The following is a 72089-nucleotide window of genomic DNA, read 5'->3' on the forward strand; positions in this document are numbered from 1 at the left end:
CTTTGTAATCAACCAATAGTCAATCCCCATATAGATCAAATTATTTATCATTTTATATTTTCAACTACCATTATTGACTCCATCAAACTTTGGACTCTGCCTTTTGAATTCCATAGATATCCTCAAGCTTCTAAGCTTCCTTATTGAAGAGGACCCGATGCTCTAATACTAATTATTACAAAGTAAAGTCCACCCGCAACTGGGGGGGTGGGGCGTGAATCACTTGTTACCAAACCAAACTTATTATATCTAACTTCAATAAAAATAAATCATGAATCATAACAAGAGATAAAGCATGCACAGTGACACATTGTTTTGCTAACTAGGGAAAACCTTTATCAGAGGGAGAACCTTGATGAGGATGGAACCCACAAGATAGTATACTAATATAAGTGTTCCTTGTGAAAGGATGTGACCCTGTTAGGATTCAAATACAATGCAATTAATACAACAATCCTTATTAGATGAAAAATCAATATTAGGAGACCTTGAACTCTTGTTAGAAGGTTCAAACCCTGCTGAAGGTTGAAATAAAGATAATTAAACTCATTGTCCAAAATACTTCAGTCAACAATCAAGAGTGGATCTTCATGATAACAAATCCAATACATTGAACTGGATGATACCACAACTCAATTTCCAATATAGTTTCTTTAAATCCCAATAACATTATCCAACTCTATTTCTATTCTACTCTAATAAAACTCACATCCACATAATTACATCTCATATGATATGTTTAGTACATCTAAGGAAAATGTCTTTCCTATATATCCTATCAAATAACTAATTAAGTTGGCATGTTAAGTCTTCCCTAATGTACAATTTATTAAATAAGACCCCATTAATGCATACATTCCTTCTAAATCATCACTTCAAATATTACAATACGGTTCCCACATGTTACAATATAATTTACACTTTATCTAATAAAGATCAATGTGTTTCACCAACATAATTGACTATTAGTAAAACATATCACACATTTTACTTCCACAACCTTTCCAAAATGATCTCTAAGATATGATATTATGAACATGTTTTAAACAATGATTTAATCTTTCTTAGCTTAATTCCAACTCACTGATAAGATACAACTAATATATTTGCAACTCTCTATATCATAACTTCTTGTGCACTGGTCTACTACTAGTCTTTTCCAAATAAATTATAGCTCATTAAATACAAAATAGAAACATAAGAGAACATATATGTATCATCTACACTCATCCATAAACAAAATCCTAAGATCTCATAACTTAACCTATTATGTGCAAACTTTGTTATTAAATAATCCTCTATGATGTGCATAATCCTTGTCCATCATGAACTTAAACATATATATTATCATCAATGATAAACCTATCATCAATACAACACATCATCAACATATCCCTGTGCTAACCAATATTTTAATCCTAACATGAACACTCCTAGGAAAATCACCAACACGTACTCCTTTTTCTTTTATATCAAATTCTCTATGAAATTCTCCATCTCTATGAGTCAAAAAAGGCACACTTCCACTTGAGTCAAATGAAAATGGATCCACCTAGAAACTTCCTTTGTTTCACTTTTTTGGAGTAAGCTTTGTATACTAGAAAGGATGATTATCAAATTGAGATCTCCTCACGTTCATAAAATCTAGGATTGTTGAGAATTTTACTTTATATGCCTGGAGTATTTTCTTTTTTTCTCACAAATAATTTTGTGATCATTCATGTGTTAATCTATAATTTAGAGTCGTAACCTCTTTTCAATAGGAAACCTAATGAATGAAAATGATCCCAAAGAGAGTTAGAAATCTATTGGTTCCCAAATCAATGGATTGTAAAGAACTAAAAGGATGCCAAACTTTATCTTTGAACTTTCCAACTAATATGGCCAACTAAGAGAAATCAACCAAAGTGTGATTGAAATTGTATGCTCTTTAGGATCTATAGAACCTAGGCAAGCAAACCCTTTCTCTAATGTCTTTCAAAATTAGATCTTTTTATAACCCTCAATCATAGGGTGGAAAAACTTAAAATATAAGAATAATAACTCCCTACTATTCTAAATGAATAACACTTATTTATTATCCTTCTACTACACTCTTACTCAAAAAAAAATGAAAGGAAATGTTTGTTAACCTTAGATATCCCTTGCTTTTTTTGATGTATGTAGACCAATCCCTTATCCAATTGGACACATAGCCAATCTTAATGAATTCTCCACGTACTTCTCTAATAGATAATATTTATAAAGTCTGAACAATACCATCAATCACCTAATTCTACCAATGTAAATGAATTGAATCTATAGTACTAACCTATCCAATTCAATTTAACCCTTATAGATTAACTTATATAGAAAAAAAATAGGACAAAACTTCACAGTTGCTTTCTATTTTTTCATAATAATATCACAGGGTTTTAATCAATCACACAAGTTTTAAAGGTGAAAGTTAATCCTTTAATTGATTATAATAGAGAGACTAAATTAAGGGGAAAAGATTTTATCATAATTGGATAAGAAAATAGGATATATTTTATTGATATAAAAAAGAGTAAGTACAATCAATATTCTTTTTCTTTTAGTTGAGACTAATTTGTAAAGAATAGTTGTGGTTTCCCTTCAAAATGGAAAGTGACAAGATTTTGACTATATACATTCCATGCCTTTTTAGATTTAACTAATCCTAATCAAACAAAAAAATATAAAAAATAATATAAACATAAATAAATAAAAATACTACAACATTTCATTTAGGTTAAACATTCTAATGCTCTATGATCTTATTTGGTCCCTTGGAAGTGTCTTTTATTGGTCCAAGATATTCCTTAACCCATTTTGAAACCTACATGAAATATGGGCATTGATGGTGTAGTATGTGCACCATAGCGAGAAGATGTTATTTCAATCTATTCCCTACGACTTCTCAAATTTTAACTATGACTTTGTAGAACTTCCCTTCAAGTGCAATTACCTTGTCCATGAAAATGTTGAACTTGTAAACTAAAAGACTATTGTCTTCTTTCAAATGTTTTATAATCTATGGAGCCATATTTTGATATTCTATCTTCCACTCTTCAAAGTTCTTCATACGAACTTCAAGATCCATAAACTTTGGAATTATCTAATGTTTGATTGTGTCAAATAATGGTAATTTCTATTCAATACTTCCTTCCTCTTATGCGATGTATTCCAACTCTTTTGAACATTGAATCCACTATCTTTTTAGTTTCCTTAACTTGCTCAGGGGAATTTGGGTCTCTTTGAATTATGTCACAGATTCTTATGATTTAAAATGAGGAGGGCTTCCATATTTATTTAAGCTTTGAAAGATAGGCTTTTTCTTCTAAAATTCATTTGACATCTCATTAAACAAAAAATATTTATGATAGACATCTTCACATTTTCGTGTCATAATCTTAACCGTGGATGACATAATGTTTTCTAAGGTTGATAACATTTGTGTTGAGAGCTCTTTTTCAAACTTACGTTAAGTCAATTCTCCATATCCTTTAGAGTTCTTTATTGTTCACTAGTAGGTGGCTTCTAGATAGTTTGTTTGATAGACCATTATAACTACTTGTGTTTTTTCCCTCTTTTATTTTTGCATTTATTTATCCTTCTCTGCAAGCTTAACATATTAATTCATTTATCACCTTATTCAATTTTATATGCCTATCAAATGATATTTTCAACTCATTTTGCATGTGTTTCATCTTATCCTTGTTAAACTTGCATTTGAATACCAAATCATTAGTAGAGACAAGTGGATTTGTGTCCCCTACTATTTGTACAATAGATGTTCCTTCGATAGTTTTACTAAAATCAATCATTTTGGTCTTATGAGAATCTTTGCAACTCACCCATGTGGGTTTGTATTTTAGGATTGTAATCTGACCCTATCATATTTTCCTCTATGTCAAATTATTCAACAAATGTGGGGTCACCCTACTTCCTTACTTGATTAAGGAGAAATGTTTCCTTTAGAGTTAGACCAGGAACTAAAAGTATGTCACTATTCTTCAACATTTAATCCATGGTATAATCAATATTATCTAGATTCAACTCCTTAAACATTTGATTCACAATTCCCTCATGCTTAGATTGCTTGACCTCCATTAATCTGATATGGTTCTTCTCTTTAAACTATTTCATTTTCATTTGAATCCACAAGTCCTTGAATTCTTAGGAGTGGATGAAATCATTAGTCTTAGTGAATCTTTCATATATGGATTCTCTTTTATTCCTCCAAGACCATAGGATTCTCCTCAATATTTTCCTACACTTTTGGGTGATAATGATGAATTTATTCCTAAAACACAAAGAATAGGGAAGAAGGATCCATCTCTTCATCTTGTCTTATATATCTTAAAGTTGCAACTATCTCCTTTGTGTCACCCATCATCTGTAACATGTCATATGAAACAAGGGGAGGTTTTTGTTAACCTTGGAAACTTTGGTAGGGGGATATTCTAAATATGTGTCATTAATAATCATTTTTCTTACCCTTTTGGGAGGAGGTTTTGTTTTCACTTCTTCTAATGCAATATTCTTACCTTTAAATTTGTCAAAATACCAAATACACAATTGCCATCTGTAGATTTAATATTTATCCTCATCATGTAACTAGATTAATCCTTTTTTAATCTTCTCCTTTCGTGGATTTATAAGGATTTTATTCTTGCTAAATTGTCAAGCTATTTTTGAATAATCATCACAATTTCTTGTCAAATCTTCAAATCAAAGGTATGTCTATATTCCTTCACCCAATACCAATGTGGACTTCTAGATAATATTTCTTAGACTTTACACTATCCATCTTATATGAATTCAAGTGTTCCTAAACATGTTTAAGAGTTCCAAAGCCTATATAGAAGTCTCCAAATCTGGTTACATTAATAAAGGAGTGTCTTTCCTCCTGGAAGTAATAAGTTCCCTTTCCAACCACAGTAGCTTCCAAATGAACTCCAAGAATTCAATCCTCTCTAACATAAAAATAGGTAATTTATGTGGATCCTACCTGCATCTATACACCCTTAACATGGTATGATCAATCTTACACATCCAACTTGCAAAATTATGAATGAAATCTTCATCAAGTTGTCTCCTATGACCCTAGAATCTCCTTGATTTAATAAGTAATTCTCATCACCCAAGGCCCTAAGAGTCCACACCACAAATATATCATATAATGTTTCATAGTTAGCATATGTATATTTCTTGTCCCATTGTCTACACCATAACTGTACTAGAAGTTTATTTCTCTTACCATCCTTAATGGTTAATATCAAACAATTACAAAAGATTATACTATTTTGAAATAGAATCATATGAAAAAATAGAGAGTATTGTTTGAATTTCTTTTTCTTTTTCCACCCAATCAATTCTTTATTTAGAAAGCTCTCCAATTTAGAGGCAATGTTTTATTCTTGTAATAAGTTGGCATTTTGAGTCCTCATAGATAGATACATGAGATAAATAGGCATTTTTTATTTGTAGTCATCTTCCAATACTTTCCCCAAACCCCAATAAATCCTTTGAAAGAACTACATAAAATTGGTAGTGGAAAAAGGTGATTTATTATACAAACAAATCGTTGTGTTCTTATCTTCTATGTTCGTGAAGAAAGCTACTTCCTTTAAATCAACAATCTTTATCATGCAATCATATTCCATGGAAAATTGCTCTTTTTTAAGATTAGTAATTACTTGAAGGCTCAATCCAAATCATTCTTGTATCATATTTTTGGTTATAACCAAGAGTCAGTTTCCATCAACCTTCCTTAGTTTCCTAGTCTCTTCCCTATAATTTCTAGTTAATGCATCTACTAATTTAGTTACAACAAAAAAATTGGGCACTATGAGCTTGGCCATGTCTTACTTCCAAGGGTTTTGAATAAAAAATTCATTATGTGTTTCTAAATAGAATGACCAAAATAATGACATACCATGAATTAGTACATCACATTCCCAAAATGTCTTTGATTATAGACAAATAGACCCTTCATTCCAATATCTTGATCCTTTGGTAATATTTTGAACAATTTATATTGTGGGGTGTTAATTGTTCTATCTCCTATGACTACTTCCTTCTTCTTCCTATGCATTGCATTATTCTACAATATGATTTTTGTTTTCAACAATTCATTCCACAATCAATGTTCCAATAAGAGCTTTGTAAGAATTTTCCAAATATTTCAAACTTGAATCACTAATTGTTTCTAGATGCAACTTCATAAGTCCTTTCGATGCCTTAAAGTTATCTCTATTCAACTTGGGAATCTCTCTTCTATAAGATATATTGATCTTTACCTTAGGTCCTTGAAACCTTCTTTGCAAACACCAACATGCTTTGATACCAATTGTTAGAAATATAAGAGGAGTAACTGAGAGGGGAGGGATGAATTAATTACCACAAAAATAAATCCCAGATCCTTTAGATATCAACACAAAACATAAACTTCACTGAAAATATTGATGCTAGGTAAGCACATAGGCAGTCAGTTTACACTAGTAAATGTTATAACTCGACAAACACTGAAATAACAATTGTAACTTGGAAAATGAAAATCTTAAGATATTATTTATGATTAACATTACTTAACTTAGTTGCATACACATAAAATAAATAGCATGAACCCAAGTGACACCAAGATTTAACGTAGAAACCCAATTTGGAAAAAACCATCAATTGCAACTAGTTACTGATATTCACTCTTATAAAGTGAGCTTTGTTAGGAGCCAACCTTGTTAAAGGTTACAAAACACACTGTTAGGTGTGACTCTATTAGAGGATTTAATCACCCTATCAAGAGTGGCTTTGTTGGAGGTATTTAGACACTTCAATCTAGAAATGCCACCTTGTTAGAGGATTTACAAATAGTTGTTAATCCAACTCTATTAAGAGATTTAGATTACTGCTAGAATGGTTAGAGAGTGACAATGAGATGAATTGATTTCTGATGCAACTGAATTACTGATTATAGATCTCAATTCTGGCTTGTATACTTGATCCTTTCTGATTGAATGTATCTTTGCATCTCTACAAGGATATTTTGCTTATCCTTCTAATTTGCTTCCTCTAAGCATATTCTATTCTTCCATTCACTTACACACATTCAATCCTCAACTTGACCTTGTACTTATACCTTATACATTATCAATTTGGCTTGAATACATCTTAGAATAATTAATATTCATTACCTCAATTAGCTAGAACCAACAAACAAATCTATTGAACTTAATATGCCGAAACAAGAAAATCCTTCATTAGTTGACCTTGCTCGGTAGACACTAACTCATAAATGATTTTTCTATGTTAACCAAGTGAACTTGGTTAAAACTGCATCTTTACAAGCTTTCTTTTGGTAACTGAGTGAGCTTGGTTAAGATTGGTTCCATCCAAATTTTCTTCATTAACTGAGTGAGCTCAATTAACACTCAATTTCTACAAACTTCTCTTTGATGCTTGAGTGAACTCGGTAGTCATTGAATTTTGAACTTGGAAAATTTTGGAATTCTTGACTGACATAGGAAACTATCTTCATCACTCGAGTGAGCTCGGCATACATTAACTGACAAAGATATGACATTTTGTGTAACATCAAAGATAATACAGAATTAACCAATTGTATTCAATAGTTTGGTGGCATGTTTTGGCTGTCAAAGTCAAAAGTTCTATTTTGCACTCTGAGAGACATATTTTGATACATTCTATTTCCTAGATTCTGCTTCAAGCACATCCCATTCATTTTTTTGCTTTTCTGCATTTTGATGGATATCTTGAATGTTTTAAGTTTGGGATCAATTTTGTAATTTTAGATGGTTTTTCATGGGTTTTACTATTTATTGTATCAGTCTTATGTCTCTTTTGATCTTTATTGACATCCTTTTGTAGTATTTTTGTAAATGCACTGAGATAAAGTGCTACTCTATGGCATTTTGGGATCTTGCACATCTTTGTGTTTTGTTATACTCGCACTACATTATAAAGTGCCTTTGGGGGTTTCATTTTGGCTATATTCACCATTTTTTTTTGTCAAGTGAGTGTTCCTTCCACAAGATTAACCTCATCATGTGTCAATGACATGTGCCATTATAGGTGTTTGTACTTCTTTTGTGCTCTCAATGTTCCTAGTTCTTCTTTCTGCAGGAGATATTGCATTTAGTTTCAGTGTTCATGTCTTACCTCTCAAAATTACAGTGAGGTTATGTTGGTTCTATTGCCTTTTGGGTTTGATGGAGTGAGTTATGTATTCAATATTTGATTCTATGTTCCAGGCGATTGTAGTGGTTGGATACCTATGCATTTCGGTGAAATGGACCATTTACCATATAGACATTCTTGAAGATACCTTCCATATTTGATTGATCAACTCTTCAAACTTAGTCTTCTCTACCTGGTCATGTTCTATATAGTGAAGGTTCTTCATATCATTAGTTTGACAATGTTTGCATTGTCATGCTCTGGTGGTGTTCTTCATCATTATCTTTTGTTCCTATCTTCTAGAACATTCCTTCCATCTCTTTTTGGAGTAGAGTTTTTCCCATGTGGTTGCTCTATTTCTCTTTACAGAGATTTGTTTGTGTTTGGGTACCTCATCAGGCCTTGTTGACAGGAATCAATTTGCTTTCAACATTAGTTTCTAGGTTTTAAGCTACTCCCTAAGTTTATCTTAAGTGGGGTGTTAGAGTAATAAGATATTTTCTTATTAATTAAATCATTTTGATTTAATTATTAAGTCACTTATTGTCTTTAGTTTACTTAAGCTAAACTTCAGGCATATAATAATTAATTCTTTTATTAATAATTATCATGCAACCTAGGTTTTACCTATTAGGGCTTTGATCTCCTTTTATAAGGATTGATCTCTTTGTAATTTTATTCATTCACTTTTGATAATAACAATCTCCTTTTGTTCATCAAGAATGTCTCATCTCTGGATCTGGCAATTTCATCCTTTGTAACTTTTGCTTCTCTCGTTCTATGACAGGTGTTTGCATGTAGATGATTACTGGGAGCTATGGGGTTGATCTTTCATCAACTTCAATATATATCTAGTTCTAAGTGAGTAGAGAAAGTATTTGGTTTAAGAAGTAAAATTTTGTGTTGACATCTAAGGGACTTAGATTTATTTTTGTCGTAACTTTGATTCACTCCTCCCCTCTTAGTTACTCCTCTTACATTTTCAATAGATTCACCTTCCATCATTTTAGGTCCTTGAAATAAACATATCAAACTTTGCAATCTAACCTTCTTAGCATGCTTATCACGTTCATAAGTAGATTCCAAAGCTTTCCAAATTTCATTTGCTAGAACTAAAGATTTTACTTGACTATACTCATTTCCAAGAAGAGCTATCAAAAATGCTTCCCTCGCAAGTGTATTACACATGAACAGATCTCTTTGTGCTTCAAACATCATTCAAGTTTATCTTCTTCAATTATTGGTTTCAAGTTCTTAATGATTAGCCAATATCCTAGACTCATGCATAGAAAATGTATCTTCAACTTCTCTTTCCAACTGCATATTTGGTTCCATCAAATTTCAACTATTCTTTCTAAAATGACTGGCCACATATCTCCTTAAGTTGTTAAGTTTTTCCTTCAAGGACCTGATGCTCTAATACCAATCGTTAGAAAGTAAATTTCACCAAGATAGCTAGAGGGGGGTAAATCAAATATCCAATTAAAGAAACTCTTATTAACCTTATTAAATCTGAAATATGTAATCAACAAATGCAACAACCACAAGAAGATAACCATAAACAATAACACCAAATTTGTTAACTAGAGAAACCCTTGATTAGAGGTAAAACCTTGGTGGGGATGGTACCCACAAAATGATGTACTAATATATAAGTTTCTTGCAAGAGGAAGGACCCTATTAGGGGTCAATGAAATACATTCAATACATATCAATCCCTATTAAGAGACTTTGAATCCTTGTGAGGAGATTCCAACCCTATTATATGTTGTGCCAACCCTATTAGGAGTTTTTGAAGGAAGAAGCACCAACTTTCCAAATAGCTTTAGGGGTAAGACCACCAAACTCACTATCCAACTAGCATTAGTAGTATTCCTTGTAGAATAATACCAAATGATCATCTATCCACTAGCAATCTTTGCCAAATATAATCACTTCACTTGCTCATTGTGCTTCTGTTGCACCCAAACAATTCTCTAATCTCAATATCAAGTTCATTGGATCTTACATCCAAATTTACATACTCGCATCACATGCAATCCCTTAGATCGCTTACTCACTTATAATTCACAATCATGCTTATAATTTGCAATCACTTGCCACATATTTTTAATCACAAGGAAAACAACTTTCCTTTATGCCAAGTCCTTAGATTAACTATTGATTCATCCTTGAGGCTTTCTCAATTTAAAATTATAATAGGATCACATTAAGATAATACAATACATGTTGCAGTACATCTTTTCATAATTATATAACATTGTCAACTTACACTTTTCACAGATGTTCAGATATGTAACCTTGGACTTAGTGTGATCAACCACACCATCATCATCATGTCTTCTACCTATGTCTTATTGTTATTAACTATATTTTATCTCTATTAGGAGATATAATCGAATTACCAGAAATCACTTGTCAAGAACTCTGCTAGAACTCTATCTTCAATAAATCTCGAATAGCTATCAATTATCTTCATACTGCTTCATGTGCTCTTAGGCACACCATCATAACACTCTATAGAACATGGCCTTAACTGTACTTATCCTCATCTTCAATCCTGGAACCTCATGATCTCAATCTATATGTGATTCTCTGCCAGTCTTCACAAAATCATAAGTATGATGACATCATTGATAAACACAGTTGTGAATGCAACACACAGCCATGCTAACAATCTCCCAAATGGTCCAACAATGCAAGGATACTCCCCCATAGGAATATCATTAGCATTGATGCTAACAAAATATTCTCAATTTTGGCCATTTTTGCTCCCCATTCAACCCATCATCAATAATCGATTAGAGATATCTACAATGGGTTGTTTTCTTTGATGTGATTTAACATGTGATTTGGCTAGGGTTAACATTTTATGTTCACTCGGTCTCTTCATGAGCCGATTTGACTTAGTTCCTTCATTGTCTGAGCTAGTTCAGTCATCAAAGGTGTTTTCATTGTTGGCAATACAAGTGAAGGGAACATGATTGATAGATTGGGGTGACTGATAAAGCACATCAATACATGACCCTAACACTCAAAAGAAATCAAGAAAGATGACAATCCCAGTGGAAGTGATGACAAAGGTAATCCACTTAGATAAAGCATGCTAAGTGAAGACCATACAAGAAGGAGAAATCCAAGTGGCAAAAACAATAGACATAATAGCAAGGTGACTCAGTATGATGAGCACAGAGTAAGACACTCGTGACTATCTAGTCATAAAGTGGGCAAGAGTGCAATTGACATCGCATTTAATGGTGATAGAAGATGGAACCAAGGGACATTTGAAATAATTCAAATTTGATTTCTTTATAGATAAATCTATTCACAAGAAACATATTGCACCTATAACTTGTATACAAACATGCCACAACCTAGCAAGGGTAACATACCACTACAATAGGCGACTGATTCAATAACAGAGAGGAAATTCAAATTTTGAATTCTTAGATCGACGCTTTTAGGCAAAGCAAGAAGAAGAGTATAAAAGAGAAAAAAGTTGAAAGGGAGAAAGTTAGACTTCCAAGAAAATAACCTAAGAGCTAAAACTACTAAGCTACATTGGAATCTCATAGAGTGGAGAAGAGTGATCAAGGAGAGATAATCTTCAAGGAAGCGATTGTGATGAGAAGAGGAGAGCAAACCTAAAACAATGCAAAGAGTATTGTGTGCTCAAGCTAAGAGAGTAAAAGAACACACACGGACAAAGACTAAAGTTGCAAGTGCAAAAGAAGGTAGAGCATAGTTCCAAGGTTAGTCAAGCAAGCGGAAGAGGGATCTAAATAAAGCTAAGGTCAATTACTAAACTGATAGGTCATTTCTCTATATTTTACTTACCTATACAACAAAAAATCCTATCAAGGTTGGACTCTAAAAGGTTCTTTATAGAAACCCCTTAACAGAGTGACACATTAACTTGTGTTTCAAATTCCTCTAACCAGGTTGCTCCTAATAGAGAAAGATCTTAATAGGCCTTATTCAAATCCCCTAATACGGTGGCACTGCATATTGTCATTGTAATATTTTAATAGGGATACACTCTTGACTAGGTGCACTACAAAAGAGTAAAAACTTGTGAGGATCAACAAACACACCATGATTTTATCCTAGCTTGGTTTCCACAAGATAAATATTTTGTTGTGTGTTGCTATTTTCATGTGACATATTTTTTTCTTAGCCCCAACCGGTTAAGTTATAGCCTGCACTAACCTATAGAGAAGTTGCAAGTGTGACTTGAAGTAAAAAGTTGTGCTGAGTGTGTATACTTATTCACCTCCCCTCTCAATATACATACTCATAGGTAGGACCAACGATATGTTCACCTAAATTTGTCTTGTGTGCATGCACTTTTGTGGCTGCATGATTTGATGATTTGTGAAAATCATACAACCTTACAAAGTTTCATCAATGATTGCATCAATGAGATTGTAGGGTAAAAGCACAAATCCGTGTCACCTTTTATAAAGAAAAAAGGATCCCATAACGTAAATGTTCAACTTTAATGACATACACATAGTATTTGTGTTTAGAATTTGAAGATGATGTAAACTATGAAATGTGTAAAATTGGATGAATTTTATGTATTTTTTTGAGTAAGAATTTATTCATTTAAAAAAAATTTGAAGTCCTTTTATAAATTGAAAAAACTATAGGGTGTAGTTCCCGTCAAACAAGTATATGTGAATCATATATTGTTTTCTCTAATTTAAAAATATATTATACGTGACATGCAATAATAATGCAAAAGTGGGATGGGATATCAAACACATCAGTATGAAAGTGAAGAGAAACCCGACCATGATGTAATCCTTTTCTTTCCATAATATCTCAAGGGAGGGTACTCATGCTACTAATAGGTTGGCAACATAAGGCCATTCATGAAAAATTTGAATGTACGAGTTGTGTGACAATTGAACAAGTTTTAGCTACTCTGAGCAATAATAATGAGAATATCTAGGTCATCAACGTGTGATAATGACAAGTACTTGCCCCAAAACCCATGCCTCGAGCTTTCACCTTCTCTTCTTTTGATGATTTTGTCTTTTTTCTACTTAATTAATGAATTTTTTTTAATCTATAGAATTTGAGGGTTTCTTTGTGGTTCATTTGGCTCTAGAGTTGGGAGAATTGTAAGAAAATTTCAATTATTTACATTGATCCAAGTGAGAAAATGGAGGGTGCATTACACCAAATTGAGCTCAGCAAATATGATGATCACAAAAATAATGCAAAGGTTTGGGAGATCCTTTGTGACACATAAATGGGAAATTATGTGGGTATGGTGGATTTCCACCCTAGCTTATCTAAGAGATTTGCAAAATCTTAGATTGATAAGAATATGAAAGTTGTTAGTTTTTTCTTCATTATGATAGGAAAAGTTTCTTATGAAAGTCACTAAATTGAGAATGGAAGGCACACAACTAGCTATAAACCCTAAGGCATCATATAAGGATGATTTGTAGAGTTTTCTTGACCAAGATGAAAATATTCCAATAGTGCAAAGCATGTTTAACAAGGAGTGTCTTCCTAAAGAGTGGAAAGTGATTGTGACCGTGCTTATAAGTTTGTGACACTTGAGGGAAGGTACAAATATTTTCACTCTCTTCCTTTCCCTATGTTTAACCATTCGAGGTGGGATATCATGTTCTATTTCCCATGTTGGATTTTATCCTCTCTGTATTAGTCAATACTCAAGGCTAAAGTCAAAGGGAGTGTCCCTCTTTAAGAGAGATTGATCTACAAATTGTACAATTTTCATCTTAATCATACCCCATAGCCTGGTCCTACTCCTAGCTTGTCTATTGAGCTCAACAACCCTACTTTACTCCTATTTTGTCTAGTTCTAAGGCACAAGTTGTGCACCCCTCAAAGACCCAAGTCACTTCAACTAGGGTCAATCCATGTAGAAAGACTAAAAACAAAAATGCTACAATTAAGGGCATGATTAACTTGTCATTTGATGTCCTCTTGGCCCATGTAATTTGCTTAGACACTTTGGAATTCTATTTCCAATTTTGTGTAGCATTCTCGTACTACCTCATTCTTCTCTCCTTTCCCCAAGGCTCAATTCAACTATCCTAAGGACACCATTTTTTAAAAGTCTCCCTCTCCCATTACCTAGCACAATTCAGTGCAGGGGCTTAAAAGAGGAACTAGTGGGTAAAGTTGAGGCATTGTGTATATGCCATAACAAGCTCAAGGAAGTTACCAAGTGGCTTCTTTGTCAACTCCAAATAACACAAAGGAATATTATTAAGGTAGATATGGCAGTTGAAGCTAAAAGAAGAGCCAAATATTGGATTAAAGGGATGAACAATGACATTATGTGTTAGGTGGTGAAGATTTTAGGGAGAAACTCCATAATTGGGAGTTTATGGAGGAATAAATTGTTGAGTTGAAAAAATAGATGCCCTTAAAAGAGGAGAAGATGGAAATCTTCAACTCCCTTGCCTGCAATAGTCATAGCAAATGTGTCAACATTAATATATAATAAGGTAATTTTACGAAAAGGAGGGAGACTGAAATTCTGAGGGTGTCATATATTTCTTTAGAAAGCCACCTGAAAAGAGAGGGAGCATATAGAGAATATGGTTCAATCAACTTTCTATGATCTCAATTGTATTGATTTAGAGGGAGTGGACCATGTTGAGATGGATTCTCCATTGATTGATAAATTGTAACAATCAAGATGATTGCAATTCATAAATATTCTTCATAACTATGCGGGCCTACCCCCTATGTATATCATGCAACTTAACATTCAAGAGACCATTGCTCAAAGAGTATGTGGCGAATGTCAAATGAGTTGACATTCAAGAGGCCATTACTCCCAATATCTTTATATTACGTTGAGGTAATATATCGTCATGTGTTTATCCTCCCTAGTTAAGAGGGAGTGTTAATTTTTGGTAGCTTTAGTTGGATAAACTTATGAGATGAAATTGAAGTTACATATATATTATATATATTAAATATGTGATATTTATATATGTTCAAATATATATATATATATATATGTGTGTGTGTGTGTGTGTGTGTGTGTGTGTGTGTGTGTGTGTGTGTGTGTGTGTGTGTGTGTGTGTAGTTAATAACAAACTATTATATTAATTAGATGTTAATGAATAGACATACCCCATCATGCCCCACGAAGGGACATGTCTATCCATATTTTATCCAATATAAGAGAGATGGTTGTCATTTGGAAAGCATATACCTTACGGGCAATGCAATTATATTTGCAACAATCCTTAAGAAATGCAACAAGCTTCCTTCTTGGAGAAGCTCAAGGAGTTTAACAAGTAGCATCTATTGTTTGTTGGTGTGGTGGCTAGGTCTGGATGGGCTAGTTCCTAGTTTGCTACTATGTTGGAGTTTTTGCCACAATTCATGGCCTTTGTGCCAGTGGTGCTAATATCAAGGTTGTTAGTTTGATGTGCTAGTGGTTTTTTAATTTTAGTTAGTTACTAGTTTTCCTTGCTTTAGTTAGTTATCGATATTTGCTAGTTTAGAAGTTTTCAATTATAGGTTGTTGTAGTTTCTTGTTTTCTGTACTTTTTAGTTGTTCATTTCACTCTTGGTGAATCCACTTTTGGTTGTCCTGTGGACTAGATGTTATTTGTTGTTAAATGTTCGAGCCCTATCTCGATTTGCCTAATTAGAACAATTGAATGTGGACACATGATTTATTATGTACAACTAGATATACAAAACATATCCTAACATTATAGATTTTATCATACACATACTTCTTTGCTATTCTTTATATAAGCAAATATTCTAGAGCATCCTCTTGTTTTTTTTTTTTTTTAATAAATAAATACACAGAACATGTCCTAATATAATAGTTTTATCATACACATACTTCTGGAGTTTTCTCTTCATTTTTTAGTAAAATGCTTTTGGCTATACTTTTCTATAAGAAAAGAAATACTTTTGTATAATCCACACATACACTATCCCCAATGAGATTGAACTTGTGACCTTTCTTGTAAAAGTATGAATTCTTCACCTTAATACCATTAGTCCCTTTATGGATCCTTACTTTAAAAGTTAAGTTCTTAAATAATAATTTTATAATTAATGCCAATAGGCTTTTGACAATGGCAGAATGAGCCGAGTGGGATGGTGTGAACGTGTTAATGTTAACTTTTATTCTTTTAGGTTAAATTTAACAACCATCTACATGTCAAAAGTTTAAACCTTATTATAAATAGAAAATACTTTTAATAAAAATTTAATATATACCACATAAAATATTCGTTTAAATTATAATATTTTAAGATATAAATCAACCATTTTTTTAGAAATAAAAATAAAAAGCTTAAGCTAGTAAAAAACTAAATAAATAGAAATAAAGGAAATATAAATAATTTTAAATTTTTAGATAGATTTATTTAAGAAATCTATACCAGTTTTATAAAAAATGAGAGAATAGGATAATACCAGTTAAATATAATTTTCTTATTTTTAAGTGAATATATTTTCCCGCTCCTCCATTGTTTGAATCAATGAAGCTGGCCATGGTCTTATTCTCGATGTATTTTTTATCCTTAAAATGGCGAAATCCACCCCAAATTAGCGCCGTCCATGGAGAATTCCAGGTACTTCAACGAATTGGGAAATTCTTGGTGTCATTTTAATCCCTCATTCAAAATTTTGGGTTAAATTTGGCGAATATATTTTAATAATGGCGTCAGATGATGAGAGCACTTCTCAGGTACAAGTCGTGCTTTTTCTCTATCATTTATGTTTGCCCCATCTTCTGCCCGCCTATTGTACTATTGAACGGCTGATTGATCCTGGTTTCTGTTAGAGAAGGGTTTATTTACTTAGTTCGCTTCATTTCTTCGTGAAAACTATATGCTGAGCTTATAGAGAAACAAAACATATTTAGTTTTCCAGTCGACCATCTAGAAGGGTATAATGAAAATTGATGCCTTCAATTTTTGTGTATTTTTTGATATTATCCATTTTAATCTAGGGTTTGACAATATAATCTTTTCATTTACAGTTTAACGTAGTTTCGCTCCCGCATAAGCTGTAAGGTTATTCATATTTTATCTGATTTTAAATACTTGACATACCCTTAGTTTAATCTTTGATGTCATCCATGTTTTCCTTTGTTCTGAAACATCACCCATGCAAACAGAGGCACACATATAAATGAGCTTTATCCCTAGCTTCGACTTATCCACGCTTTCCTTTGTTTAGTAAATCTATGAAAATGCTCGGGAATAGGGACTGAGGGGGTACACAAACAAAACCAAGAACATTTTGCTTTGCTTTATCACAATTGCCATAAATTTGAGTCCCCGCTGGTCTTTGGTTATTCATGATTAAAGGATTAAAATCCAGAAAGTATGGATTTCTACCTATGTATAAAATAATTCATTTTATCGAGTTTCAATGAAGTGGGCCAATTTTATCAATTTGGTGTCTAGTGTGGGTGCAACCTAAAACACATTTTGTCCATTTTTCATTTATTTTTGTTGAAGTTGTTTGTTTAACTTCTTTGAGGTTACGTTTGTTTTAGCATGCATGTAGAAAATACATATAAAAAAACATGATTATATCCATATTAATAGTTCTTAAAATAGAAATTAAGTTAAAAATGCTACATACTATGCTTATAATAAAGAAAACAACCATGCAAATCAGAATGCTATTTTGGTGTGGATTTGTCAAAATAAAATGCCATGACAGCTATTCACTATTAACTATTATTATGATAAAATCCTCAATCAATATCATTGGGGTCTTCATAAAGACCATGACCATCAGCATCATATGTTGGTGGTTTGAAGGACCACATGGAATGTCATTAGCACAAACCTGAATGTATGCTGTCTGAATTTTAAAAAAATGATGATTTTTAGGTAATGGAAACATCAAATTTTGCTAGCTTTGTCTTTATGTCTCACAACTTTGTTGTCCTTTCTGGTAGTCATTTTATTTGTGTGAAAGAATGTAAAAGTTGGGATACACGTAAACTATCCAATTTTCTTTCATGATGCTAATTGTTTGTGCGTTATTGAGGTGCAGTATGTACTTCAATAATATTTAGATAAAGAGAAATTGGTAACTTAGTTGAGAAAAAATTAAAGATTTGGGAGTTACAAAATAATACGAAACTTCTAATTTGAAAAACATTGCTTAAAAAGTAGACATTTCAAATTTAGAGTATTACAAAAAATAATAATAATGATTTGTGATAAAATTTTGATCAGAAGAGGCTGTAGGTATTGGAATGTTTGGCCATGGAGGTACTACTAATTGTGAGCATCCTTGCTGTACTTGTTACGTAGAGTGGAAATGTTGTGTGTCAGAGAGTACAAAATCGACAAACTCAATCATAAATGCATACTCCAATTCAGGATTAGAGAAAAATCTAGCAAACTCTAGTCCTTTTCCTTTGCTAACTTCCATATCTCTTTATTGTGCAACTCTTTTTGACAATGATCACAGTGCTGTTGTATTTTGGAGTCAATGCAATGACTAAAGAAGATGTAGAATGGTGGTTATTTTGTTTCATAACCCAACAAGTATTGTGTTCCCTTGTTACATAAAGTGTGTTTATTAGGATCTTGTTTTTTCTCGTTGACGATGGTCTTCATCTTCAATTGAGTTGATGTCATCATATACTTCTTCTAGGTATGCTTTGTGTATGTTAATATAAGGATCATACTCATGATGGGCTTAGTGAAATTAAGAAGATGCTTCGCATGATTGTATCGTGTTATCTAGGATCATCTATACAATTGTTGTTTCCCTCTTAGTTTTGAAGTACCTTTGCAGTGACCAAAGTTGGTTGGTAACATGCTAGCAAGTGCCTCTCCACCTTCAAAAGTTGTTTCAAGTTGAGTGTGTTGGAGGTGATTGGGTCTTAACAGTTTATTTCCTAAAAAAATAAAAATCAAGAAGAGAACATAATTTAAAAAAATTCTAAAATGAAACATAATATTGTATTATTTCACTCACCTCCAACAACTTATTCTTTTGAGAATGATCTAAATATGGTTTGTGAGATGTGGTGGTTGGAAATAAACTTCTAAATCTCTTTGGCCTTAAGATGCACATATTTGACCCAACCAATTTTGTTGCCGACCTTTTGAAACATAAGCTTGAGGGAATGGATAGTACAAGTTATCCAAAATATGTTCGAATAATTGCCTCAACCAACAAATCAGCTGCTTTGCAATCTCATTGTTTGTTATTGTTGAAGATTGTAGTTGCGACAGAGATCTTTATCTCTGATTTTTAGAATTATGATCATTATAATCATTATGGTCATCTTCAACTGAAGAAGACATTCAGATATTATTATAGACATGTGTTATACGTCATGGTAGAGTCATGCATTTGGAGTATGGAGAGTCATGTTTTGAGAAATTGAAGAGACCTTTAGTTGTAATGTGAAGAGTCTCTATTTTGTTATATATATCACATCAAGCAAAAAGCATTTTACACTTGAACATTTTATTATCAATAAAGAGATTTTGTTGTGTGGTTGGGTTTTTCCCTTCAAGTGGAAGGGTTTTCCCAGGGTATCTTTTGGTGTTTATTTTATCTGCTTTGTTTCCCTTATTGTAGTTTATCACTTATTTCTGGGTTGAACTTCAACAATTATAACTTTGAGAATGCTTGGCTCGATTTTCTCAATGTCTTGAGGACATCAACAAAAAATTTGCATCCTTCCCCTACCCTTCACAATCCATGGTTTTGAAAACATATTTCTTTTAGAGGACATTGCAACCACATTAGCCGATGGTCAATATTTGTCATTCTTCTATTCATTGGAAATGATGGACACCCCTATTTCTTTCTAGGAATCCTTAATTTGCAACAATGATATGTTTATCAATAAGGTGTTACGTACTTTGTCAAAACTTAGGCCTTTGTACTCTTTTGGAGCCTCATACATTTTTCTCAATATTTTTTTAATATATGGTATCAAAGAACTTTGAAAGGTAAACAACTTGCACAGTTGCATCTTGCAATAAGTTGAGTAGCAATTTTTTGGGATTCATTTTGTAATGCCTTTTCCTATGGTCCTTTGTTCTTCTCTAAGTTGCTGATTTGGGTTCGGGGATGGATTCGGGTTAGGGGTTCGGGTTCGTGGGTTTGGGCAAATTTTTTTTCCCCATTTGGGTTCGTGGGTGGGTTCGTGAGAGTGTGTGTGTGTGTGTGTGTGTGTGTGTGTGTATGCAAAAAAAAAGAAACTTGCATAGTTGTAAAACTAACTTAATAAGTCATTTCATAGTATGAATATATCAATGTTACTTGATTATTGATCAATGCCAAATGTCAAAGATAAACATTAAATACTCACTCATTAATCTATGTTAATGTTGTAAATAAAAATTAAAATCATACATTGAATTACTAAAATACAAAATGAAATTTCAAAACATAGACTACTTCATCAGATTGATAGATTATAAATTATAATTTTATAAAAATTGAAACATGGTGATAAATCATAAATGAGTCAATAACAAAAGTTTAAACATAGTTTATCAAAGATGCAAATGCCCTTCAAGGGTCAAATGGGTCATCAAAATATGAGGGATCAATGGCTTCATCCTCATCTATATCATTTTCTTCATCATTGGAACCCAAACCGGTTCCACTAGCCCCAGATGCAACCATATCCTCCTCCTTGTCCTCCTCAACCTTTAGCAAGGCAATTCTAGATATATCTTGGACAATCATATCCAAGTCAGAAGTCTCGGGTAGTACATCCCACAACTTCTCTGGTCCCTTCTTATATCTTGGATCCTTGCGTGATAGGAGGCGCCAGCTGTTGTGAATAAATATCAAGTCCTCTGCTTTCTTCGAACACAACCGGTTACGCTTCACTAAGTGGATAAAGGAGTATGTACTCCAATTTCACTCAGCAGCAAAAGAGCTTGCAACCTAGAGAGACAATCAACACAATTTAAAAAAATTAGAAATTGTAATTTTACAATACAATAGGAATTTAAGAGTGCTAATTCGACAAGTTAAGTGGCCATAAGAAAAGGAAAAAAACTTAAGTACATACTTGTGACAAGATCTTAATGGCAAGAGGTTGGAGATACATATAACTTTGCCCATGTAAGTACCACCATCCAATGACATCCATTCTACTTTGGTCATTGATTGCATCAGGGTTTGCATTTTTGCCTGAGACAAAATCTACAAACTCTCTCCTAACATTTGATGCCACATAAGGATCACTAAAGAGCCTGCTAAATGCCCTCTTATACCCAGTAGAAACTTCAGGATCTTTGTATGGTGCCACTCTACCAGGAATAGAAAGTATCTCACCGCGCTATAATATCTGGGAGAAAGTGCATATGCCAGGAGGTGTAAAGGTGTAGTCATCTTGTTCCAGTGATGCAGAACAATTTTTTTCACCTTACTATACAAGGTATCCTCAAGATCCTATTCTCTCCTCTAAATAACCTGGGATGTCAAATGATGTACATGTAAGTTATTTTGATGTAGTGTTAATAACTTAATTAAAATAAAAAAATCAAAATCTCTCAATAAACGAGGATAAAGTATTGTATAAATTTAAACTTATTGATTTCATTCTTTCTAGCATGGAGTACATGGCATCATATATGTCCCCCAAACAAGGCTCATCAGTGTTGGCATACTGAAGCATAGACATGATGGGCTCGATGAGTTCTAATGCATATTCCACCCTCTTCCAAAAATCATCACTCAAGATCAAATCCTTTACAATTTTAGCCCCTTCTGTATTGGCTTGCTGGCATCCACCCCATTTGTTGCTAATAACCATTTGACACAATGCTTCTTTCACCCTCACAAATCGTCTAAGGACGATTGTGTGTGAAGCAAACCTTGTGTTAGCAACCTATTACCATGTTTATTCAAATTGTAAGTTAATATAATAACACATTTCAAATATCAAATATGTAAACAACACAAATTTAAAAATATGTATTAAATTATGTAAAGTATGACACAAAAATAAAAATGATAAATGAAACTAAATAAAGTTTAAAATTTACCTTCAATAATTCCAAGCGGGAGAAAGCTCTGAAAATTGCTTGTGACATATGGTGGTTTGTCACAAACATCTGGATCTGCTCGCCCTCCTCATACACTTTTTTCACCCATTCAATTTGGGTGCCAATTGCTTTCATCACCCAGTTCAAGGAGTGGACAGTGCATGGTGTCAAAATGATATGCTCATATCGTGCTTCTACCAAAGCACCTGCAGCCTTACAAGCTTTAGCATTGTCTGTTATTACTTGGACAACATTGTCAACTCTCACTGACTCTATGGATTCAATGAGAAGTTCGGCAATAAAATTTGCATCCTCTACTTGCCCTTCACAATCAATCGCCCTCAAAAACATTGCCCCTTGGGGCAGATAGCAATCACATTTATTAATGGATGGTTTTTGCAATATTTCCATCCATCAGAGACAATGCTCAACCCCATTTGGATCCAAGAATCTCTTATTGGTTTGAGGAGGTTTTCTACATTTTTTTCTCTCATTATGCAATATGGTGGTTCTCAACTTTTCATATCCAAGGGCTCGGTAACCACAAGGTGCTTCATTTATTGCTTACACCATCTCTCTCCAATAAGGTGATCTCACTAGATTGAATGAAACATCATTTGTAATGAGGCAACGCCCAATCTTTATGTCAACATTTTCTCTCTTTTCATTTTCAAATGCCTTATCTAATGGGCCTCTCTTGTGGGATGGGGGTGTTTCTATTTCATCGTCATCCACAGAGGGGTAGGTAGGAAGGGATGTGGTCTAGTGGTTGTTCGAGAGGGTGGTGTTGGTGGTTTTTGCTTTGATTTATCTTTTTTGGCCTTTGACACTAACCTATCAGCCTCTTGTTGTTCTCTTAACATGCCTGCTATTTTAGAAGCCGACAACCCTTTTTTACCTCCCTTTTGGGGCCCCTTAGACATGTTAATCCCTTGACCTAGTGGGCCTATCAAATTATGTTTAACTTGGTAATATGAGCTTCTATATTGGTTTTGGCAAAAATTGCATTTCCATATATACCCTCCCCCTCCAACACATTGCTCAATTCTTGTTGTATACTTCCACAAAGGAGAGCTTTTATCAATTTTAAATCTTTGGGATCCCACCCCACCCACTGAACCCTGACTACTCATTCTATGATTCTTGGAATCTATAATTTTTTTTTTTTCAGAACTTATACAAAACTTGATAAAAAATTAGAACAATAAATATTAAAAAAACTAAAAACAAACTATGAAAGAAGCAAAAGGAAGGATCAAATGCATACTTGGAACACTCAACACTGATTATTTAAAGGATTTGAGACTCCACAAACAATCTCTACAACCTTCTCTTCAAACTTGCAAAATGGCCACACCAAAATGAGAAAGCAAATGAGAGATTAGATGAATGAAAAGTATCTAATATGCCTTATTTTAGGGTTTGCAAAAAAAACAATAAAAATACTCATTTTTTAATGTTTTAATGGCCACTTTATGGCCCCACATGTCGCAGGTCCTCTCGGATTTGCTCGGGTTTGTCGTGGACCCAGGCATGGTCAGTGTTTGGGCTTGCTTGTGGACTCGGGCGGACCTGTAAGCCCAAACACAGACCTTGCCCAAACTTGCTGTGGACTTGGGCTTGAATCCGGACATGGACCTGAGCTCCAAGGTCCGAATCTAGTGATGTAGGTTCTTCTACTTGTAATGTTTTTTTCCCCCACATGTGGCCAAAATTTGGTGGCTCTCTACCACAACTTTGGGAACATAAAGAGATGGATAATAGTGGTCTCGTTGATTCACATTTTTGTCAAATGATATCACGCTTTTAAGGCAATTGCTTTGTTTGCTTGCTTTTGCTCTTTGTTATATTCCAACACTCTAGATGTTGTAAAACAGATCTTTCTCGCTTTAAGTATGCTTTGGTTCCTATGCTAGGAATACCATACAAATGGGTTTTCGCTTGACCATATGGGCTTGTACGTTTGACATTACTTCCACTAAAAACTTAAATATATGCCCTACCACTCAAAACATGTCATGTTATATCAACATATTTTCACAGTGTTGAATTGAATTAGTTTTGAAGTGGGTTGGCCATTGATGCAAATATTGGCTGCCCTTGTAATACATAGGGCAACAAGATTGGAAAGCATCATATATTCGAAAAAAATGGTGGAGAAAAACTTAGAATTTTTTTAAAGCTAAAATAATAAAAAATAAAACAAAAATCAACACAAAAGAGTCTTTTATGGAAGAAATAATAAAGAATAAAAATCGACAAAACTACTTTCAATCCAAGAATCTTCTGCCATGATCTTTTTGACAATGAATGAGCTCTTAGACAATCATATCAACTACCTTAGAATCTTCAATGATCAATCTTTAGCTCTACTTGTGCAATGACAAGCAAGAATTTCAACAAGTGAATTTGGTTCGTTTTTTTGTTTCTAAAAAGACGTAAAATGAGTTTATTTTGTGTTGCAATGTGTTTTGAGATAAATTTTAAGGTTAGGGTTAATTTGTTATGTTGAACAATCAACCTATTAAGTTAAAAAGGGAACCTTCTTGGGTTTCATATTCTGCTACTATATTCAAGAATGCTAGGGTGAACTTAGGTGTGCTTTGTATTATCCATAGAGAACCTAGACTAGGTTTGTATCAAATTTGGCCCAAGTCCATATTCAACCTACATTTGGGTCACTTTGGAGTATACCAACAATTGAGGATTTTGTTGATGCTTCACTACATACACATATACACGCGCATGCACACACACACACATTGGATATCAAGAATTGAGTAGCTCCCCAATAAATTGCAATACGCTTGGTAAACTTTTTAACATGATTGGTGTTGCTGGTGTGACTGGCCCTCGTTTACCATGTGGGCTAGGGGAAATTGGATATTGTGACCTTGTGCCTACCACAGAAAGTCCATGCCAATTGAGCCAGGCAGAAGCTTCACTATACATGACATATGTTAGTATTGCACATTTTTCTAAGGCAATTCATATGCATGAATCCTGAAAGGTAGAAAAAAGATGTGACAAGAAATCCTAGACCCTATCATGATTTAATGCATTTCAAGATTTTTGCAAAGAAGGGTTTATGTATGTCTCACTATGGAGTCTTAAAAGAATATAGGCTCATATTTGGCTATCAACAATACCTAACCATGAAGTACTTGTGATTGATTACAAGTGGCCATATAATATGTATTTTTGATGATAATATGTATTTTTGATGAGCTGATACATTTTGCTCTTTAATTTTGGTTTTGATTTGACGTGTGAAAGTTATAAGGATCGTAGAAATGGTGGAAATTTCTCCAGAATGGGATAGGTATGAGTTGATGGAGGCATGTGTTCTCAGTACATATCTAGTTAAGCATGTTTTTGATGTTTGTTTGGAATATATTTGTAGTACAAATAAGAAATGCAATAGTGAAATTTTAAGTACATTTGTCTTTGACTATTGAGTTCATATTGTCCAAGGTAATTGTTGAATGCTTATAATGTTAGTGGGCTGATTGTTAGTGGTGTTCAGCTCTAAGTTAAGATATTGGTTTGAATCTAGGTATAGATGCATATACGAGAACCTAGTAAGAAGGCCAAGGTAGTATCAAGGATCGTGCTAAGTGCTGATAACACCAAATATGCAAATGTAGCTGAGCCTCTTGTTGAAAAGCCAATAGAGCTAATGCAAACTAGTGATTACAAGTCCACTACCATTGAACTTGGTAAACAATCACGCTTGGCTTGTCAACGAGTTGCCCAAGATGGTTTCAATATGCTCAATTAAAAGAATGATAAGCTGTGAGAAAGGAGAACATGCTTAAGGAGGAGAACGCCAGAATGCAGGACATTATTGAGAAGATGAAGGCCTCTTCTTTGACAGTCGAATCTTTGTAACATGCAATGCAAATTGCAAAGAAAGCCAAAGACATGGACAACTGGTGTGATTGTCTAGTGTCTTAAGGGTACATGTGATCAGGGGTAGCTTCAAGTTGCTCATACATGGGAGAGATATTTCAGCAAGGTTGAAGGAATTTCTTGGTTCATTTTATCAACCTAAGTCTCTTGATGTTGACCTGAATGTCTGGAAGACTATGAGCAAAGTTGACTTAGATGTTTTGCACGATTATGGTATTTTCTCTTTAGTAGAGATGTACTATAATACCTTGCATCTAATAGACAATAGGGAGAAGGTTTTGCAAAGCCTAGTGGTTGAAGGGCGAAGCAACAATACAATGCCCTACAAGATCAAGAACACATGATCAACAATGGTTTTTAGTAGCTGACATGTGCAATTATCGCTGAAGATGGAGAAATCGTTGATGGGAGTGTAAGAATTTGCCTTAGGGCAAAATCATCCAAGATCAAGAAGCTCAAGCACTAGCACAATATGAACCAATAAAGTATGATCAGAATGACAATATGAAATTGAATTGATGTACATGTACACTAGAAGTGCTTGAATATAAAGGCCTCTAGACTGACTGGGAGTCAACAAAGTGGTAATACTCACAACTAAGCACGTGTCCACCAAGAGTGGATTATCCTCCATTGAGCACAGAAGTTAGTGCGATGATGAGAGGATAAGTTTACATAGGTGTGTCACGTAAAAAGATGTTGTAGACACCATGTGCTTAATTAGAGTGCAAACAATTGTGTTATCTATATGACAACTCAGATGATTATGTAGACTTATGTGTTGTAGACACCATGTGCTAAATTAGAGATGCTAACTTTTGTGTTGTCAATAAGACAACTCATATGAGTACGCATACTCCTAGATGTCTACTCTAATAAATAATAAAATAATGCATTAACCCAAGTAAACTTAAGTAAAGTGTAATAATAATTAATTATTTACACTAACACCCCCCCTTAAGTGCAACTTAGGGGAATGCACTTAAGCTTATGAAAGCTATAATGAAAATGCATCATCGGTCTTGACTACTAGGCTATGTTAGGTACCCATGTACAAATGCAATGCAATCTCTCTAAAAATGGAGAAAGAGGAAAAACCTTATGGGCAAAACCCTCCCCCAAAAAGAGAGATGAAAACAACAAGATGCATGGATGGATGGAGTAATTAAAATCCCCCCATTACAACATACATCATGTATATACAATAGAGAAGTATGAGAAGGACAAAACCCCATAAGAGGAAAAAGTCTCCCCCATAAGAGAGAAGAAGAAGAAGAAGAAGAAGAAGAAGAACTGAGACAAGGTAGCCCCCTCCCAATGTAGAATGTTGATCAGTGATAGCTGCTCCAAGATGAATGTAGAAGCTGATCCATGACTGTTGAATAATGTTCCTCCCTTTAGGAAGAAACAATGTCATAGGTACATATGAGATGCTTTCCCAATGTGTAGAAAGAATCCTGAAGATGAATGGTGTCTTTGAAAACTGCTCAACTGTCCCTGTGTTGATACTGATGGTTGCCACTTCCAAAACTGCTGAAATGAACATGTTTAGATCTAGCAAGGATGGATGTAGAACATATCCCAAAGAACTAACTATCTCCTCCAATAATAAAGAGACCTCCTGCAACTACTGTACATAGGGATTCACAATCATATCAACCTTGTAAGAATGATCATGTAGAGAATGGACAAGAGGGTCAGAGTGTTCCTGCACAACAACTGAAGAAGGATCTTCTTCATCAAAGAGAAGATGTATATCATCAATAATGTCTTCCAAATCTGCTATGTAGGACTCAACAAACAAGCTTGAAATATCTGTTATGTAGTCATCCCTTGATTTTGGAACTGGAAGACAAGGTGTACCCAATTGTAGTGAATTGCATGGACCTATCACTGTAGCAATGTATGCATGTGGAATGTGCTGATGCTGTGACCTTGTTCTGCATTTGGCAATAGGATCCCCCATATCTAAACCTGTTGAATCACTATCACTGTTGTCACTATTAGTTTCCACAATGTATGAAGTATGGAGAGGATGAGATGATAAGTTAGGTGAACTTTCCTCAAAGTGAACATTCCTCTCTATGAATATCTCATGAGTCTCAGGATCCATAAGTCTATATGCCTTAACACTATCGTCATATCCGATGAAAGTACAAGGCCTTGGTTGTGGTGCTTTGTATTCCTTTGAAGATATGTGTGCCCATGTTGGACAACCAAAAACTCTGAAGTGTTTCATAACTGGTTTTCTTCCGCACCACGCCTCGAAAGGAGTCATTCCATTTAAGACATTATGAGGAGATCTATTAAGGATGTGATTAGCACTGCTTATAGCTTCGACTTCAAGTGATGGATCAAGAGACTTAGCTTGAATCATGCAACTTGTCATTGACTTAAGAGTTCTAATCCTCATTGCTGCTACACTTGTCTTTTGTGGACTAAATGCTACAAGATTTTGAAGATCAATACCCTCAACTTCACAAAAGTCTTTAAGTCTTGAGTTCACATATCTACTTTAATTGTCCATACAAAGAATCTTGATGGCTTTACTTGATTGCTTCTCAGCATGACTCTTGAAGGCTAAAAACTTATCAAACACTTCATTCTTGTGATCAAGAAAGTAGACACATGTGTAGCGTGAAAAGTCATCAAAGAAAGTGAGGACATAGCGACCCTTGCTAACTAATGTCACTAAAAAAGGTCCTGCTAGAACCGTGTGAACCAACTCAAGAACAATTGATGCTCTCCAAGACTTCCCTTTGTCATACTTTTCTTCTAGATGCATATCCATTGAACGAGTTGAACATTCACCCTTAGAAAAGTTGATTGTAGGTAGACCTTTGACCATATTTTTTGAGCTAAGTTGATAAAGATAGCGGAAGGCAAGATGTCCATACCGCTCATGCCATAATTTACTTTGTGATTGTGAATGTGTCAACAAGGCATGTGAAGGAGACTTAGGCACAAAGTGGGAGAAAGAATAAAGCCATGTGTCATGATTGACTTTACCCAATGCAACCAATGAATCATCCTTAAGATTTTGTACCATTACTGAATCAAGAAGGAACTCAGCTTTATTGCCACCTCCACAGTGAGTGATTTGGTAAATTGAAAGGAGATTAGTGCTAAGGTTAGGAACATAGAGAACATCTTTGAACTCTCCATTTTCCATCTCAACTTGTCCTTTCCCTTGAACTTCCACTTGTGTATCATTCCCTACAAAGATGTGAGGTACCGTAGACTGCTTCAATGAAGAAAAATTTCCTTTTGAAGAACCCATATGATATGAGCCACCCGAGTCAAGAATCCATTCCCTTGAAGAACTTGAACTTGCCATAAATGCTTTCCCTTTCCTTGTGAGGTGGATGGATTTGAATCCTTGGAAGCATTTGGCACATTAATTTTGTTCTTCCTAAGTAAGGTTTCCAACTCATCTATTCTCTTAGTCTTGCAATGATGCTCATCATAATTTGGTTTCTTGCAATATGCACAAAATAATTTATCCTTCTTGTTGTTGTTTCCCTTCTTGTTGGAAGAAGAATTGCCTTGTTGTGAGGAGGAAGATTGTTGTGTCTTTGATTGTGATTTTTGTTTCCACTGCTTTTTCTTGCTGTTGGTGAAACTTTTGCCGCCTTGATTTGTTTGGTTCTCATTACTAGCCACCAATGCTGTAGACTTGGATGACTTGAGTATTCCCATATCTATCAAATTGGATTGTTCCAACATCAACATTTTTACAAATACATCAAATGAAGGTTTAACAAAGGCACTTCCCATGGTCAACATGTGAGTGTTGTAACTCGAAACAAAAGATGCATACTCTAAAGGAAGCCTCTTCAAGATGTGATGAATCAATCTATCATCCTTAATGGGATTACCACAATCCTTAAGTAGTGCTCTCAGTTCATTGGCTTTGTTGACATAGCCTTGAATTGTGTTAAAATTCTTAGGATCCAATAGAAGTAGATCATTCTCAATTTGGAATCCCTTTTTCTCATCCACCTTACCATACAAACCTTCAAGTTTCTCCCAAGCACCCTTGGCATCCTTAAAGCTGGAAATGTGGAAGAAGAGATCTCTATGAACACAACTCCTAATAATTCCTAAGGCCTGGTTATCTTTAACTTGCCAATCAACTTGTGCATCAGCATCAGTGGGTTTTACAATTGTACCATCAACATATAGATTTAAACCTTTTTCCATTAGTCTACACCATACAATATCTTTCCATGTAGTATAATTATGTGAAGTTAAAAGTGGAGTTTTAGGTTAACCCATGATGCAAAGAATTAAAAGAGCACAAGAGAGAATGATTTTGCTGTTTACAACCTCCTTTTGGAGTTCAAATCTGGTACTTAGCAATGTAGCTCAAATGTACAACAATTTTGAAGTTTTATCAAAGCAATACAATGCAAAAAAGGACCTATTTCTAAAAGTGGTATTTTTGTCTGCACAAGCCTATAATTTGATTGTAGATTTGGAAAATAGACAAAAAATTATTCACTTTCAAAAAAATGGAACTTGAAAATGTGTCTAGATGAGCTCGAACTAAGCCCTTGAGGTTGAAAAAATCGGAATTTGCGATTTGCAGAAAAATTTAGTAACAAAGACCTCAAACATCCTGCACCAATGTGTAGATCACGAAATTCTACCCCAAAACAAAAAAAATTGCCCAAAAAAAGGAGTTCGTATGAGGGAGATATCGCTGTTTGAAAATCACCTCTGTAATTATTCTTCTTGAATCGCCGCCATCACACCTCCAAAAATTAATTGACTCTAGATTTCACCTTAGATGTCCAATTTTGATGAAACAAAAGTTGATTTGGGGGTTTTTTGACCTTCTTAATGTGATACCAATATTTGATTTGCACCAGCAAGCTCCAATCTTGTCTTGCGAAAAATCTCTCCTACTGGCCTAAAATGCCAATTTTTTTCGCAGAATTTTGAAAATAAATTGCAAATCCAAAAAGAAATTGCAGATTTGAAAGGAGAAGCAAATGAAAAATGCAGATTTGAAAATTAATTGCACATATCTGAAAAGATTATACGAATTTTGCAAATTAGGCCTTCGAGTTCCGATTTGCAAAAATTTTTTGCTGTAAAATTGACTATAAATTCACCAATTTGATGCTCCGGATGCAATGGTGAGGTCTGCTTTGGCTCTAGACGCTCCCAGTAACTGTAGATACTTCAAATTTGAATCGTGGTCCTCCGAGAGGTGAAGCAAAAAAATGGTCTCCAATGGCTATGAAATGACACTCTTATGGCTCTGATACCATGTAAGAATTTGCCTTAGGGCAAAATCACCCAAGAGCGATAAACTCAAGCACTAGCACAATATGGACCAATAAAGTACAATCAAAATAACAATATGAAATTGAATTGATGTACATGTACACCAGAAGTGCCTGTATATAAAGGCCTCTAGATTGACTAGGAGTCAACAAAGTGACAAGACTCACAACTAAGTACATGTCCACCAAGAGTGGATTATCCTCCATTGAGCACAAAAGTTAGTGCGATGATGAGAGGATAAGCTTACATAGGTGTGTCACGTAAAAGGATGTTGCAGACACCATGTGCTTAATTAGAGTGCGAACAACTGTGTTGTCTACAATGTACATGACAACTCAGATGATTATGCAAACTCCTGTGTTGTAGACACCATGTGCTAAATTAGAGATGCTAACTCTTGTGTTGTCAACAAGACAACTCATATGAGTATGCATACTCCTAGGTGTCTAATCTAATAAATAATAAAATAATGCATTAACCTAAGTAAACTTAAGTAAAGTGTAATAATAAGTAATTATTTACACTAACAGAGAGAATTCTCATAACAGAGTTTGAGAAATTTCGCCTACAGCTTGGGGGAGAAGAAGTTGATGTTGGAGAGATTGATACTCTCACAAGTTACAAATTCTCACTTTGTGATCTCCAAAGTAAGAAAAAAGAATGTACCAATGTTATTGCAGAAAATACAAATACCATTTTCAAGTTATCATTTTTTTGCATAGATCACAGGAGAACCAAATGCAATAGTTCTACAAGAATTGTTGCACAAATTTGGGGAGTTCATGGATATGTTGTGAAGATCTTTCTAAGCGCCCAGAGCTCTTTTTTCCTATGCTTTGCAGAAATAAAATAGTTTTGACAAATTACATGTATAAGCAATGTGCTTTGTAAATATAGGAAACATGCACCAATATACACACTTCATGTAATCAAGTTGCAAAAGCATTAGGCATGCAACTTAGAATAAGTCAAAGTTAGTTAAGAGTTTGTTAGTAGAATAAGTCAAGGTGGTTAAGGGTTTTACACTTTCGTCTCCTTCTTTCTCTCTCCTCTAATATAAAGGACGTATCTCATTGTAAATAGGGATATTTTGCTTTATACAAGGAGGCTATGTTGAAGTACTTGTAACATGAAAACTTCGTGTTTTTGGATACTAAACTTTCTGAATTGAATAAAGAAGCAAGTTTTCTCAAACTTTGTGTTGTGAGGCTTGAAGTTGGTCATTTTTTTCTTAAGTTGCATTGGTCAATTTATCTTTGTTTTTGTTTATAATCTATCTTTGTAAAGCGTTTGAGCGTTTTGTTTTGATTCTTGAAGACTTTGAGCTTTTGGAAATGGAATTGTTTTTGTTTGATAGTGGCTGCAAGTACTAGGGACTAAAGATTTTGTGCTTTGATTTCTAGTATATTATTTCAACTTGGATAGTTGGCAAGAGACTTTGCACCTTGTTAGCTATTCACTTCATTCTTCAAAAAGGATTTGATCATAAGAGACTTTGAGTTCTTATTATCAATCAAAAAAATCTAGTTATAATTGTTGTCTTAATAGTTATTCGTATGTCAACTACTAAACCACCAGTATGGTTATAGCACTAGGCACCTCTTGATAATTTGCTAGTACTAGTTGTTATCATCAAATCAATCCTTAAAAAAGAGGAGTTGATTCAGGGAACCACCCATTTGTCAATTTCAATTAGGCTTATGTTATAGCCACCTACAATAAGAAGGGAACCTCTCGTATTGCTGAGAGAAGAGATTTATCTCACTACACTGTTGCCTAAAGTTATTGTTTTGTATGTTGTAGGCTTAGTGACTTATAGAATTTTTAGTCAACTATCCCCTTCCATATTTATATTCCTCTAATCTTCTCGTAATTGTTCTTGCCTTTCTTGGAAGGTAGGCTCCCTTTCTCTGCACAATGTTTCAATTTTTGGAGGAAAAATTGGCATTGAGGGTTGAGGGCATGAGGGATGAGGATTTGTCTTTCCTATAACCTAATTTTTGCTATGCCCATTTTGTTTTTTGGATATTTTGCCTTTAGACAATTTGTGTAATGTTTCCTTTATAAGTCGCTGAGTGTGATTAATTTGAACTTGATTTTTGGTGAGCTCTCTTAACAAAGTCTTGACTTTTGCAGTATGGTCTTGTCTCCCCCATTCTACTAACTGAGTGATACTGCCTTCTTTTTTTGGTATGAACTTGCATTCACTTCCGACAGGCTGGTTGAGTCACTAGCCTTGATACCACTGTAATGTTTCAAAGTTCTTAGACACTGTCGATGGTATGGGTGATCGAACTCCAAAGTAATCCTCCGTTATGTGCGGTCCAACCAGCACTTAGATGTCCTACTACATGACCTTCAATGTAGAAACTCTGAGTTTGTTCCTTGTAGCTGTACAACATATACCATGTTGCTGCCCAAAACCACATACAAACAATTGTTGTACGGTGATACTTGTCACCCACTCCGTACAATCAATTCAACTACTCCTCCCCACTGTGTTTCAATAGCTGTATGGTGCCACAAACAATTCTTTTGCATATTGATTTGCATCTAACTAATGCACGGTGAATTGGAGACTGTCCAGTAGGCTTGAGATTGTATAGTACTATCCCCTTACTATAATATACCACCCCAACTTGCTTCTGATGATGTACGGATGTCTAACCTACTCGAATATGTTATCAATGTGATGCAAGAATTGAGATAGTTATAGAGAACAAAGATGCACCAAACTCAAGATTGGAGATTTGTAGAGGAAAAAGAACAATGAAATTGCTAATGATAACTTAAAATTCAAACAATGATGATTCTTTAGATTTGCTAGATCTAAAACAAGGGAGCATAGCAGAATAGTGTGAGTTACTCCCAACAAAATTGCATTTGCCAAATGAAGATCTTTCACTTTCGAAATTGCAAACAAAGAAGAACTCCAACTGGAATTCACAGTACGATAAAATAATTCAAGGTGCATACCAAAAGCATCCTACATGCTGGTCATAAATAACCCATGGAAGTAAAACTCCAGAGAAAACAAGTGTCAACATGACAATAAACACCTACAACCAAAAAGTGAAAGATGGGTTCAAGATATACATAAATCAATTGGGACCCCAAAATACAATTATTATTATTTATTTAATTTAATTATGTGGACATTACATAGGGTTTGAAGAATTTGGACACCTCACCATTTGCAGTTTCCATTTTGTTGTCGAACTTTGAGAGGCCATGAGGCAGTCATCCAAGCATCTTTAAGAGTGCAATTTTTTTGGATTTTGGCTAGATTTAAAATAAAAATTTGTGGTGTTATTTTCTAGTTGTGGTGCATAGATTTTGCAAAAAGTGCACTTTTTGCTGTTTGTACCTGTCCAATACTGAATTTCACAACTTTAGAGGCTTTGTTTGGGCTTATACGGACACATTTTTAGGTGCTGTTTTTTTGAAAGTACATAATTTTTTGAGTACTTCCAGATCTGCAATAATATTGTAGCCTTGACTGGGAAAAAATAAGACTTTAAAAAATTGGCCTTTATTAGTCTTGTATGATCATTGTAATGTCTCAGATTTGTTTGATTATGAGCTATATTGATTCAAGTCTTATTTCGCCTCATAAAGACAATTGTAAACATCAAAATCAGAAGTCCACTTATGCTCACTTATGCTCAAAGTTGACAATTTGCAATCATAGACACACTATATAAAATGCCAAAATTATCATTAGGGGGGATCTTTGATTGAGTGAAAATTGGGGGGGGGGTGCTTGTATCTCTTTCCTTCTTGTGGTCTTTCAATTTTGCATCATGGGTTCTATTGCAAAATTAAATCCACATAGCTCTGTTACATGAAAGGTGATGTATAGAGCAAGTCAACGGTAAAAGGTTTAAATGCTTATATGGATGGTACAATCAGAAAACTTGGTGCTGATGTTGCAATAGCTAACTAGGGATCCAAAATTTTTAAGGCTTTAGGAGCCTTAAAAGAGAACGTTTTTGAAGCTATCATGTATCACGTTAAATCCATGAACAATGTTGAAGAAGCTTGAGATAAATTTGCAGTTTTGTTAGGTAACGTGGAAAGAGATGGCATTCTCAATTGAGACTAATCTTTGCGAATTGGAGCTTAGAAATCTTGACACAATCCAAGATTATCTTAACAAAGTCGATGATTATAGAACACAACTTGTGGATTGTGGTACTCCCATGGAGGATGAGAAGTTGATTCATAATTTAATAAAAAATCTCCCTCTTGAATTTGTGGCTTTTGTTTCAAGTTACAATGCTCATAAGTTGACCATGGAAAATGCCTTACTAAACCTTCATTTGAATCATTTGTAGAAATGTTGGTCTTACAACAAGGAAAAATGCCAAGTATGGGCATTCTCAAGTCTTCAAAGTCTAAGGCATTGGTGGTTAATATTGGGAATCAAAGGAATCAAGGTGGTAAAGTTTCCAAGAAGAAGCAAATGCAGTGGAAGGCGGAATCACAATCTGAGACACAACAATCTTCTTCCTCACAACAAGGAAAGTCTTTTTCCAATGATAAAGGGAACAATTCAAAGAAGGAAAAGCAAACTTGTGCTTATTACATGAAGCCAAATTACGATGAACATCAATGCGACAAGAAACAAATTGATAGAGTTGACAAACATAATCAAGAAACAACATATTGATTTGCCAAATGCCTACAAGGGAAAGGAGCCAACACCATCCACTTAAAAAGGTGAAGGGAAAGAATTTCTGGTAGATAAACTAATTCAAAGGAATGGGTTCTTGATTTGGATGCCACACATCATAGGGGTGCTTCAAAGGAGCAACTTTCTTGTTTGAAACCGTCCAAGGTACCTCACATCTATGTTGGAGATGATACACAAGTGGAAGTTGAAGTAAAAGGAGATGTTGAGAGGAAAAATGGAGCTTTCAAAGATGTTCTCTATGTTCCAAACCTTAGCACCAACCTCCTCCTAATTTAACAAATCACTCACTATGGAGGTGGAAATAAAGTTGAGTTCATTCCCAATTCAGTTGTAGTGACAAACCCTAAGGATGATTATATGGTGGCAATAGGAAAAGCTAATCATGATACAATACTATATTCTTTTTCTCACTTTGTGCCAAAGTCTACTTCACATGCCTTGTTGACATACTCAAATTCACAAAATAAACTTTGGAATGAGAGATATGGACATCTCAACTATCGTTATCTTCAACAACTTAGTAGTAAGGATATGGTCAAGGGTCTATCTTGTCCAGTATTCGAAGGGTGTATGTTTAGGTTGTGAAAGTCTTGGAGGGCATCGTTTGTTCTTGAGTTGATTAATAGTGATGTAATGGGCCCATTTCCAATGCCATCATTTAGCAAGGCTTGTTCTGTACTCACCTTTATTGATGGCTTTTCACACTACACTTGGGTCTACTTTCTTGGTCACAAGAGTGAAGCGTATGATCAATTTTCACCTTGAAGGCTCATGTTGAGAAGCAGTTAGAGAAAGCCATCAAAGCTTCTTTGTACAAATAGTGGAAGTGAGTATGTGAACTCAAGGCTTATAGACTCTTGCACTCTTGAGGGTATTGATCTTCAACATTTAGTTGCATACACTCCACAAAAGAATAGTGTTGTAGAAAGGAAGAATAGAACTTTTAAGGAGATGACCACTTGTATGATTCATGCTAAGTCTCTTGATCAAGTTTTTTGGGCTGAAGCTATGTGTTGTGCCAATCACATCCAAAAGAGAATTCCTCATAAGGCGTCAAATGGAGTTACTTATTTTGAGGCTTGGTGTGGTAGAAAATTAGTTGTGTAAAAAAATAGTCTTTAGTTGTCTAGCTTGGGCACACATACCTCCACAGAAGCGCAAGGCATTGGAACCACATAGTAAGCTTTGCATATTTGTTGGTTATCCTAAGAAGGGCATACAAACTTATGGATCTAGATTCACATGAGATTTGCTATGAGAGGAGTGTTCACTTTGAAGAGAATTGTCCAAGCTTGGATTCTTCAACTCCTTCCTCCTTGGAAAGTGATAGTGATGATAGTGACTTGGAAGACAAACTCCTTCAACCCCAACATGTAGGTCACCACCTTGGCAGGGTCAAGAAACAATTGATGACATGCTTTCTTGATCTTCTCCTTCCACTAGACCTTGTTGGGCACTACAAACACTTGATTCAGCAATTTTACTTGTGGGGAATCTTGTAGACACTAGGAGGACAAGTTTACAACATAAACCATTTCCACATGCTTATGCAACAATTACTTTGGATTAACAATCATTTAAGGAAGCCTCAGGGGTTCTTGAATGGGAAAAAGCTATGGAGGAAGAGTATAACTCTTTGGTAGGGAGTAACACTTGGGACTTAGTTCCTCTTCCCAAGGGAAGAAAGTTGGTTCGATGTAAGTAGATCTATCGGATCAAATTTGCAACAGATGGAAGTGTGGACAAGTATAAGGCTAGACTTGTTGCAAAAGGTTTCTCACAAGTTCCTGGTGTTGACTATATTGAGAGCTTTGCACCTATTGCCAAGATGAACTCCATTCGTTTGACACATTCTATTGTTGCAACTCATGGTTGGGCTTTACATCAAATTAATGTGAAGTGTGCATTTCTATATGGGGATCTTCATGAGGAGATTTATATGGAGCAACCACAAGGATTCATACAAGTTATTTCTATAGTTTACAAATTGAAGAAGTCTATCTATGGGCACAAATATGCACTTAGGGTTTGGTATGCCAACATGGATTCCTTTCTTCTCTCAATATGGTTCACAAGGTGTCATTCATATTTGAATGTCTACATTCTTTGGAAGGATGACTCACACTAGACACTTGCGCTTTATGTTGATGACTTGATCATGATAAGGAGTACTTCATCCATCATTAACAGTGTCAAATCTTCTTTGCAAGACAATTTTTTTAATGACAGACTTAGGTTTACTCCACTACTTTCTTGGTATTGAGATCACACAGTCTTCAACAGGGATCACACTTTCTTAGTCCACGCGTACTCTTGATATACTTGCTCGATTTTACATGAGTGATTGCAAGGCTACACCTAGTTCCTTTATTTTAGGTGTCAAGTTAGAGACTAAGTGGACCACACCACTTTGTGAAGCTACATTGTGTAGACAACTTGTTGGAAGTCTCATCTACTTGATACATACACGCCCTAACATAGCCTTTGTAGTTGGCATGGTTTCTTGCTTTATTTAGGAGCCACATGTGCTTCATTGGAAGGCATCTAAATGCATCTTGCACTACATACAAGGTACACATACACATGGGTTCACTATGCAAAAGGTACTAGACTTGAGTTAGTTCGATACATAGACTTAGATTATGTAGGTGATCTTGATGTTTGCAAGTCTACTTCAAGTTACATGTTTTATTTTGGTTCTAACACTATTTATCGGCAGAGTAAGAAGCAAAATGCTAATGCTTTCTCTTTGATTGAGGCCGAGTATTAAGGGGTTGTTAATGTAGCTACAAAGGCTATTTGAATTTAGCATATCTTGGAGGTGTTTTGTTTTAGTATTCCATAGCCTACAATCATTAATTGTGATAATCAAGGTGCTATAGAGATCTCAAAACACCTAATTCAACATTAGTGAACAAAACACATTGAGGTTCATACACACATCATTAGAGGACTGATACATGAAACTTGTAATTAAGTTGTGGTCTTGTCCTACAACAAAGCAGATTGCAAACATCTTCACCAAACCCTTCATTGAGAGCATCTTCATTTACAAGCTCTCTTGGGGGTGGAAAATACTTCTTCAGGGGGTTATTTGACTTCTCTATTCTCTCTTATGAGGGGGATCTTCTCCTCACATGAGGTCTTCCCTCTCATTTTTTATTTTTGTATTTATCTCTCTTTTTTGGGGGGGGGTTTTCCCCACAAGGTTTTCCCTCTTTCTCCACTCTATGAGAGATTACATTGCATGTTTTTTGCACTTGCAGTTTGTACATGGGTGCCTAACATGATCTAGTAGCCAAGACTCATCATGCATTGTCATCTAGCTTTTGTAAGCTTAAAGTGCATTCCCTAAGTTGAACTTAAGGAGGGGTGTTATTGTAATTAAATATTACTAATTACACTTTAGTTTAGTTTACTTAGGATAATGCATTTGCATATAAGTTGTTATGTAGACACAGGAGTTTGATTTCCTTTTTGAGCACATGATGTTGGATAAATCCTCTTGAGGTGGAATTAGTTGTTATCTCACACTGCTTTATTTGTGAGATCCACCTTTCATATTCTTATCACATTCTCATTCTCTCATTGTTGCACATACTTTGTTGTACAATGGATGATGATCCACTTTTGGAGGACATGTGATTACACATTGTCTAGTTGATAGCTTATCACTTGCATATCTCCTAACTACAATGCATTGCCTATATATCTAGGTACATCTACGATGCATTCATTCATTATCATTTGATTATTATTGGGTTATTCATTTGATCATATCATTTTGTCTCTCTTGTTTGTGCTATCTATCGAGCTTCTAGATCTTGGCATTACATTCATTCTCTTAGGAAAATTCTTACAAATCTTAAACTAGTAATTAACAATCATTCTATAGTAACAAAATGCAATATAACTAACTACATGTTAGGTAGGGGTTTGTAGTTTTATTTTATTTGGTTTCTATTATGATTCCTATACTCAAACTAACAATAGTTTGTACTATATATGTATCACAAAAAGTAGAAGAACCCATGAGCTATTTGGATCAAAACCAATACCTAAACTACATTGGCATGGCGACAAGGATCTCTATGGTAGAATCTGATATTGTAATTTAAGAACACTAGAAGGCAAATTTAGCTTCATCCAAAATTTATATATGAACTATATTCGTAACATAACGTACAAGGGTATTGCCAATGCTAGAACGTAATGTAATGGGCAATGCCTATCACGTTTTTTGTAATAATTCCATAGCCCATTGAAGTGAACAATTATTATTTTTTTCCTCGAGTTTTTTGAGCCATTTTTGGGGATGCCTTGGGGATGGGAAAGGGGACGGCTATCATTGTTTTGACCCAAAAAGGCTTGAACATTGTCATTTTGTCATGAGAGGAAAATATATGAAATACATGCTTATGCAATTTTCAAAGAGGCAAGTACATTTTTATTTTGTTTCTTTGTGGGTGTCTGTGTTTTGTTGATTATTGCTCCGTCATCCTCATTATCTACGAGTTTGTCATTTGAGATGGAGATTATTTCAGTAAACGTACATTTCAATTCTGAAGATAATTTCACCATAGCTTCTCTTTTCAAAGTGCAAATAACTCCCTCCCTCTCTCTCTCTCTCTCTCTCTCTCTCCCTCTCTCCCTCTCTCCACCCACATAGATATGCTATAAAGGAGAACACTATATAGCCTCAGAAAGAGGCGAGGCATTGAATATTACAATTTATTCATATAGGTAATATCCATCTCTATATTATGTCAGGTTGTTTACTATGTAAAGATATTGTGTTGAAGGCGCTCCTCAACACCTTAATGATATCATGCTTGCCAAAACTAGAAATTGTGTTCAAAGTGGCATCACGAAAACGTTTTTGAATGTAATTTACCATAGTGGCCAATTTCCCCGAAAATGTTGGCGCAAAACATTGATGATTTTTAATAGAAAGGTTATGATAGTGGTGATTTTGAAGTGTACATTCCAAAATAGGCTTGACTTGTTAATGAATTTGACAAAACTCTTCACAGACATCAAAATGATGCAACATAACTATTTTAATTGTTTCAAGAGGACCTCCTTGTTGCATCGGTAGGTTTGCAAATGTTTTTGCATTCCCATGCACAATAGATAGGATCTTGAATAATAATTGTGATGATGATTTCAAATGAGATGGGCTAAAAAAATCTTACAAGAGATTGTATGGACTAAATAATATTTGCAATGATAATAATTGTGATGATGATTTCAAATGAGATGGGCTAAAAAAATCTTACAAGAGATTGTATGGACTAAATAATATTTGCAATGATAATAATTGTCATGGTGTTGCAAGCTCTAGGGGAGTTGGTTAATACGTCTGAACTACTTCCTTTCTGTTGATGTTAGTTTTGTACCACTACATAACATATAGCAATTGAATACTTTATATAGAATACCAAACACTCAACCCTCTCTTGAAAAGTAAATTCTCATGAAGAACATGAGAAAACTCCAAGGTTACTTACACTTGTCGATACTAACTCAATTATATTAATGTGATTTGCTGGTTAATCACATAGGCGGACTTACGTTGTTCTTTCAAGGATATCGAACTTTTATTGTGATGGTGATGAAATCTAGCTTTGCAATGTATACTAGTGCCAAATGATGCTGATGGCGATGATGGAGGGTTTGCGTGTCACCGATGCTCAAATTTTCTAACTTTCTACTTGAATGAACTCCAACTACTAAACTACTTGTTGCTTTACTTCTACTCCTATGAATGGAAAGATTAGCAGATGGATGGGGGTCAAATCTGATGAAAGCTTACCAGCGGCACTACCTTCATAGATGCAATGATTCAAGGGGAAAAAGACTAGATTACCATACAAGGGTTCTTAACAAGCCGCTAGGATGCTAGTGGCCTAGTTTATGGATCCCTATCAAATATCCACTAATTTCACCATACAACTATCCATCTATTCCTACTCTTCCTTAACAACTTTCTTGAAATAAAATCTACTTTAACAACTTAAATGGAATTTAACTTTAACTATTGGAAGTAGAAATTGTGCAATAACACCAAGTGTTCTTAATCAAGACACAACAATGATAAGAGAAGCAATTTTGGTATTATTTAAGCAACAATTTTCTTCAACCCCTTACAAATGAGAGCAAATGACCTTTTATAGGGGCCAAAAATACAACCAACGATAGAGATTAAGAGGCAAAATCAATGATCTAGATCAAATCCCAGAAACCCTAACTAGGTTTGCCACCCCATCGGCCAATGAGAAGACACCTCATCAATGGACCAATGAAAAAAGGAAAAGTGGTAACCAATGAGAAGACACCAAAATGGTAGCCAATCAGAATCAAACACCTGTCCTACCGAAGAAGAAAGGAGAATTTTCCACTTGGGCTTACATCAAATGATTCTCTAATATAATTCTACCCTTTTCTTTCATCTTCTTAGCCAAGGCAATGAACTTGTCTAGCCTGTCGTTGACTTCCTTCATGGGAGGGCAAAGTGTGTGCTTCATCCTGAGCTCAGCTGAATTCATCATGTTGCTTGCTGTGTGTAGTGTCTTCTTATGATCCTTCTCATATTCTTTCGCATACCCGATAACGACAATAAGGGAGGCAAGGGTGCCCAAATGCTTCTTCCTTATGGAAACCTTCCCCAATTCATCCACTCTCGATCCAAATTTTGTCTAATTGACGTTCTCCTCTTTGATATCTTCAAAATCAAGTGCAACACCAACGTTGCCCAACATGGTTGAAATGGAAGTGTCAACCCCTAGGCTGTGCTGTGCAATCTCATTCCATATCTCCTCAAGTATCCTCAATCTGATGGTCAAGGCAACATACCAAGACTCCACCGTACTCATTCCTCCATCCACCAACTTGGTTCTCTCCAAATATCTCTCTGGTAGTCCAATAATTGCCCGTAGCCTGGGAATGGCTAAGTCCTTGACTGGAAGGAAATCTTTCCACTCCCCTTCAAATGTTCTTCATTTGTCTCTAATAGCCACCAATGACCTGAATGTCGAGATAAGGGAAGGCAATAAATTTTGCCCATCTTGAGTTATATCACTGATCCAATCTTTGATTTCGTGTAGCTGAGTCAATATCTCTTCTACATTGCTCCCGTTTTCTTGTAGAAGGGCTGCTTGATGCAACTGTTGGATAGGCTGGCAATCTCTCCAATACTTGTTTTCAGCCTCCAACTTTCCTCAACCTTTCTCTAATTGAAACCATGCCTTCCTAGATCTCCTCACACTCCATTTCATCTGTGTTCCTCCTAAGTTATGCTCTACCATCTCATACTTGGGCTACAATCTCGTCCACTGCCTTACTAACCTTTGGTATACCAATTTTAACTTTTCGGTGACTCTCATCATTGCTCCTGATTACCTTTGCCACCATTTTTACAATTTGTTTTTGTTTCTCACTATCTTCCTTTTCCACTAACCCTTGAATATCTTGAACTGTTCAGACAGTCACCACCTCGCCTTTTGGAATAAGCATTTGCCTTAACCATAGTGGTGTAGTGCATCTCCCCAAATTTGGATTCGGTTCGACTAGCAAAGCATCACCAACAATTTCAGGCGCTTGGCTTACTTCCTCAATATCAATTGGCTTATCCTCTTCTTCACTAGTGATTGTCATATCATCTCCTTGTTGGTTGTCCGAGAGAGGAGAGTATTTGGTATTGTTATTGTAACCACTTGATTCCAAATCAAAGCTCACCTCTACCATGACCCCTTGTCCACTTGTATTAACCTCTTGGTTCCTAGCCTCAATTATGGTTTCCCTTGACGGTGCTACATTTTGTCTCTTTGTTGGAGGCTCCTGATGTTCTTTATTTTTCTCAACCTCCAAATTCCTCTTCTTGCTCTTAATTGCTCTTTGTTGCTGGCTATTGCCCCCACCTTTCTGTTTGACTAACTCTGTTGGACCTTTCTCCGGTTTCATCTTCTCATAAGTAAGGCATACCTTTCGAATTTTTAATTACCTTAACTTCTCATTGTACCATGACTCAGTGTGTAGATCAATTGTCCTTGTAATTGCCTCTAAGGAAGGATCCTGATGATCATCCCAATCCATTGGACCCAATTTTGTTCCACCCACTGTATCATAATCTTCCCTTAGCACATTTTCATCATCTTCCAGCTAATCAGGAATATCAAGGCCTCTCCATCTGATTGCCCTCATCATGCCCACTGACAATCTTGAGAAAGCTAGCTTGCTCACATGAAAGTCATCTTGTGCATTGGCCTAAGAATGTGTTTTCGTGAGATGCCTTGATAAGACCATTAGGATCGAATCCTTGTCTTCCTCTATACCATCCTAGATGATACTGTTCTAACTCTTTCTCCACAGCTACAAAGGCGACAGGATTGGGGCAAGTATCATTGCCTATTCCAAATGAGAAGGTAATCCTTGTCTCACCTTTAAGTTTTGTCATAATGCTCAAGTTGCCTGACCAACTCCATCAAAACTATTTTGTCAGGTGGGTACCTTGGAAGTCTCTTGGGACAAACTGTACTTCTTGATACTCTAATGTATGTGAATTGTGGAAATTGGATGAACCAACTCCCATACTTCTTAACTTTTGCTTTTGCTTTTGATGAGAGCCTCCTAGCAGGTGTCCCTTGTAATATTCTTACGGTCTTCATGGCAAAGGCATCATAAAACATCTTATAATCTTTGGTGTTGTGCAAATGAAGCTGTGGATAGCACTCATGCACCAAACATTGCCGCGACCCATTGCCAATCACTCTTAAGGCCTTAAGTTCAGGATTTTCATATAGTCCCACAATCAGATAGAAAAGGTAGGACCCCATGTAGAATTGCTTATGAATTTGTATTGTCCTTAGTTGCAACTCTAAATTTTCATTTATAATTTAGCCCAATCAAATTTTCTTTTTTAATTTTCAATATCATCAATAAAATTATACATCTAGTTCTCAAATTGCATACATTAACGACTTGGTAACTCCCTTCTTGCCTTCGTATAACCAATTCTGCCTTAGATGAATGAAGTAGGCCTCCTGATTATTTTGAAAGAACTTGGTTGTTTGATCCATCATTACCACTATCATGCCTTTATGCTAGGGAATATTGAATACTTCTTCGACCACTTGTCCGCTAATGTTAGCCAACACTCTCTTCCCTTCATCAAAAATGATGGACTTGGTCACAATATCAAACTGGGATGCACACTTCATTACCAATTCCGGACAAGGCAAGGTAGGAGGGAAAGCCGCTGCATGTACAATTCCGCTCTTGTAGATCTTCTTCGCCATGGGGGATTGTCCTTCCTTCAATTTATCCTTCAAGTGTACCATGTTCACCGTGCCAATATTGGTATCACTTATTCGCCTCACTTTCGAGAAGAAGGTGGTCTTAGGCATCATGTCTTGTCTTTTTTGGTACTTGTTCCCTTTGGGTTCTTGCTTGCACCAACATCCACCATCCTAAACACTTATTTCTGCCCTTTCGTTCTAAATGATATGGTCTACATTTATAAATCTCCCAACTTCTTTCTATCGATGGAATCTAGCTTATTTTTGCCTCTCCAAATCTTATCTCTACACTTATAATCGCCTATCTAGCCTAGGGGTGGGACTACCACTTATTTTTGCCTCTTCATTACCTTAGGATGGACTACACTTATATCTCCCAACTTCAATCCTACGCTGGTCTAGCTTATTTTTGCCTCTCCAAGTGTCCTATCATGGAATCTACACTTCAACCTATCAATGGAAATGATGATGTGGTGGATGAATAGTGCAAGGAGAAGATAAGGGAAACAAACCAAGCAAGAAGAAGGAATAAAATCCGCCTTTAAAACCGATCTTCACCTCTAAAGATGTACGAAAATCTTACCTTAAATCTGCCTTCTACCAACAATCAGGGCTCTTCAAATTCAGATCAGATCTCATAAATTTCAGTCCTCCAAAATGTGATGCCCTAGCAAATGAATTATTTGAAAAAATCTGCTCCTTTCACCAATTTCGATCTCCTTGCTAAAATCATCCAACTAGAAGGAAAATCGCTGCTCTAGGGCAGAGAAGTCTACTCCAAATCAGAGTCTTACCCGTCTAAAATTGCCCATGCTTGCAAAAGATCAGATCTCAAAGCACTATGTCTCTCCACCAAACAAAATTGCCCCAGCTGGAAGGAAAAATTTGCTGCCCTGGGAGGAAAATCAGACCTCCAAAATTGCTGCCAATCCGACAAAAATCAGACCATCACCTCCAAATTTGCCTTAGGGTAGAAATCACCCAACCTCTAGGAAGAACTTCGCTGCCCTAGGAGGAAAATCAGACCTCCAACATCGCTGCCAAGGACAAATTCGCCCTTTAGGAAGAAAATCACTCAACCTCTAGCAAAGGGATTGGAAATGAAATAAGAGGGGGGAAGCCCCTTCTTATATCCCCCTGTTGACCTCTTGAGTGGGCCGACCTAGCTGGAGGGAAACAAAAACTTAAGTTAGCTCCCCAAAAATGGCCCAGTTTTAAGGTAAAACATGAAAATAACTAGCCCCATAGTGAAATTGACCCATTTAATTGCCAATTTGACCCATAATTGCAAAATAGAAATACAGTAAGCTTAGGAGATGTCAAAATTTTCATTTAACAACATTTTGGCAACTAAAATATCATTAAAATCGGATCTAGCAAGCCAAAAATCGATTTTTAATTCCAAATTACCAATTTTCTTTAACATTTCTAAAATCCTCTAGGCAAAATTTCAACCAAATTAATGAGATTTTGCAATTTAATCCAATTTCAATTTTGCAATGCAATTTCAATTTTTTAAGAAAATAAATCCTTTTCCCGGCCATCGAAATTCAAACTCTAAATTCAATTTCATTATCAAAAATTTCTTTTCACCGAAAAATTTCAAAATTTTCCAAAACGATTAAATCTAAAGTTCATTTTGAAAATATTCAAGCTTGTTCAATTATATCAAATTTTCAAAATCCGTTTAAGTCCAAAATTTGCAATTTTATCTTGTTAGATATCGTTTTAGCCATTGAAAAAATTGTTATTGTTGAACCCTGCTAGGCCTAAGGATAAAATTATATGTTTTGGAAAATCAAGTTTCGCACCAGGTGAAAACAAACCAACTCCTCTCCAAGCCTGAAGGTGTCCAAGGTGTAAAATCCCCAATTCAAAAAAACTTTGGACAAGTCCAAATGTTGCTAAGGGAATCAAAAAATTCCCAACACCCGCAAAAATAGCCAAGGCTTGCCTGGAAAAGGGGGTGCCCAAAACTTTTGGAGCGATGGTGTGAAAGCCTCAACACTTTCATGAAGTGGCATACCAATTGAATGCTACTTGAGAAATATTTAAACAACTTAAACTTTCAACACAATAATCTTCTCCAAATGCATAAATTCTCAATACGACAGGGTGTGCGAATTCAGCTACAATTATAATATTAACCTGGCGACTTCAATGACTATAAGTGAGACAAAACATGTATCATTTTTATACAGGTGGTTCTGATACTTGAGTGCATTGATATGATTAATTTTGCTTTTAGTTTTTTAAATAAGTGATGGATTACAGTGATGCACATATGATAAGGTATACTCATTTCTTTTTGAGATTCTGTTTCAGAGAGGCTTGCACCATTTAAATTTATCAAGATGCTTTTTAGACGTGTAATTGTGTAGTAGCAAGGCCTGCCACATTTGTGTGATTTTCTTTTTGAGTAGAAGCAAAATGATTTCTGTAGAAACTGATGTCTCTTTTGGTATTCTTTGTAACACTTTCATATATGACAAGGGCAGGACTTAACATAAAAGTTTGGTTTAGAATCCAGAATCTGTTGGATTATGATCCACTCTAGGTGCTGCCCACTTTTTATTTGGTATTGTACAAGCCATGAATTTGCTTGCTCATTATATGAAGGTAGGGATATAATCATATTTCAATTTCTCTAAAACAGAAGTTTATTCTTTGTGCATTCTTGCTTTAAGTGGTCACTGTTTCAATGTATCAGAACTGTTGTTTCAAGATGATAAGTTGTGAAGGGGCCTAAAATTATATTCATAGTGTGGGACTCAGACAGTAATCTTATCTAGTATCTAATTTATGCTGTTCGTATTTTGGAAGATAAGATTTTTATCTAATAGAGGACAGCAAAAGCTCTTGAGTGATGATTTAGTGTACCTGTTATTTAAGTTTCTATAATAAGCTGTCTAAGAGGATGTGAAGCATCATTGTTTATATCTAGGACATAACCTGATAAAGTCTTGTTAACTTTCTCTACCTATGTTTACTAATACCGTATGTTTTGCTTTATTTATTCATTTTACAGGAGATTGAATCTGCAGCAATAGAATCAGAGATGCATTTGAACTCTATCGGTGAGTTTGATGCCATTCAGAATGCCTCAACAGCCGTGCAAATCAACACATCTACTGATAACAGTAGAAATGCCGTCCTAAATATCAAATGGAATACAAATGAGAAATGCCAGTCGTTCCTAGATAACCCTCCATTTGAAACAATTTATTTCAAAGAAAAGGAATTGAAGAAAGTAACCCTTGACGAGTACCTTCATATAAGGTCTGGAATATCAAGTAGGGAAGACTGCAAGGGAAACCCCCTAGGGACATGTAAAAATTTAGAAAAATCAGAGCAACATTCACATGAAATTCAGTCTGTGGAAAATGAAATTTCTAAGGGAATGCTGGGAAATGAAACACATTCAGATTATGTGCAAGAAAAACAATTCCTAATTCCGCATCTTGTTTCTGGCAGTGAGCATAGTGTTGGTGGTCTGTGTATGCGGGCAGCTAGTGATGCTGCACATAATACACCCAGATCTCTCGGTGTATGGAAGCCTATTATCAGTAAATCTAGTGTTGGAAAGACCAACAAGATAGTGAAAACAGATTTGAATCTGCAAAGCCCAGGTCCTCGATGTATAGGTTCAAGAATTACCAAGACTCCTTACCGGAAAAAGTCTCCATTGAACTGGTTTCCGCGTAAGAAGACAGAATCTTTTCTTGAGCGGAAGATCAGAATGTTGCAGGTATGCCTTAATTTCTTATCCATTTGAGTGGCTATAAATGAAGGCAAGTCTTTCAAATATGTTCATATTCTTTCTGCTGTTTTACTTGTAGGAAGCAGAGGGAATAATGGCATCCCTAGATGAAACTTTGGTGGGTTCAAACATTATATTGCCCAGAGTTGAAAGAGAAAAACGTGCAGTACAAGCTGCAGCGAGAGAAGCTATGAAAACTCGCAAGGCTGCTTTTGTAGAAGCATCTTGGTGTCGTATCCTAGTGGCGGCAGGGTTGTAATAATGTTGTTTAGATTTCTGTGTTGTAAACTATCACTAATGTAGTTCTCTATAATACTTGAGGACTGATTCCATGCTCAGCTTTTTTCCCTTTTCTGTGCAGAATACCTTGTGGATTAGCTGCAGAGGAGTTGAAGAAAGCAGAGACAAAAGCATCAGAAGCTCTTGCTGAGGCAGTAGCACTTGGTGTGATTATGAAGAATAACCCAAGCACTTCGAACCATTCATGCGAAGGGGGGAGTCCTCATAATGAAGAAGGCATAAGTAATACCATAACTGCATCTTTTGAAACTGCATTTGAGGTGGACAAAGAAGTCTCAGCAGCTGTTAAGGTTGCTTTCAGGAGACTGTCTCAACATTCTGATTCTACCATATTGGATAGAGTAAGGGCTGATGATTGCAAGTCTAGTATCTGCAATGGAGGTGCACTAGGTGTTGCTAGTGTTGATGAATCAGATATTGTCAAGGGGTTGGATGAAAAGGCTGCCTTGCATGAACGATCTTTCGAAACTGACACTCATGCTGGTCCTGAATTGAATGAAGAGAAAGATAACCACAGTTCCCCAAATACTAAACAGGAAGCTGGTAAGCTACCACTGGAAAGAAAAATATATAAACAGATTCCATCAAATATTGAAGCATCTGAGGATTTGGTGAAGCTAATGGTGGAACGGATGAAACTCCTCAGCACTAAAGAACTTATATCTCTAGAACAAGTAGTGTCTACTCGTGGATTGGGTGCTTTGCTACAAGAACAAAAGGTGGAAGTAAATGACAAGAACAGCGGTTGTGGCCTTGCAGATATACTAGTTAAGCATGTTTCTCGTCTGGAGGCAGAAAAGGCTGCAGCTTCTAAGTCTACTGTTTTATCTAGAGCTTTTAAAAAGAAAAATTGTCCGGAAAATATATCTGATTTAGGGAGTGTTCTTGTAAAGCATAAATCAAAACTAGAGAAAGAAATAGCAGAAGCCAAAAAGTCATACAAAGGAGAGGAGCTAAGATGCCATCAACAGTCGGGGCATATAGTGGAAAGTCTTGATAAAGTCCTTGTTAAACATGTATCAAACTTGGGAAGAGATAAGCAGGAAGCAGCTGCAACAGGCACAACACTTGAAGTTCAGAAGGCCATGAAATCTATAAGATCTTGTACAAATGAACACGGTACACTTGGATTGGGTGACATTCTGAAGAGACAAGATTCTACAACCAAAAGGAAATTTTTTAAAGGCTATGCCGATAAAAAAGAGAACAAGAATGCAAATATGATAGGTGATGCTCCTTTTGAGGAAAGCAAACAGACTAATATTGGTAAAAAGGAGTCTAAAGAACAAGTTGAGAGTTTAGATAAGATTCTCATTAGGAGAGTGTCCAGGTTAGAAAAGGAGAAGGCAGCCGCAATTGCTTTTGCAAAGGCACATGACAAACAAAGAAACTTGACATCAGCAGATTCCGAGATAAAAAAATGTGATGGTCCTGATGTTTGTAACAACAGAAGCAATGTGCAAGAAAATACAAATGATTATGCTTCTCAATATAGGGAAGATTGTGTTACCTCTGTTGTTAAGAAACCTATAATAATCCAGTCCGAAAACATTCACGATGAAGAGAATGTATTACAGCATAATGCTTCTTCTGTATCTATCCCTGATTTAGGAAGTGTACTGATCAAACGGGTTCCTAAATTTCAACAAGAAATTGAAGAAGCAAAACGAGCTTCCACAACATCTCAAACATTATGGAGAAAGGAGCGCTTCCATAATGAAAATGCTGAGGAAGGTTTGGATAAGGTTCTTGTCAAACATGTTTCAAGGCTTGAACGTGAGAAACTTGCAGTTCGTAATAGAGAAAGCTCAAGAAATGTCTCTGCAATTTCCACAGCTACATCTGGGAGCTTAGGTGCTCAGCATCCTGACCAGAGTGGGGAAAATCAAATTCAGAGGGATGATGTCTCTATACCTGAAGATATTGAATTGTATACTAAACCAGATGCAAAGATCCAAGGATCATGCAGGGAAATTTCTTCCCTTGCATATGCCAAGAGCAACCATTTGAACCAAGATAATGATAATAATACTGGAACAACTGAAACCAACCCCTTTCCACCTCTCATCAAAAAAATGTCAAGACTTGAGATTGAAAAACAAGAAGCAGCTGCCTTGGCTGCATCTAGGAATAACCCTTGGCAAAGGCGGAGGGATACCAGAGACCAAGAGTTGCAGAGTATATGGGGAGGTGTGAGCCTTGGAAATGTGCTGAAACCCCATGTGTCTAAACTCAAGCTGGAGCAGGTAAGCTGTATTTTATTTTTGTTATTTTTTCATTTGAAAACATTTCATTGGCTAGTTTAGCCTACAATTGAAATTAGTAATTGCTGTTTTTTTTATGGCGTGTATTGAAGGATGCTTGGCGTAAGGCAGAAGAGGAAGAAAAGAGACAGCCACCTTCACACTGATTGTTGTTTTGGTGAAGACATTTTGTTTGTAGCATTTGAACAAACACAGTGTGTTGTAATCAGTCTAATGACCTTTTTTATTTGGAGTCCATAAACAATTTCAAGATAAAGCTATTTTAAGCAGTGGTTTGATGTAGTATTTAGTTGTGTAGCTGTTAACATATTCAAGATGAAGCTGTTATATGTAGTCCGTCCTGTTCTTGCGTGCACTAGAACAAATTCAAGACGCAGACACTGCAATTTATTTTGTTCTGGCAAGCACCTTCTACAATCTAATAAATTAAAGATGTAGTTGTATTAAGTTGCATATCAGTATAGAGGTCTTTCAAGCTGTCAGACATTTCTCTGGAGGATGCGTCCCAGAAAGGGTTCAGAGGAGAGAGAATTTAAAAAAACCATGTGACCGGGGCGAGCTGAAAATTTGATTTCTCAATTTGGGTGATGGCCATTTATGTGAACCATGGACAAGTACCATCTTGCCAAAACCAAGGTACAAAACTGAAGTGGAAGTCAGGAAGCATGGGTAATTTGTTCAAGACGGCAATTTTGCTATTTGGGTTTGATTTGTTAAGCCACTTGAGTAGCTAATCACATTATACTAAATTGAAACATCCATAATAAGTTCATCAATTTGAATGATATGATAGATTTTAATGACGTCCACGAGACTAAAGTAGTCTATGGGACCCATGCAATCACCCTCTTGAGTCAGGAGCAGAACTAGTCAGTTGTAAATTTTTGATTAATTTGTCTCTCCTTTGAAGTTTGGTAATCAAATCTGCTGTTCTCTTCACTTGATCTTCCTCGAATAAGTAGTTGAAGTCCTTGTTCTGCAGTATTTTTGTGTAACCAGATCTGATGTCATTGTAAGCCAGGCACTCTTTGACAAAGTGTTGCTTTATTTCAACTGTTCCCATATTACAAAATAAACATGTTCTGTCTGCCCACTCTTCCTTTGGAACTTGCCACCGACCATTTTCACATCGTAGCTGATGTGAACTAGTTCTAAGTTGTGCCATCAACATTTTTGCTTTTCAGTTAATAGGTGCTCTTATATAGGCCTTTTCATCATGACTAGAAGTGGGATTAAATTCTTTAATGTAATAAGATTTTTTCCGCCCTATGTGTCTTGTTCACAGAATATTGCGGAATTTTTCATTGACAAACTTCTTTATTTCTGTAATGTTATTCGGGCAAGTTTGGATGTTGATATCCCATTTTCGCATCCATTTGTCATTTAGTTTCATCCATGTGCTTTTCCGCCTCACAAGTTTTTCTGCTATGATCAACTTGGGCCAACGATGTGTTTCTAGACCTTGGGTTTTCTTTAAATAGCTTATCATCCGGACCAAAGCAAGACTTCTAATGGAAAGGAACCCACCTCCGCCAAAAGGATCTCATACGGAACTGTGGTCTTGACTTTAAGATTGTATGCGATGAAGTGTTTTTGAAATTTTTCTACTTGCCGCCATTTCTGTTCGGACATACTACCTCCCCACACTTCACATCCGTATAGAATATTCAGAGTGACTAACAAACCAAAAAGAGTTTTCATGGTCATCCACTCTCATAATTCTGCGTTCCTGCACTTGTTTTATAATGAGAACGAGCAAAATTGGGAGACATTCGCCAAATAAAGAAACATGTCAAGATAAGCTGAAATTTCAATTCAAACGTTCATTCGCAAATTATAGTTCTTTGTTTATAATGAGGTGATAGACTTTACACACAAAATCACCTTACTCTCTTTTTGAAACTACTTTTAGGTTAATTTTCTTTTAAATTATATAGAGAATGTTCATAAAAGGAAAATTATATTTTATTATTTTTCTTTTTATAATAATATATTTTAATATTGTTCTTTTCTCACAATATCTTCTAGTTTTTCATAACGTAATTATTTCAATAGAAAATAAATACTAATAAAATCACCTACAAAAATATTCTTTTCAATGTTTGAAATATTGATTTTGCATTGCTCGACAAATTTAAAATCTATATATTCAAATATTATTCTTAAAACAATTATGAATTTATGTTTTTGATTAAGGAAAATAGGTTTTGAAGGGTGCCTGAAACTTTGTACACAGTTTTAGATATTCAATAAGCACAGAAACAAAATTACAACAAACCAAAGAGGAGTTGGTCATCCCCCAAAAAGGGGTAATCGTGGTGATAGAAAAGCCTATCACCTGCCAAAACAAAATAACCAACTAGGAGGCAAAGATTCGAACGGAAGGATCTCCCTCGAAAAAACTAGGCACAACAAGGGAGCTCATGATATGCCCTTTGATTTAGAGTCTCCCTTGCTCGACCGAAGATTCATTTCTAAAGGAGGAGCAAAGGGCTTTGTTTTCTTTCTTTTTACCGCAGTCCAATCATCTTCCACCTTAGTTGCCTCACCACTCCAATCCCCAGAAGAAATTGAAGAGTGGAAGCCAGGGGGAGTAGGAACAACAACAAACTCCTCAGGAGAGTCCGTAGAAAGATGGCCTCCCGTAGGATCATGAGAATCAACTGAGATAGGGACGGGCAGGAGAGGGACCAGGGGCCAGACACTGTCCTTCCTTAGCAACCATTGGCACCGAATCGTCAGCAGGGGGAGAGGACCTGACATCCTCAGCAACCACAGGCTCTGGGATGTCAACAGCATGGGGTGAGCCAAAATCATTTGCATCCTTTGAGGAACCTTTCGAGGACACATTCGAGGACTTAAACACCATATAGTGCTTAGGGGATGCCCCAGACCACCATGAAGGTGGAAGCTTTGGTTTAGTCTTCCCAATAGCACAACGAGCAGCAATGTGACCTATCTTATGACATTTTTTGTAGCGAAAGGGAATACCTTCGTAATCCAACGTTTGGGTCTAGGAGCCTTGCAAAGAGTCCAAACAAATCTCTTTTGGAAGGCCCTTTGAGACATCCATCTCAACAAGAATTTGTGCACACATCGAATGGAGAACGTCAGAAGTGGTTGAGTCCACATAAAAAATCTCTGAGAGAGTTGCTGATAGTTTCCAAAATAGAATCCATCCAGAGATGCATTGGGAGATTCGGGAGTCAGATCCAAATAGGAACCTTTTTAAAGGATTCGGTGAGTGGATCAAAATCCATATGCCATGGTTTGGCCATAAGTGGGTATTTGTCTTGCCATGAAAAACTGTTATGACACAAAATGGTCTTCCTGTCCTTAGCACTTTCAAACTTTACAATGAAAAAACCTCTGGCATTTGGGAATATTTGGACACCATGGTCTAAAATTGGTTCCCATAGCTTGGAGATCCAAGCATGGAGATCAACTAGAGAGGGCCAAAAACCTTGAAAACGAAAGATGACAACGAGGGAAGAGAACTCCTTTGCCGTATTAAGAATATCATCAACCATTTCATTGTCTAAAAGGACCTTAACAAGTTTGGAGACACTTACAGGAACAACCACACAGGGACGAGGAGGCCAATAACTAGCACGAGTTGTACCATGAAGATCCGCTTCAAAGGCGGCCACGTCGGCATAAGAGGCAGCCCTACCAACAACACTTGGAAGAGTCGTCGAAGGAGCGCTTGTAGGAGGCGAGCAAACCCTACCATCCCTTGAGGACGACGTTGTAGGCGTGAGTGCACCAAACTTGTACAGGGACAGAAGAAAGCAAAGATGTTGAAGAGTGCATGCATCCACGACAACAATATTTTGAATTTCAGGTGATGCGCGCCCAGACGCATGAGCAGGGTCAGAAACGGTGACGGGAGACATACTTGTGTTCCAAATGCAAATGTTATTATGAATTTATGTTTAATCATATCTTTATAAGAATATCTTTGAATATTATCATTTTAATTTTCTACAAATAATTTATTGGAAAAAAAATAAATACAAATAAAAAATATTAGAATTCATTATCTATGTTATTGATTAAAACTAATATGCTTATTGAGTGTTTTTTTTTAAAATAATAATTTGAGATTTACATACACATAAATAAATGTACTTTGAAACTCACATATATACACCAAGGATGTCTTTATATTTTAAACTATATCAATCTATTGAAATTTAGTAGAGATAAACAAGAGTCTAAGTATTTAAGTGGGTCAAACACATATTGACACTTAACATTTTTGTACATATCAATCTATTGAAATATAATAGGGATAAACAAGAGTTTAGAAAAACAATATCTTTTTAGGTGGATAAAAAATGTATTGACAAATTGAAGGTTTCATAAGATATCGATAACTATATCTATTTCTTATTTATTTCAGTACATTACATATTGTGCTATTATCTTGGTAATTTTTAAATTAAATTTATGTATTTTTATTGATAGTTTTCCATAATTTTCAAGATCATTCATTTGATTTGCTGAAATATAACATTACAAAAATAGAAGATGTTAGTGGTTGACTTGCACCTTTTTTTTGGGAACATAAACAAAGACATATTCAACTAGCCATACTCTTTTTGCAATCTACAAATTTCAAAGAATGAAATTAACCCTTGCTTTTGAAAATCTATTTTTAGGAAACACATGTTTTAAAAAATAAATCTTTTGATCCACAAACTGTGGTTGTGGCTTAATTGCATTCTTTGTATTTGTTTTTAAGTTTATACATGTTAGATTTTCTTGAAAGTTTCTAATTTGAGTTCAAGTTTTGTAAAATCTTTTTCGATGAATTAAAAATGTTGTACGACTAAATCATTATATTCTATAAGATAACAACAATTATATTAAATTATTCATGCACCTTGTTTGCGTCTCACATTTTGCATGCATGTTACAATTGTAGTATTTATAAACCATTAAACCTTCCAGAAATGTTTATGCTCTAAATCTTCGTACTGAAGTCTTTTATGATAGATAAGGATATTTTGATTTGGTTTTATTGCATTAACTCTATTTTGTGCATGATCTATGTATTTTTATGAAATGATAAATACTAATAAAAGATATTAAAATTAATTTAGTTATAAATTATTTTATTAATATTTTAAGTAATATAGATTTGTTATATGTAAGAGTCTAATTTTTTATCTTTCATGTTTAAATTCTAACTAAAACTTCTTATCGACTTATCCCTTGAACCTCTTTAGGTGCTAGTTAATATTTTAGGTCTATGTCATTAGAATGATGTCACGTTAGTATGTTTTTGCTAAGGTATGCAAAAAGATAAAAAATAAAGTGGACATAGTTGTGCATCATATCATTTTCATTCATGTATCACTTTTTAGACGAGCACTTATGAGCAACACCAACAATTTTGAAATCACAACTACTTATGTTGGTCTGTTACATTGTGTATGTGTGTGTACGCTCGTGCCCATGTGTCTATGCACGCATCTGTGCATGCTCGTGCTTCTCAGAGAGAGAGGGGAGAGAAACAAATAAGTAGAGATAGACAAATAGAGATGGAGATGGGGGCATGAATAGAGGGAGACACGATAAGGGATAGAGGGGATGGGGGTGGCGAAGGGGAAAGAGAGAGAGAAGAGGAGAGATAAGTAGAGGAGGGATAAGGAGATAAAATGACGAGAGAGAAGAGATGATATATATGTACATGTACATATATGTATACGTATACGTATACATAAATTTATACCTATACACACACACACACACACACACACACACACACACACACACATAAGCATACATACATACATACAATATGTGTGTGTGTGCGCGCACACGTGTGTAAATTGTAGTATTTATAAACCATTAAACCTTCCACAAATGCTTATGCTCTAAATCTTCCTACTGAAGTCTTTTATGATGGATAAGGATATTTTGATTTGGTTTTATTGCATTAACTCTATTTTGTGCATGATCTATATATTTTTATGAAATGATAAACACTAATAAAAGATATTAAAATTAATTTAGTTATAAATTATTTCATTAATATTTTAAGTAATATAGATTTGTTATATGTAAGAGTCTAGTTTTTTATGTTTCATGTTTAAATTCTAACTAAAACTTCTTATCGACTTATCCCTTGAACCTCTTTAGGTGCTAGTTAATATTTCAAGTCTATGTCATCAGAATGATGTCACATTAGTATGTTTTTGCTAAGGTATACAAAAAGATAAAAAATAATGTAGACATAATTGTGCATCATACCATTTTCATTCATGTATCACTTTTTAGATGAGCACTCATGAACAACACCAACAATTTTGAAGTGACAACTACTTGTGTTGGTTTGTTACATTGTGTATGTGTGTGTACGCTCGTGCCCATGTGTCTGTGTGTGCATCCGTGCATGCTCGTGCTTCTCTCTCTCAGAGAGAGAGAGAGAGAGAGAGAGAGAGAGAGAGAGAGAGAGAGAGAGAGAGAGAGATGAAAATACAAGATGTAGAGAGAGGGGGAGAGACAAATAAGTAGAGATAGACAAATAGAGATGGAGATGGGGGCATAAATAGAGCGAGACATGATAAGGGATAGAGGGGATGGGGGTGCGAAAGGGGAAAGAGAGAGAGAGAGAGAGAGAAGAGGAGAGATAGGTAGAGGAGGCATAAGGAGATAAAATGATGAGAGAGAAGAGATGATATATATGTATATATGTACATGTACATATATGTATACGTATACATATATGTATACATATACATAAATGTATACCTATACATATCCATACACACACACATATAAGCATACATACATATATACTTATACATGTAGATATATATGTACATGTGTGTGTGTGTGCACGCGCATATACATCTATGTATACATGTATATGTATATATGTGTATATATACATATATGTATTTACATGTGTGTATACATACATATATATATATATATATATACATGTATATATACATACATACATATATGTATATATGGACACACACACACACATATATCTCTCTCTCTCTCTCTCTATATATATATATATATGTATGTATGTATGTATGTATGTATGTATGTATGTATGTACACACACACACACACACACACATATCTGTGTGTGTGTATACATATATACATATACATGTGTATATATGTGTGTATATATATAGACACACACACACACACACACACACACACACACACACACACACACACATCATTGTATAGAGAAGTTTACAAGAGATAGAGAGAGATTCATTTTTATACAATTAAATATATAAGATTATTTTTCATTAAAAAAAATGACCATTAATTTAGTATGTGCAAATTTGGAAAAAGTAGAGTAAATCAATTAGTTGTTCTCAAAATTTATTACCCATACATTTAATCACTAAAAGATTTAGATTGTTAAACAATCTATAATAAAAATTTTATTACCATTTCAAAATTGAGCCCTCGTCACCATTTGTTATTTCAAAAAAAAATATATTTAATGTTATTATGTAAAGAGATGTAAGTAATTTTGTTGGCAAGATTGTTTCAACAAAAGCTATAGTTATTTTCTAACATAAAAAAATTATAAATTAATTCTAATGTGAAAAAATATAACAAATAAAGTATTTTCTTTGTAAACTTAGAAATATTAAATTTTGAATATATAAAATTAATTGCCGAAAGAAAGAAATAACACAATTTATATTTTGATTTATTTAAAGATTTTTACAAATTAAAAGAATTAAATATGTATGCTTGAATAGATTTATTTAAGAGATTCTTAATTCTTAATATATATTTACAACATTTCTATTAGCCACTAGAGGAGAGGGTCCACTAGTTGAGGATCCTAACTTTGGGCATCATAAAATCATACATAGGAATTTCAACTACTAATTTTTTAATAGTGACTTATTTGACAAGTTTGTTGCTTGTAATTAGGGTTTCAATTCCACATCATAAAATGAACACTACTTTTTGTTTGTCGAGGTGATAAAAAAGACCCCACAAAAGTTTAGACTAATAGTTATGCACCTTGTCATGTTTTATTGGCAAGTTGATGTGACATCACATGATTTGTTGCTTTTTTAGATTTGAGAATTGCATTTCATTAATGATGAGTACTCATGATCAACACATGCAACTTTATAGTCATAACTACTACTATTACTGTCACACTAACAAAATATTCCACTATAAATCAACGACCACTATCTCAACTATTGGAACATGCTCAACTACTAAATACTTTATTCTATCTCATCGACTTCTTTCATATCTGTTTGCTAGGATATTGACCTATATTGAAAATTTTATGTATAAGTTATTGTTTCAACATTTTACAAGGATACTAAAAGGTGCACATGTTTTAGACATACGAGGTAAGAGGATTGCATATATATTATTGCTTGTTTGGTAAAATACATAATTTTTTTTTTTTTCTATTAGAGATAAAGCATCAACTTAGATACATAAGTAAGGCCTCAAAAACATCATAGAGGTTCTTCGCTGGTTCAAAAAAGCAAAATAGTCTAGTGCATCTCGAGACAAACTAGTTACAATTTTTAGATATATACAAAATCAATGGCAAAATGTTCAGAGCTTTGCTCAAAATAACACAAACTAGTTCCAACCATCATTTTGATTGCTCCTGTAAATGGGATTGTCCCAACCATCTACATAGAAAAATTTCTCCTCCTATGCACTGTTAATTTCAGTTTCTTGGGTGTTACTAGCCACATCTATAGGAAGGTCCTGATTAACTTGAGTACTTTGATTTTGTTGAACTCCATCTTGTTCCTCACTGAAGTTGAATGGGGTCTGCTAGGTAGTATCACTAGAAGTGGTGTCTGAAGCTATGGGAACAAAATTGGATAGCTGAATGTCCTCTTTGAAAATGAACATGTTTCCTTCCCTTTGCAGTGCGACAAACCTCTCCTTTGGAACCTCCATAATAGCAATAACATGTGGCATTATGTGAGAGAGGGTGAGTTTCATATGATACCTAGTAAGGTCCTATTGTCTATGCTAAAAGCTATCCTCATTCCTTTGCTTCCAAATGACCCACAAAATTTCATTAGTAACGGACAACCAAAAATTATTGAGCTTAGCATCAAACATATCAACAAATCCTACAAGAATCTCATGCCAAGAAAAAGCAAGTTTGTGGTTCCATTTGATAGGTTGACCAAAGAAAATAGACCAAATTCTACAAGCAAAAATGTATTAAAAAATAAGATGCTCAAAAGACTCAAGGAAATTGCACAAGGAACACATGATAAGCCGATTGCCCATTGGGGAAAGAAAGTGGCCAACAAATTATTTTTTAATAAGAAACATCCACCTAAAGTGGACTTTTTTGGGTTCTACATAGGAGTGCTAAAACACATATAAGACAAATTATCATTTAGTGCATGACCAATCACTACCCAAGACTTGATTGATTCTATTGATAATAGCCACATCATAATTCAACAAGTTATATATTTGTTTGCAAGTATATCCTTCACTAAATTACCATCAATCCACTTAATTTGATCTATGAATTGTGGAGAAAAACAAAGTTTACTAGGAAAGAAGTTACTGATATCTTTGTAGATTAAGGTGCAAGTCTTCTTAATATGAGAATAAGATAACCAATACTTATTTTTTAGGTCTTCCCAAGCACCCAGGTGATTCTCCATCAATACAACATGTAGCAGAGAGATGTCTTTGGCCTTCCAAGCCTTAGCTGAACAACATTGGGTTAAAGCCAAGGGTTTATTATTGAAATCAACCCCCCACCACAAGGACCTAGCAATCATAGTATACGAAGGGTATTTGCCAACAACCTCCCTAGAGTCTAATAAGTGTCTAACGTGACTCCAAGCCTTCCATAATGATTGAAAGATAATAGAACCGACCACCTTAACTTCAAAGTCACCCAAGACAATATCCATGACAAGGACATCAAACCATTATTTGCTTTTTTAAATTCTAGCTTTAGAGATGTTGTTTTTGATCAACACCTTCCATGGTTGATTACCATTCAGAGCTTCAATGATCCACTTGGAGACTAGGGCTATGCCTTGAATTCTAATGTCTTTCATTCCAAGATCTCCCAAGTGTTTGGTAATACAACACAACTCCCATTTAACAAAATGGCTTCTTCTATTCCCAACACCATAAAATCCCACCGAATTTTTTGTAGCTTATTAAATTGATAATTAGCAAACAACCAAGATGAAGCAAAGTACACTGCATGAGAAGAGAATACCTTTTGAACCACTTGTGCTCTACTAGTAAGATAAAGCATATGAGTTGTCCACCTACCATGTTTGTTTTCAATCTTACTATAGATCCAATTCCACATATCGTTGAGAGAAGGGGGCACTGGAAAAGGAATGCCAAGGTATCTCACAATCTTGTGAGGACCTACCCATTGCCAACATTTATTAAGAGCCCAATTAGGTGGACGATCATCCCATCTAATAATGGAAGACTTCATTTGAGAGATCTTAGACCCATATGCTTTTTAAAAGAGAAGTAGTCTATTAATTATGTCGCCAAAATTATCTTCCTCAAGCATGATAAACAATGCAGTGTCATTAGCAAATTGTTCAAGAATCAGGGAGTTTAATACCTTTGAGAGGAGGGTCCAACTCATTAGCTTTTAGAATGTAAAACATAGCATTTGTTGCCAAGAAAAAAAGAGAGGGGGCAAGGGGGAAACCCTGCTTGATGGATCTACCAAGATTAATAGAGTTGGAGTACTCCCCATTTAATTCAACTATTGTAGAGGCATCTTTAAATAAGATGTTCACCCACTTGCAGAAAAAAGGAGGAAAACCCAAAGCCTGGAGAATATTGCTCACAAACTGCCACTCTATCCTATCATATGCTTTTTCAATATCTAGGAGAATCATGCCCACATTTTGTCCATTGTCTTTGTCCTACTATATAGCTTCCCAACTAGTTATCAGGATTTTAATAATATATCTCCCTTTAATGAGAAATTGAAATAATGTCATTGAGCATATTGGTAACCCTTCTAACAAACAATTGGGCAATGATAGGCCTCCAATTTTTTAGTTGAATTTTATCCCCTCCTTTTAGCAAGAGCTTGATCACCCCTTTATTAATAATGCCTCCAAGGGAACCAAATTCATAGGCCTCATCATAAAGCTGTAGGAGTTAACTAGAAATCCACTCTAAATTCTTCTTAAAGAATTCAACAGGGATGCCATTTAGACCAGGAGACTTCCCATTAATTAGGGTGCTAATAGTTTCTTCAATCTCTTAAATACTTATGGTCTAACTAAGAATTTTATCTTTCTTATTGGTGACCTTGTGAGGGATAAAGCTCAGACAGTTTTGAAGGCTTTCCATATTGCTTAGATCCATCTCTGAGGTAAAAAGATCTTTGTAGTACCAATGAAAAGCCTTTAAAATCTCCTTATTATTAGTGGTTAAGCCATTGTCAATTTGAATAGCCTCTATAGTTTCTCTGGCCTATTTATTTCTAATTAAATTAAATAAATACTTAGACCCTCTATCTCCATCCTTAAGCCAATTGGCTTTGGCTCTAACTTTTTGACCATGGATTTTATAGTTCTGATTTTTTTAAAAGTGTTTTTTAGTGTTAATAAAATTAATTTCAAGATTAGCATCATTCCCCTTATCTTGAATTTATCTTTCAATCTTATTGAGTTTTTTCTAAAATAAATTCTCTTTCATTCTTTTATCTTTAGCTTCTTTAGTCCCGATGATCTATGATAGATTCCTCCAAGTGCCAATCATAATCTCCCAATTCTTCCTAACATAAAATTTGTCATTGCACAATTTGGAGAGGATAGAAACTTGTCTAATAGCATAATTGGTATCCTCATCAAGTAACAAGGAAGTGTTCAACTTGAAAGAGCATTTTTTACTAGAGGTCTTTGTATCAGTGTCTTCACTAAAATGAATGTTCACAAAAATTGGGGAATGATCAGATAAGCTAGCAGACATTACCTTAATAGGAGAAGTTCCTCATAAGTGGTGACATGTAAAAATGAAGGGATTCAGATAAACTCTATCTAATCTACATTAAATTCTCCTATTGTTTCCTTGATTATGACACCATGTAAACCAGATGCCATCAAACTCTTGTTTTCTATTCTCAAGGGAATGTTTAATTTTAAATCTTCTTTTAAATTTGGTCTAGAAGAAAAATTCTTTATCTTTCTAGTCATGCATAGTCCCACCTTTCTTATCTTGCTTATCTTTAATCATATTGGAACCACCTGCAAAAACCCAATTACTATCGGGGAGATTATCTGTTAGCCAATCCCACAACCTATCCATTTCCCTATAATCATTTGGGGCATAAATATTACAAATAATGACAATACTTCCTTTATTTAGAAAAGTAGCCCAGATAGCTCTATGACAAGTTGAGAAGTTGTGGGAGACCAATTTGTCAACAATATGAGGACCGATGAGGAAGGGAACACCCCCTTAACCTCTCTAATGTCCAAAATAAAGACATTTTTCTTTACCCTACAAAAACTTGAGAGTGTTAAATGCATGATAACCCATGACCTTAATCTCTTGAAGGCAAATAATGTCTTTCTTATGTAGCTTATTACATCAGCTTCTTACAATATATTTCTTATCAGGCATTTTAAGACCCCTGACATTCTAACTATTAATATGGACATTCATGATTAGCTGTTAGGGGTATTGTTCGACTTGCACAGTCTATAAAAACAATTTGGAATAGTATTTTTTTGATGCTTATTACTCCTTTCACAGTTTTTTGCACTATTAGTTCATAGGATTTCTTCTTTTTCTTACTAATGACTTATATAAAACTTCCATCACCCAGAGTTAAGAGTTAAATAATTTCTTGGGGTGAAATCAATTCCATTCAAAATTTATGTATCAGGAAGCTTGGAATCAAGGAAAATCTTATTAGGACCTAGAGAGGAGCTATTAGGTCTAAAACCCTTCACGTGTTGTAGTTTTCTAATGGCTAGTTGTTGGGCATTTAAGATAGGGGCATTATATTCATTAAGTTTCTCCTTGATAATAATAATATATTGAGGCAAGGAACCAAATGGTTTAATAGGACCAAAGTAAACATTCTGGGAAGCCTGAACAACAACATAATCCTCTTCATATAAAGGATTGGTTAGAGTAAAAAATCTCCCTGAGAGGCTATCTGAAATATCTTTCCCAGAATTGAGATAATCTTTTTGTTTTCCATTATTTTGATCTTTCTTACCAGACATATTACTAGAGTCAACCTTATCCCCCATATTATTATGGGTAAAATTATTTTAAATATTTTGTAGTAGAGGAAAATTTCTTTGATTATGACCATTTATCTTTCAATAAAAATAGACATCCACATCCCCTAATTAGAACATTTTCCAACAAAAACTTTCATCTTCAATTTTTAGTGAGATTTTGTTAGCAACCACAATATCAGGATTGATGGAAATTAAAACCCTAGCATTCAAATGCAGTAGAGTAATTTTATATTCCTCAACCTGTAGAACAATCCCTAAGGGTTTCAATATATGGGAAATAAAAGACCATAATTCAAATTGGACCCCATGATTCTCCACCTAGAATGGAGACGTAGATGGTTGAATGCACTCGAGATTTCTTTTGGGTGCCCAAGGAAAATCCCTAAATAATGTTTTCTCGACATTCCAAAGACCCTTCTTCAAGACTTTTTCCTGCATAGAATGATTCTTAAAAAACACAACAAACAAACCTTTTTGCACCATTCTACTGAAATTGACAACAATTCCAAGATTTTTTCCCCAAACATTATTGAACCAATCATCTAGAAATTTATGAGTAGGTAGGAATTTAACATCCATGCACAAGAAAAAAATAGCAACATTTTTCAATCTATCTTGTTCACATTTAATTACCTTTGCCATGTCATTGCTCAACTCCAGAGCAAGGGTTTCCATAGCAGACAACGAGACCTTACCTTCCCTGACGTCCACGGACTCCCCCCTTCTTGAATCCCCTCCTCCTTTGGGTCTATTTCCATTGGAATTAGTCCTTCTTCCTCCTAGAGCCAGTTCTCTTCTTGTGATGTTCCATTAAAGGCAACCATTTCTAGTATTGAGGGTACTGAAGACTCTAGAACCACCTCCCAATAAGACAATTTATGGGTTTTAAAATTGTTGATAACACCGAGGTCATTATTGATATTCTTTGGCCTCTCTCTGTCATCATTTTCCAATGAAGAAACCATTGAATGATCAAGTTTAGGGCAGATCAAGTCACACACTAAATATTGCAAAATCAAAATCTATCTAGCCACACACATGTGCAACAAGGGATGCATTCAGACCCTAAACCATGACTAAGAAAAGGATATCAAAAAACAAGAAGCCGTAAACACAAGCACTCTCCATTATGAATATAGGCAATCAAATGAACACCACACATGAAGGTATAGGCAAGGGAAATACACAACAAGCCACCACACAAGCAACCTGCAGTACGGTGCAATCAATTTTCCACCTACTTGCAAACCACTTGCCAACTTTTCAAATTAATATAAAAATAAATAATAATTAAGATTATATATATATCTTTATGCAATTTTTTTCTAATTAATTAAGATTATATATATATATATATATATCTTTATGCTTTTCTTTCATTTCCTTTTACTCTATTTTCTTGATACTTTTTTGAGTTTCTGACTTGTCATACCTTTAAATTCTTTCCCTTAGTTTCTCATTTCTAACCTTGTCTTTAAACTTGTCAAGGTTCTAAATGTTTCCATGTTACTATCCCTTTTCTTTCATTTTCCTCAACTCCTTGATTCCTTGGGTCCTTATATTTCAAACCTTTGGATTTTTATCTATTGGTATGCCTTGTCTTTGTCCTTTTCACCTCCACATATTCTCTTCTATCATGTCAGCTTTCGGAGTTCCATTCCCATCCCTTTATCACCATCCTTTATTGCTCTTAAGTATGTAAACTCTCAATTTTTCCTTTTTGTCCATCACTTTGGTTTATAGTATTTATATCCTTGATTCTCAATCCTTTGCACACATGTGTGCATTTGTGTATATATAAGTGGTTTGAGTTTGGGTCACTAGTTGTCCTATGTGATAGTAACTAGGCTTCCCTATGTTACTAAAACAAGAATGAAGACCAAAACGACAACAATGTGATGAGAAATACAATATCAAGAGGTTGCATATAAGAAATGAATGTGTGTGGGTGTATGTACAAATAATTTTTTTTTTCAAAAAAATAAAGTTGATCTTTTTTTATCAATCTAATACTTTTGTATTTAAATAATAATTTATATAGTTTTTTATCTATAACATTGGGGCATATGCACCAAGATGGTGTGAAAAAAAGTGGACACCATGAAAGAAACAGTAAAAAGTACACATAACGTGATTATGTTATGTGTAATTTTAATCAAATTTTAAAATGGGGCTTGTCTCATAAACAAGCCAAGAAAATAACTAAAATTTTTGAACTTAACCATCACATTTTTCTTAATAAAACATGATTGTGTTATGAAGAACTAGAAGCATTGCATCTAGTTCTTCGTAAGCCCATTTGGTTATGAAGAACCAGAAGTAATGAAAGAGATTAAGAGTGAGATATATAGAGGGATGGGGGTGAAGGAGATGCAAGGGAAGAATGAGAGATAAAGGGTTATAGGGAGGGCAGAGGGAGAGAGAGAGAGAGAGAGAGGAAACACTCTAGTAAAAAGTAATGATATAATTTGGATAGAAAGGATCATCCTACTTCATAAATCAAGAAGGAAAACATAATATTAGGTATCTCACCTCAAATGATGTCATCAATTATGAAGATTTATCCCAACTAGACCTCCTTGTCCTTTTATAGTATCTACTAGAACGTCATGGAAAACTTGTGATGAAGATGGCACCTACAACTACTAGACTGACATAAAAAACTCATTATGAAGATGACACATGCAACTACTAGATTGTTATGGAAAACTTATGATGAAGATGGAACCTACAACTACTATACTGCCATGGAAAACTTGTGATGAAGATGACACCTGTAACTACTAGACTGTCATGGAAAACTCGTGATGTATATGGCACCTACAACTACTAGATTGTCATGGAAAACTTGTGATGAAGATGACACATGAAACTACTAGACTATCATGAAAAACTTGGGATGAAGATGGCACCTACAACTACTAGACTATCATGGAAAACTTGTGATGAAGATGACACTTGCAACTACTAGGTTGCCATGAAAAACTTGTGATGAAGATGACACCTAAAATTACCAGACTGCCATGGGAAAATTGTGACAAATATGCAACCTTCAACTACTAAACTATCATGGAAAACCTATGATGAAGATGGAACTTGCTACTACTAACTGTCATGGAAAACTTGTGATGAAGATGGCACCTCCAACTACTAGACTGTCATAGAAAACTTTTAATGAAGATGACACCTGCAACTAATATATTGTCATGGAAAACTTGTGATGAAGACATAACACACCTACAAGTTGGTTGATAGGATTTTAATTCCCTATCTATATATTAATTGTCTTTGTTTATTTCATTCATTCGTACACAATTAATTGTTACTTTTATCAAGGAATGCAATTTTATTAGCATGAAGAGAGAGAGAGAGAGAGAGAGAGAGAGAGAGAGAGAGAGAGAGAGAGAGAGAGAGAGAGAGAGAGAGAGAGAGAGAGAGAGAGAGAGATTGGCACATCTCCACAACTATATCCATACATTCATCAGAACACTTATCAATATATTTTATTATTTCAAGATCTACACTTAATTAGCTATCAAGGTCGACCATCGATTCTTCTTTCATCTCAAAAAGAGCTCCAATAATTTATTTGGCCATTCAAGAAGAATATCGATGTAGGTTTCCTTGTTTCTCACAATAATGCACCCTTGTTTCAATTTCAGACCCTTCTTCCTCCTATTCTTGATACACACACAAATACCCATCACTAAATTTTCCCACATGATAAAAATCAAAGAGTTTTCATAGGAAGTCTCTCTCATTTCTTCACAAGATGATTTATCTTATGGTTCAACCACAAGAATCTCTCTCTTATATTATGACCTTAAATTGTATTGTTGTATTACAATTAGGTCTACCCTGTAAGGGCTGTCGTTTGGATGAACAACAAAATAATTGATTCCAAGATCCACAATTTGAGTTTCAGAAGCTAAAATTTCCTTCATAGAATTGGCATTTGAATCTTTGTATAAAAATCGTTGTGCATCGTCCCTCTACCACACTCCTTTTGTGGTGGGCTTTGGGCAGTATTTGGTAATACACATGTTTTCCTTATAGTATTCTTTCTAATTACTCTCACAATATTCAAAATTAGATGATGAAGCGATTGAAAAATGTGATGGCTCTAATGTTTCTCATGTATGGCTGATTCAAAGCATGAAACTTAGTATTTAGAATTTTTTAATAGTGCCCTAGTTGATCCAATCATTTATTTGATGAAATTAATCCATTTTTGGGTATTTTCTTCATGTTTAGGCTTAGTAATAGTTCTGTAAAACTACCCAAAGGCTTGGGTTGATGTTTTCCCTCCATTTTTATTTACTTTAGGCATTTTTTGATCTTTTAAGATCAATTCTCATCTTTGACTTTATCAGGTTTGCAAATGGTGAAGTGGGTATCTCTAAAATTACCACCTCACATGTTTTCTTACCTTTCTAACCATATAATTTTATTAATTTTTGAACAAGATTAACATTGTGAAGTTAATTTTTCTATATCAATGTCTTGATAGTCCTCTCAGACATATTTCTACCATTTTTTTAAAATAAATTTTGATCTATTTAACCAAATGGAAAATAAATTACATATTATTGTTCTACACTTGGTTATATACAAAGTAAAAAAAGTGTTGATTTTAGATTATTTTGATGCAAGTTATGCCCAACGCACGAAGGTACACAAATTCTAGGATGGAGTCACTTCAAAATATCATAGGAAAAAAACTACTTGTCAAAAAATTGTGAAAAAATACACAACTTCTAAATCTCACTCTTACCTAACATCCTACAATAGGCTTTTTCAAAATACTAAAGATCACTATATGTTTTGTGGAGTGAATGTAAACAACTATGTTATGTTTTTAAACAAAAAAAGGAATAATTTTTTGTGTGCGTAGTGTTTGACCCTCTTAATCTTAGCCATTTAAAAAAAATTTCGTAGTTTAGAAACTAGATTTAGAGTACTACAATTTTTGTGTTTTACACATTTTCTCATTTTGAGTGCATGACCTTCAAATGGGTCTTCCAAGATTAGGTTTACTTGATTTAAAAAAAAAGGTGTCCACACTCATACCCCCCTTTTTGCACACCATTATAAACACCTGAGAATTCAAAAAAACCCAAACTATATATTTCCTCCTAAACAATACCTAGCCTCCCATCATATCAACCTTAATAAACTTTTCCTATTGTAGCTTGTTCTGAAAAATATGTTCGTGTTTAGAAAATATTCTCCCAAGTGTGGCACAAGAATCTAATGGTTTTATACCTGCTAGTTATGCAGATGTCTCTCTTACTAGTACTTTTTCTATTGAGTCTAATTGTATTTCTTCTAGTAGTTCTGAAGCTAGAAAGTCTATAGGTGTTACTTTTGCTGGAACTATTCTTGTTGGGTCTATTGGTAAGACTTCTAGTAGTTTTTTTGCGACTACTAGTTTAAATTATAGCTCTACACTGGTCAAAGCATCTTCTAATTATTTTTTGTGGGCTAGGGGCTATTTATCTACTTGTCTCTCTATTGTGATGGTAAATCTATGCTTGGGGTTTCTCCTTTACAAGAGGAGGCATGAATTGTTCGTGCTAAGAATTTATTAATGCTAGCACTATCAAGCATGATGTTATTTAATCTATTGTTACTAGTTTTGATGTCATCCTCTAGTGGAGGGTCCTATTGCTTGTTCTGTCTAGAGTTCTCTTATCGGTTCTATTGTGATTGGTTCTTGTCTTGCTTCTATTTTGGGGTCTCAAGCTTTGGTTTCTCAGGATCAATAGGAGAAGGCTTCTATGGTGGAGGAGGGGTGGATCCCAATTTTTGGAAAACACCATAAGAAGTCCCCTCCCTATTTTGACATAAAAATGCACTCCCAAAAGAAGGGAGGTAAAGAAAAATCCTAGATTTTTTCTTGTGTTGTGTTGGTTGTTGGTTCCTAGCTTCAATCCCATTAGGAAGAGACTAGGCTTTTTGTTTGGTCTTCTATTATGTTGGTTTCTTTTCGCTCGAATAGTGTTGTCCTTTACACTATTCATTTGGTTTGTCTTGACCTCCTTCTTTGTGTTTGTTGGAAGGGTTTTATCTTGGGACTTTCGTTGAATATCTTTATGCTCCAAAAGATGTAAAGGGTTTCAAGATCTTTCAAAGCATGAATTTAAATTAATCAAAAAAATTACAAAAGAGGGAAATCATCCTTGAGTTCTTACTTCAACTATAGACAAAAATAACCACTTTCAACAAATTCATAACACATAATCTACTACCCAAACCTAGACATAGACAACACATAAGATCTTTACATCTTACAAAAAACATTGACCTCTGAATACAATCATTAATATAGAAACCATCAGCCAAGGATCAAAGGCTCCACATAAGGAGAAAATCTACACCCATCTCTAGCTAAGTCACTCCTCGTTGCCTCTGATAGCTCCAGGTTTGAACTCTCCTTGGTATAAGAAAACCCCTCACCCTTTTCATTTGTTGTTCATGCTTTTCCTTTTCTATTTTCAACTTCACCCAAGAATTGGAAAAATTCCTTTTATAAGCATCTTTATCCACCCTTCCCTGCCATTCTTTTTATTTAAATAATATTTATATTTTTAAAAATTAAATTAACTAATTTTATATCAACAAAAGAAGCCCAAACAATAAATTATATTAATTAAGTTAAATTTTTTTTAGTGTTAAACTAATTTATACTATAAATTATTTAGTAATAGTATATTCTAGCCGATAGGCTATTATCTGGGCAAAGCCCATTTTGTTCATTTATGTCGTGCTTAATGGTCTGATGGAGGGGCTTTGACCGGTGACACACCTGCACCTCTACCTCATGAGAATACTTGTTTGTGCCTTGATCTGCCACGGAGCTGCTATTATGCATTCCCTAGTGAGATGCTTAGAGGGAAGGTTCCCATACTAGCCTATCCACCTTGCACTCTGCCATGAATCCCATGCATTGGACTTGTCTTGCCTTGGCTACTACTTTGGGAAAAATACATTTACAGGATTCGTGGGGCATATTTTTACTGTGACCAAATTTACAGTGATGCATCTTTACTGTAGGAGAGTTATTTAGAGGGAATAAATT

The 72089-nt window shown here is 34.9% G+C and overlaps 1 protein-coding gene across 4 annotated transcripts; it reads left to right on the plus strand.

The window, feature by feature from the left end:
- The first annotated feature begins 16639 nt into the window (after positions 1–16639).
- Positions 16640–52546, plus strand: LOC149540078 (uncharacterized). Of its 4 annotated transcripts, XM_089801272.1 has the most exons (6): positions 16701–16915; positions 47918–48038; positions 48448–49167; positions 49259–49431; positions 49541–51725; positions 51836–52546. In XM_089801272.1, exons 2-6 carry the CDS (start codon positions 48012–48014, stop codon positions 51887–51889), a joined length of 3159 nt encoding a protein of 1052 aa, XP_089657398.1. In that variant the 5' UTR covers positions 16701–16915; positions 47918–48011; the 3' UTR covers positions 51890–52546. The 4 variants fall into 4 exon arrangements, with proteins under 4 accessions (XP_089657397.1, XP_089657396.1, XP_089657398.1 ...); XM_089801271.1 differs by lacking the exon at positions 47918–48038 and having other exon boundaries at positions 16640–16915; XM_089801270.1 differs by lacking the exon at positions 47918–48038 and having other exon boundaries at positions 16684–16799.
- The last annotated feature ends 19543 nt before the right edge of the window (positions 52547–72089 follow it).

The sequence above is a fragment of the Cupressus sempervirens genome, chromosome 9 (assembly GCF_028749045.1).
Source record: "Cupressus sempervirens isolate cs-2001-9-10 chromosome 9, ASM2874904v1, whole genome shotgun sequence".
Classification (NCBI taxonomy): Eukaryota; Viridiplantae; Streptophyta; class Pinopsida; order Cupressales; family Cupressaceae; genus Cupressus; species Cupressus sempervirens.

Excerpts from the sequence above, each read along its gene's own strand:
- LOC149540078 (XM_089801270.1), top strand. The coding sequence starts at position 16,707 with ATGAAGCTGGCCATGGTCTTATTCTCGATGTATTTTTTATCCTTAAAA. Across the intron at positions 16,800-48,447 it reads CCGTCCATGGAGAATTCCAG|GAGATTGAATCTGCAGCAAT; the intron begins GTACTTCAACGA and ends TTCATTTTACAG. Across the intron at positions 49,168-49,258 it reads GGAAGATCAGAATGTTGCAG|GAAGCAGAGGGAATAATGGC; the intron begins GTATGCCTTAAT and ends TTTTACTTGTAG.